The sequence below is a fragment of the Nicotiana tomentosiformis genome, chromosome 12, assembly GCF_000390325.3.
Source record: "Nicotiana tomentosiformis chromosome 12, ASM39032v3, whole genome shotgun sequence".
In the NCBI taxonomy this organism is placed as follows: Eukaryota; Viridiplantae; Streptophyta; class Magnoliopsida; order Solanales; family Solanaceae; genus Nicotiana; species Nicotiana tomentosiformis.
The window spans coordinates 43,302,281-43,374,369 of NC_090823.1; the positions used below are offsets into that span (position 1 = coordinate 43,302,281).

At 37.9% G+C, this 72,089-nt stretch overlaps 3 protein-coding genes across 3 annotated transcripts; 2 read left to right on the plus strand and 1 right to left on the minus strand.

Moving 5' to 3' along the window:
• The first annotated feature begins 11,043 nt into the window (after positions 1–11,043).
• On the plus strand, positions 11,044–15,857 carry LOC104113821 (zinc finger CCCH domain-containing protein 14-like). Its single transcript, XM_009624113.4, has 3 exons — positions 11,044–11,437; positions 11,951–12,011; positions 14,863–15,857. Exons 1-3 carry the CDS (start codon positions 11,365–11,367, stop codon positions 15,584–15,586), a joined length of 858 nt encoding a protein of 285 aa, XP_009622408.1. The 5' UTR covers positions 11,044–11,364; the 3' UTR covers positions 15,587–15,857.
• A 2,752-nt stretch (positions 15,858–18,609) lies between these two features.
• Positions 18,610–20,793, minus strand: LOC104113822 (uncharacterized). The gene is made up of 2 exons (XM_009624114.4): positions 20,547–20,793; positions 18,610–20,422 (listed from the first exon to the last, which is right to left on the minus strand). The coding sequence occupies exon 2, from the start codon at positions 20,400–20,402 to the stop codon at positions 19,155–19,157; it is 1,248 nt and encodes a 415-aa protein (XP_009622409.1). The 5' UTR covers positions 20,403–20,422; positions 20,547–20,793; the 3' UTR covers positions 18,610–19,154.
• Positions 20,794–41,889: 21,096 nt separating this feature from the next.
• LOC138902546 (uncharacterized) lies at positions 41,890–46,518 on the plus strand. The gene is made up of 5 exons (XM_070190427.1): positions 41,890–42,272; positions 42,881–43,454; positions 43,830–44,385; positions 46,046–46,185; positions 46,315–46,518. The coding sequence occupies exons 1-5, from the start codon at positions 41,890–41,892 to the stop codon at positions 46,516–46,518; spliced, it is 1,857 nt and encodes a 618-aa protein (XP_070046528.1).
• Positions 46,519–72,089: the final 25,571 nt, after the last annotated feature.

A 72,089-nucleotide genomic window follows, 5' to 3' on the forward strand; every position in this document is an offset into this window, starting at 1 on the left:
CTTCAGTTTGCGTTTGCAGGCCTCGGAGTCACCTTCTGTTGTCTTTCATTGTTACTGTTTATTTCCATTCCAGAATAGTATTGTATTTAGTGATTTCCATTATACTCAGTAGATCTTATGACTCCATACTACTGGTTTTGAGAAAGATGTATAACTATTTATCGTTTTAGCTATGTATGTCATTTTTTTGGTTTATGTTTAACGATTAAATAGTTTAATTCTGTTAATAACTCAGCATGTGTTAGGCTTACCTAGTCATAGGAACTAGGTGTCATCATGATCCACCAGGTGGGATTTTGGGTCGTGACTCAAAATCTCCTAGAACTGGTAATACAATGTCATAAGCTCTATAATGGAAATACAAATCTAGTAATACAAAATGGAAATATTGTCTGAATAATAACAACAGTAACTGATATAGAAAGAGACGTCAAGGATTGTGATCAAAATGCAGCTCTACCTCGTCTCTCAGCAGCTAACAGCAATCACAACGGCTCTCACTTGGTTCCAACACCTAGATCTGCACAATTAAGTGCAGAGTGTAGTATGAGTATAACCGACCACATGTACTCAGCAAGTATCATAACTAACCTAGGCGAGGTAATAGTGGCAAGAGTTAACAATGATACTCGCTAGTAACCTCATCAGTTCATAATTTACAAGTACACAACAATGGTACCAAAGTAGCCAAATTAAGCGTAAAACACAGATATAACCAAAATCAGCTTACATAGAGAAGAAGTGACAAATCATGTGTCCGTTAACAACTCAACATACAAAGAAGATATGCATTAGGAAACCAAATCAATATCCACATGTAACATATATAGAAGATATGTACCGTGCCTTCACCTTCCTGTCAAATAGCATATAGAGAAAATATGCAAAAGAAAGCGTGTATACATTCCAGAATGGAATATAGAGAAGATATGTGATAAAACATGGATATACCCTAGGTAATTGCAAATAGAGAAAAGATGAAAGAACCCAAACACTGATCAGTTTTCCTCATATCGTGTATACACCATCACGAGAAAAACATGAGAGGGTGACCCTAGGGGGGTGGATCTTTATCAACACACTGCACAAATAACTCACGTGCCATATATAAATAACCTCACAGACCACTCACGTGTTATCATAACTCATATCGCATAGACAACTCACGTGCTACCAATCCAGTCCATATCACACAAAAGCATGTAAAACAACATATGTATACGAATAATGAATACCAAATCATAAGCTCATGGAACGATAAAAGTGACATGCTAAGGTGTATGTATGTGCAAGTGCGCTACTAGAGCTCTGATTAGGTGATTACACCTCAAAATAACAGTTTACAAGTGTGAACAAGAGATTATCCTAAACATGATCTCTAACGCAATTCAAGTAGCTCACAAAAGGCACAAGACACATGAAGCGTGATAACATGAAGCTTAGCAATCAATTCAAGGCATAACATATCTTAAGCCCTACCCTGAGCATGGATAAAATCCGGCGCACACACACATGCTCATCCCCCACATGTGCATCACCCTTGGCATGTATCCATCATCAATAATTCAAGCAAATAGTGCCTCAAACCAACTTTAGACAAGATACTTACCTCAAATAAGCCAAATCAATACTCTAAGAATGCCTTCCCACACAATCCTGAATAATAAATCTTTGATCTTTATACCAATGCACAAAGTCAACACGGTCTCGTACTTTGTAACCAGACAAAACTCAGAAATCCCGAACGTTTATTCCAATACAAGTCCAAACATACAAGTTTTATCTAAATTCGACCTCAAATCGACCCCCAAATCTCCAATGTTTACTCTCCAAAATTATAGCAAAACCCCCCCAAATTTCTCCTTCAAATCACATAGTATAGGTGTAATAATCCATGGAGAAACAAGATCTAACATCAAACTTTAGTAGATATTACTTACCCTTCAAAGTGTGGTAAAGAAACTCTCCAAAAATAGCCTCTAGCCGAGCTCCAAAACTCCAAATAATAAAAACAAATAGACCAAACCCTCATTATTTTAATCTGCTTAGAGATTTTCACTTTTTTGGAAAAAAAAAGTCGCTTCTGCCACTCCACTTCAGCGGAACATTCTTGCTTTTGCGAGTTCACTTAAGGCCCCGACCATCCACACATGCGCTCCATTGTCCGCTTCTGTGGAAGCACTTCTGCGCTCAATACTTCGTAGAAGCGACATCGCTTCTGTGCAAATCCTTTGCATCTGCGGACTCTGCTGCCCCAGTCATACGTTGCTTCTGTGGCCAACTGTCCGCTTCTGTGGACTCGCACCTATAAAAAAATCATGCAGGTGCGAAAACATCAGTAACAGACTTGCCAACAAGACCAAAATGATCTGAAACTCATTCAAAACACACTCGAGGCCCCCGTGACCCCGTACAATCACACCAATATGTCCTAATATCTTCTCCAAACCTATCCAAAATCTCAAAACACTAAAATTAATATCAAAATCATGAATCGCACCTCAATTCAAGCTTAAAGAACTAATCAAACTTCCACTTTAAAAACCCAAGCCGAAATACGTCTAACTAACTCGGAATTACCTCAAATTTTGCACACAAGTCCCAAATAATATAGCGAACCTATTCCGACTCCCGAAATAATAATTCAAACCCAATATAATCTAATTCAACTCCCGGTCAAACCTATAAACCTTCCAAACCTTCAACTTTCTAACTTTAGACAATTAGAGTCAAAATAATTCCAAATTCAAATCCGGACATATGTCTAAGTCCAAAATCACCATACGAACTTAATAGAACAGTCAAAATACCATTCTGGGGTTATCTACATAAAGACAAACTCCAATCAACTCTTCTAACTTAAACTTTCAACCTTGTAACTAAGTGTTCCCAATTCAATCCAAAACCTTCCTGAAATCAAACCGACCATCACTACAAGTCACAAAACAACAAACACATATACAAAAATTATCAAATAGGTGAATGGGGCTCAAATACACAAAATGACCGACCGAGTCGTTACAGAGATACTAAGATTCTCTATTAAGCATGCACCCGACAATTGTGATTCAGCTAGCACAACATGCCAGATTCACCTTTACTGCATGTAACATAAGCAATGTGTGGAAAGGATATTAGGAACTGTAACAATTAGATTATCTTATAAATACTCCCTCTTTCCCACTGTTGTAGAGGATTCTAATCCATACTCTAATTTTAAAAGTGTACTATAATTCTCCCAATTGTCTTTACTGTTCAACGGCTCTCGCTTACTTGAGATCAATAAATAAGAATCTTTTCCCCGTTCTTTACTTATTTTGTTATTTTACAGACATCGTTATTATTATTATACTTCTTTTCATCAATGAAGGTTCATTTTCTTTGGTTTAATTACATCACTTGTGACCTGATTTTATAAATTTAATTGTTTAATCTAACAAATAAATTTTTTGTTAAACAGTTTGGCTCTTACCTTGGGTCCCAAGTAACTGTATGATTATTTCAAAACTTTTTTTATCCTTTGGCTGATTTTTTGTTTGTTGTTAGTGAAACTTCGTGGTTGGAGATCAAAGTAGATTATTTACGATATGGGATTGGGAAGGCCAGCTTCGCATGGTGTCGTATTTTCGGCCATCGCATTTGCGATGGATTCTCCATATTTGCGAGGGTTGTATCGCTTTTGCGAGGGCCATGGTCGCATTTGCGACGTCTGCTATTCAGGGGCGTAGTTTGCATTTGCGATCTCGCTGTCGCTTTTGTGAGGTTCGCATCTACGAACCTCTCATCGCAAATGCGACATTTGCAGTTGGGTATTAAGTGGTATTTTGGGATTTTTAACTCGTTCTCACATTTTGAACCCTAGACTTGGAGAGGGGCGATTTTGGTTTGGAGCTTTTCACACAAGACTTTAGGGTAAGTGATTTTCACTCTTTCTTGGTATCATTTGAAAAATCTATATGGATTAATTACACCCAAACTCATGGAATTTTGAGGTAAATTTGGAATTTTTGCCTACAATTTAAGAAAGTGAAAATTAAGTTTTTGAGCTATGATTTGGACTTGGATTTGAAAACCAACCACATATTTCGACTCTTGGGGTTACGGATAGTCGGGATCTACCTCTTAACTTGGGTTTTGACCATGTGCGCCCGTGTTGATTTTTGTTGAATTTTTGGGAATTGAATAACGATTAAAAGTTTATTATTTGGAATTGATTCCTATAACTTTGTTTGATATTATTCAGTTTTTTTTGCTAGATTTGAGCTGGTTAGAGGTGATTTCTAAGGGGAAGGTGTTATTGGAGTATTGATTTTGGATCGTTTGAAGTAAGTATCTTGCCTAATCTTATCGTGAGAGAATACGCTATAGGATGTGAGTTTATTTGGCTAATTAGAATGTATGAAAAGTGATGTATATATGAGGTGATGAGCATATATGCGAGTGCTATATATGATTTCAAACGGAATAGACTTAGGCTTCTATTATGCCTTGATTTGATTACGCACTTCATATGATAGTGTGACTACTTGAACTCATTGCATCATGTTAGAGACCATGTATAGGTTTGATATCTACTAAAGTTTGGTGATTAAGCACCAGCAGAAACCCTAGCTACGAAGAAGAAGAGAAGGAAGGAAGAAGGGAAGAAGAGGGAAGTTATCTGTGAGAGAAGAAAATGAATGGAACAGTGAAATTGTATTCCCATTCTTCTTTCACATCTCTTACACTCATATATATATATATATATATATATATATATATATATATATATATATATATATATATATACGTATAACTTAACAACTAATGTAACAAACTAACTGAGTAAGCACCTCATTAATCACTAACTACCTAACTAATCAACCATACATAAATAGACTAAACTACCCTCATACTCAAGTCACTCCTTTCTCCTCAACACTCCCCCTCAAGCAAGGTGGTATGAAGACATCAAGTACCCATAGCTTGGACATCAGATAATCATGTTGTGCTCTGGTTAAGCCCTTGGTTAGAATGTCTGCTAGTTGTTCCTTAGTTGCTACATATTCTCTCTTCACTAGCCCATTCTTTATCTTCTATCTTATGAAATGACAATTGATCTCAATGTGTTTGGTGCGTTCATGAAACAGTGGGTTGGCAGCTATTTGAATTGTTGTTTTACTGCCTATGTGAATGTTCACAGAGAGATCAACTGCTACCCCAATATCCTTGAACAAGCCAAGTATCCAAATCAACTCTGCCATAGTTCATGCAATGCTCCTGTACTCTGATTCTGTAGAGCTCCTAGAGATAATATTTTGCTTCTTTGACTTCCAGGAGACTAAGGATTCACCATACTTGATAAAGAATCTAGTTATTGATTTCCTAGTAAGAGGGTAGGCTACCCAGTCAGCATCACATTATACTGTGATAGTGTTCCTCTTCTTGCTAGATAGTAGTATGCCTTGTCCAGGCTGCCCCAACACATATCTGACTACTCTGTGTGCAGTTTCCATATGAGACCTCTTTGGTTTCTACATAAATTGACTTAGTGTCTGAACATTAAAAGTTGTATCTGGTCTTGTAACAGTTAAGTAGAGTAGCTTTCCTAGTAGCCTTTGGTAGTTGCTGGGGTCTGCCAAGATTTCATCTTTTGTGCCATTGAGGATGCCAGTGTGTTCATCATATTCCTTAGTAGTAAGCTTGGCATTGGCTTCAATAGGTGTAACTATAGCTTTGCAGCTCCCAGTCCAAGTTCAGAAATGAGCTATAGTGTGTATTTCCTATAATGCATTAGGATGCCTTGCTGTGATCTGGAAAACTCAATGCCAAGGAAATATTTCAACTCTCCTAAGTCCTTCATCTTAAAAGCCAGTTGGAGCTTAGCTTTGACTTCATCTATTAGTGTCAAGTAGGGCTGGGCATATATCGGGTAAAACCGATAGCCTGAACCGAAAAAAGCTTATTGGATTATCGGTATCGGGTTATTAGGTTAACTGTTCGGTAACGGTCTAGTGTTATTTTACTATTGGGCTATCGGTTTGGGTCTCGGTTTGTCCAATTTTTAAATGGTTTAACCGGTAACCCAATAAACTTTACAAAAATACAATTTTACCCTTAGATATATAAATTTTCCAATTCTCCCAATTCTCTATCTACTGTTCTAACCCTCACAATTTTTTTATTCAACACATAGAGAAACAATGTTGTAAGGTTTATTATATTCTTTGAGAGGGTTACAACAATCGAGAAAGTTTATCATATTCTTTATACAGTACACATTATCTTTCATTACTTCTTCTAATAGAATCGAGATTGAGTTATCTTATCGGATAAACCGATAACCGAACCGATAACGATCGATAATCGATTAACCGATAATTGGAAACCAATATCTTATCGGTTCAGTTATCGGTTTAGCATATTTATAAACTAACAACCGATATGCTAAACTGATAACATTCACAACCAAACCGAACGGACCGATGCCCACCCCTAGTGTCAAGTCAGGTCTAGTGAGAAGCATGTCATCCACATAGACCAAAATGATTACAGTATGCTTGCATGTTCCTTTTACAAACAAGGAGTGATCATGTTGACTCTGCATGAAGCCTAAGTGCACCAGTGCTTCAGATAGCTTAGCATTCTACTGTTTTGGTGCATGTTTAAGACTATACAAGGATTTTAAGAGTGCATGCTGGCCTGCTCTCCCCTGACTCTGAAAGCCTTATGGTAGAGTCATATAGATCTCATCATGCAAGTCCCCTTGGAGAAAAGCATTGTACATATCCATCTGATGAATGGGCCAATGCTCAGATGCAGCAATAGCTAGAATTGTTCGACTGAAACCATTTTAACCACTGGACTAATGTCTCCTGATAATCAATGCCTTCTTGTTGACTATACCCCTTGGCTACAAGCCTGGCATTGAACCTTTCTACCTCTCCTGAGGCTTTGTGCTTTACTTTATAGATCTACTTGCAGTCAATAGTAACTCTGCCATCAGGTAAAAAGACCACATCCCAAGTATGGTTAGACTCTAAGGAGACCATATCTTTAACAGCTTTTTCAAAAGAAGTAGGTTCCACTATAGTGGAGAAGGCAGCTAGATAAGCCTGATACTTGGGAGAGACCCTATCATATGATACATAATTGGCATTAGAGTAAGGCACGGACTTGTGTCATGGCATAGAGACAAAGTTTTTCATCCAAATAAGAGCATGTTTGGTCCTTAAGGATCTTCTTAGAACAGTGAAGCTCTAATCCTGAGAAGGCAAGAAAGATTGCACCACTTCTGATGCTAGGTGGTGTTGTAGAGATAAGTCCTGCCTTGAGTTACTAGCTACATGGCTAGAGTTGACAGGAGTGGAGGTAGGATGATGAGGTGAGGTTTGTTCTTCATCATAAGACGGTGATCCATGAGGCAAGAACACAGGTAGTGCAGATGTTGGAGAGTCCTTGAAGGGGAAGACATCTTCCCTGAAGGAGACATAATTGTTGATGAAAAACCTATGAGTGTCCAAATCCAGTAGTACATAGCCCTTTTGAGTATCAGAAAACCCTATAAGGATAGTAGGCTTAGCTCTAGGAAGAAGTTTGTTTGTTTCTTGAACCTGTTTGGCATAACACAAACAGTCAAGAACTCTCAGATGCTTCAAAGTAGTTGCTCTACCATACAACAACTCAAAAGGAGACATGCCATTGAGGACAACAGATGGCATCCTATTGATAATATATACAGTTGCAAGAGCACAATGACCCCAATACTTAATAGGGTTGTTAGCCTGAAATCTTAAGGCCCTAGTTACCTCCAGTATATGCATGTGTTTTCTCTCAGCAACTCCATTTTGCTGAGGAGTATAAGTACAGGTCTTCTGATGGATAATGCCATAGTTCTGGAACAAGGTGTTGCATACAGAATTAACAAACTCAGATCCATTGTCAGGTCTAACTGCCTTCATGGTTTTGTTAAACTGAGTTTGAACAACCATAATAAACTGTGCAAGTACAACACATACATCAGACTTTAGTTTTAGAAGAAATAACCAAGTCATTTTGGTGAAGTCATCAACAATTGTCAAAAAATACTTGTTACCATCAAAAGTTGCATATTTGTAAGGACCCCAAACATCCACATGAATTAGATCAAATTCATCAGTGCTCTTAATATAACTAGTAGGGAATGGTAACCTATTTTGCTTAGCACATGGACATACAATGCATTTATTTATAGTGTTAGTAATACTTGCTAGTTTAACAGGAAACGACTTTATGAGAACCATACTAGAGACATGCCCTAATCGTTTATGCCACAGTAATATCAATATGAGAGTTACTATTTCATGACTTTATTCCACCAGCAGCTAAAGAGACTACAATAAGCTTCTTGGCACTTTGTTTATGCAGGAAATACTGACCATCTCTTTCCCTACCAATCTCCCTCACCTTGCTATTGAAGAGATCCCAAAATACACGAAAAGTAGGATAAAAGGAAGCAAAGCATCATAGATCTCTTGTCACTTTGGAGACTGACAACAAGTTGAATTTGAATTGAGGTACATAGAGAACTTCTTTAATAGTATTTCTGTCTGAAATATGACCATCTCCAATATGAGTAACTTGAGTAACATCTCCATTAGGTAATAGAACTCTTCTAGGCTTAGAACGTGTAATTAGGAAAGTTTTGGTCAGTAAATAAATATCTGACACCATATGGTTGGTGGTGCCTGTATCAATGATCCATTCTTGTGAGCTAGTGGATGCTAAAAGAGCAGTATCAGTACCTGCTGCATTTGCCTGAGTAGGAGGAGTTGGACTATTGTTCAAAATCTGCATTATCTGATCATATTGTTCCTTGGTGAAGGGAAAATCACCTCCTTGAGGAGAAGTACTTGCTGATCCATGAGGCTGTGAGGAAGAAGAACCTGCTTGAGTCTGAGTGCCAGAGTTTCCTTGACCCTGCAAGCCTTCAACAACTTGGCTCATATTATACTGATGGCCATGGTACATAGGCATGGATTGCATTGGCATAGGTTGCATTGACATGTTTTGAGAGACATGATTAGTATACAAAAGGCACAACATGTCTAGGTTCTACCATTGCATTGTAAGCACCAGCTCCCCCTTTCTTTTTGAACTTATAGTCTAGTGGATACCCTATTATTTTGTAGCAGTTTTCCTTACTGTGGCCTTTCATTATACAGAACTCACACTGAACATTGTAATTCTTCCTAAACTTTGGATTGAAGTTAGGCTTAGCACTATACAATGCAGTGGAGTCATATGCATTTGTGTTTAGAGTAGGAGCAGATCCTAACACTCCAATAGAAGCAGCTACAGCTCTTTGACTCTCATCACTCATAAGCATTGCATAAGCTTGATTCACTGTAGCTAGGGGTTTCAGCATAAGAATTTGACTACGAGCTTGTGGGTAAGAATCATTTAAGCCCATTAGGAATGTCTGTTTTCATAGATGCACAATAAACTCTTTTGTCTTGGCACAGTCATAATCATGAGTAAGTACTACAGATTCAGACTCATCTCAGAGATCGTTGAGCTTTGAGTAATAAACAGAGACAGATGCAGTACCTTGATTCAAGGTGGCAATTTCCTTGTGCAAATTGTAGCTACGTGTATCATTCACCTTATCAAAACGTTCCTGCATATCCATCCACACTACCTGAGCACTAGTAGCGTATGCAATGCTACTAATTAAGGTCGGAGCCACTGAATTCATCAACCATGACAACACAATTGCATTGCACCTTCCCCATTGATACCGGTACTTCTCACAAAACCGCTCCTTTGGCCACATGCCATCAACAATCCCAAGTTTATTACGGCCAAGTAGTGCAATTCACATAGATCGATGCCATAGGGAGTAATTGTCAGTGCCAATCAACTGAAATGAGATTAAGGAGATTCCACTCGTTTCGTTGGGAGCTAAGTACATAGGATGAGTGACTGCTACTGTCACTCCTTCCTCAAATTCATCATCCGATGATGCATGCGAAGTATTTTCAGCAGTAATAGTTGTATTTTCATGAGGCAGATCATCAATCGCAATTGTTGAGCAAATTTGAATTTTTAACCAGAAATATTAAGGTCACAATTCAGAAAATAGAGCAGAGAATAGAGTGAGAAGAAGACGAGGATCAATTTTTGAGCTTCAATTCAGAGCTCGAAGCTCTAATACCATGCTGAAGTTTGGTGATTAAGCACCAACAGAAACCCTAGCTACGAGGGAGAAGAGAAGGAAGGAAGAAGGGAAGAAGAGGGAAGTTATCTGTGAGAGAAGAAAATGAATGGAACAGTGAAATTGTATTCCCATTCTCCTTTCACATCTCTTACACTCACACACACACACACACACACACACATATATATATATATATATATATATATATATATATATATACACACACACGCGCGTGACTTAACAACTAATGTAACAAACTAACTTAGTAAGCACCTCATTAACCACTAACTACCTAACTAATCAACCATACATAAATAGACTAAACTCCCATCATACTCAAGTCACTCTTTTCTCCTCAACAATATCCTAATTGAGCATGATACTTGTTATTTTATGGCGTACCTGCCTAACACGTAAAACTTCAATTTATCGAGTTTTAAATTAAGCTATGTTAGAGGCTAACTAACTTAGGGCCCGTTTGGCCATAGATTTTGTCAAAATAAACTTGGGTTTTATTTGGCAAACACATGTTTGGCCATAGATTTTGCCTATATTTTGGCAAAATTCCAAATCTCAAATCCCAAGAGCTGGTTTTGGGCCAAATCCCTAATAATACACATGTTTTTCCAAAATAAATTTGAAAAATATGTTTTGAAAACGTATGTCCAAACACATTTTCATCTTTAAGCCAAACTTCACCCAAAACAGATTTTTCAAAATAAATTTGGGAATTTATGGCCAAACGCTAGCTTAATGTCTGAAGTTTGCATTCAAACTGTGTCTTGACGTTTGAACAGGTGGCTAAATTTTAAATCTTTTGTAAATGTCGACCATTCTTTAAATAGCAGTGCTAAAAATGGCTACTCGTGCTTACTCCCCATTCAAGACCCATACAAAGGGCCCGTGATCTAACTAACGGGTACCGTAAAAATTAACGACAGTATTTGATTTACTCTCTCTCTCTCTCACATTCCGGAACCGCCCGTGTCTTCACTCTGTCAGCTAGCGCTAGGGTTTTGTCCTTCTCTGCTTTTTCAGCTCTCTTGAGAGATACTAGCAAATTTAGTTCATATAAGCATATACTCAAAATATTCATAGGTCGGTTGATTCAGATTTGTTCTATAGAGTCTTCATATATATTTTTTGTTTGTATCTCTTGGTTATTCATTTCCGAATAACGACAAAAAATGGAGTTTGGACGAAAGAGAATAGTAGATGGCGCCTTTGCAGGAAACGGAGGAATGAAAAAATCAAGAAATGGTTAGTTTTTCTCTCTTTATTTTTCTTATCCTTTCTATTTATTTCCATCGTTTTGTCAATTTTTTTAGAACTGTGTGTTTCGAGAATTTCGAGCTCCGTCCGGATGGCCTTATTTGACTGAAGCATGGAGTTTAAGAAAGAAAGACTTTTGAAAGTTGTGGTTTAAAATAAATTATAGATATTTGTGTGGCTTTAAATCATCTCATTATGGTAAAATGAGAATTTTAAAGTTAAATTATTACTAAATATAGAAATATATTATTCTTTTTGGACAAATTAAAAAGATAAGTGTGTCGCATAAAATAGTAATGTATAATTCGTAATGAATTTAAAAATATGGATTTTCATAGTATTCTGCTAGTGTACAACAACAACAACAAAAAACCCAGTATAATCCCATAAGTGTGGTCTTGGGAGGGTAATGTGTATAATCTGTTAGTGTAGAAGTACATGTTTAAATTATGTTGTCTGTGAATTGTCAACTGAAGAAAGATAATCAATCTCTTGCAACAGAATCAGAATCCTTTACGAGTGGTGTAGGAAGCAAATCAAAGCCATGCATGAAGTTTTACAGGTTTCATACTTAATCCATCTAAAAGAAAAGAATTCTCCATTCAATTCCGTACATGGTAATATTTGTAATGTTTAAAATGATAGTGTATGGTATGGTGAGAAAGTGTCATTGATCTGCTGACTTCTACGTTATATGGCTAATGTTATTTTGTGTAACTGCATAAGATGTCATAGAAACAGAAAATAGAAAGATCCATGTCTAGCATGATGATCTTAAGTAGGTTAATTGCTTGATAAAATTGATGACTTAATTCAATTGTATTATGCTATAAGTTATCGGGCAATAAATAGCGATACTTATTCATGGTGTTAAAAACTTATATAAGTTGCATAAGTAATAGGTTGATGTATAATTAGCAGTGGTACTATGTAACTCTGTTTTAAATAAGCTTGGAGGCTATTATTAAGTAACAAGTTCAAGTTTCAAGAAAAGAATAAACACAAAAAAAGGAGCCCGAGATTCAAAGCCGGAATCTTCCTACTCTTTCTAGTTAGGACAAAGCATTCTATCATATTGATTTCTTCTCCCTCCGATCCTTCTTTTAGTTAAGTTCCTCCCATATAGATGATTTACATTCCCAGCTCAACATTTTTGGAAAACAATCATATCAAACGTTCAGATGAGAATTGGCATTCAGTTTAGTGAAACCCAGGACCAGACCAAAATAATAGGAAGAAGCCAAGCTGTCTATAAAGTTGCCATTTTTGCTGACGGACTAAAATGCAACATTAGCGACCTAGTTTGATGTGAAAACACATAGCACGTGCTTCCAAACACTCACAAATGACTGTTATTATTCGACCCATGCAAGAAGTTTGTGAGGTGCCATTGCAGGTTGGATAGAATAAGAAAAGAGGCATAAAAAATGACTTGACTTAAAAGACAGATGCTACCACAACAAGGTGAGAAAAAGAAAAAAAGCATTGTCTGAGGTAATGAATTGGAAGTAGCCATAGAGGAGTGGAAGAGCAGTTAATGAATTCTGTACAGAAAGTGAGATATTTCTGTGAGTTGGAAGGTATAGAATGTAGGGCAACATTCGATCATCCTGAACAATGTTGTTCATGTAAATTAGATAGTCTCCGGAGTATGAATGTCAGGTATGTATATGTGATGATATGAGGAAAGGTGTCTCTTTGTTAAAGGTGGTATTGAAGTGAGATGTGAGAGGAGCTTAAACATTGATAAGTCTCTGCGCCAGCCTATAAGTATCATAATCTTCAGTCTTGTGGTAAAGGGTTCGCTTGGTGATTTCTTTCGAGATTTCAGTTGAAGGTAATATAGGAGATACTATGATGCCAAACACGATCTTGTCTACTCTTTCTATGCCGTCAGGCACATATATATAATAACTGTGTTGACCTGCCATGCACATTTGTTGGTTTTATATTTTCGTTTATGGAACAATCCATATTTTAACCTGTGAATACTGTTTGCTTGAACCATGGCATAGCATAATAAAGATAGCATTTGGGCATTGCATCCACTGGTCATTTTTTTTTCCTTTTGGAAGCAAAGAATGTTGCGACTATTTCCCTTCATAGAGAAAATCTCACCCAAGGTGTACATACATATATGCTTTTTCATTTATATAATTCTAGGAAAAGTAGTAGTATCGCTTGGATATCTCTATATGGATGATCTTCAATGGGCTGGTCCTTTATCAGAAAAACAATGCATCCAACGGTCAACCAACATCACGAGATTCCTTTAATTTGTGTTCGTCGGTCATTAGAGCTCAGTAGCGAGATCATGCCTTTGTCTCTTGTCCTTGTTTTAGACTGTTCTTCAGTTTGCATTTAATCATCCTTTCTGTGAGTTGTTTGGGAAATATATCGGATTTTATTTAGGAGGAACTGTGCTTTATTAAATAACATAAACTGTCTTACTTGTATGTTTGATTCACAGTGCTTTCCCTGTCATTCTTCTGCTAAGTTGCTCGGACACGGGTATGGGTGTCTGTCACAGGTGCGGATCTAGATCTAGGATCCTTCGAGTAAATTCTAAGATTTGAGGATAGGGATCCTACTACAGATGCGGGTGCAGGGATCCAGCTAAAAATAATTCAAAAAAAATAAAAATATAAAAATATCAGTAAATTATGAGAAGTTTTGTGGAATACTTATGCATAGCTTGTAAAGTGTGGATTTCTTATGTATTCTCAAGTTGTAGATAAGTAAAGGATTGATTTCCTAGATAAGGTATGCTATTTTCTTCAAATTTACCCTAGGTTTGGTTCTGAAATCGGGAATCAAATTGTATCTCGTCTCAAATTTTTCCGTCCGTTGTGGTCAAAGTACCCAAAATTGTTTGACCAGATCCCATACCCACACCCATACTAGTGTCGTGTCAACACAGGCGTGGCACCTAAACTGCCGTGTCGGAGCAACTTAGTTCTTCTGTGATTTCAGTGAACTAAAACTAATATCCTTGATGTGTTTGCCTTGTGTCCAATTATGTGATTCTGTATTTAGCATATTCTCATGATCTCTCACGTAGTGATGAAGTTAACTTGAGCTGCAGTTAGTGGTGAAATATTTTTGAGAAGCAGTAGTGGTCAATGTTGTCAGTCAAATGCCTCTTTCTTCTGATATTTTATTTTCAATCATCTTTTATCCTGTAAGTTGAACTACTGAATACTACGTAATTAGAAAAAAAGTTGAACTAGTAAATACTGAATTAGTTTTGTGAACTGTTGTTCTCAACATGCCAATCACTCACTTGTGTCCCCCTCTGTGGAAAGGATGCTCTTAACTTATTTTGCATCTCAGCTCTTGGCTCAATGTTAATGTGCCTCCTGGCATGTGATTCTGTTTAATTCTTTTTAACCCCATCTTGTAATGTGATGTAGCACTTCTGGATGCTCATATGGGGAGGGATGCCACTTTCTTCACTATGTTCCTGGCTATAGTGCAATGAGTCAAATATCAAACATGGGATTGAACCCAGCAGTTCCCGTTGGAAGGAATCGTGCCTCTTTTAGTGATGGTCCTGCTTCAACCATGAAGTCCAAGCTTTGCAACAAGTATAACACTGCAGAAGGATGCAACTTTGGTGATAAATGCCATTTTGCCCATAGTGAGATGGAGATTGGGAAGCCAGTGGCACTGGCTTATGATGATTTCCAAGCAGCAGGACCTCCGAGTAGGTTTCCTGGCTATCATAAACCATCGCAACCCAGTCCAGTTGCAACAAACTTTGGTGCATCTGCAACAACTACAATTAGCATAGATGCCGCTCTTGCTGGAACCATCATTGGGAAGAATGGCGTGAACTCAAAACAGATTTGTCGGCTTACTGGGGTCAAGCTCTCCATAAAGGATCATGAAACGGATTCCAATAGAAGGAACATTGAGCTCCAGGGAACGTTTGATCAGATTAATCAGGCCAGTGCTATGGTCCGGGAGATCATATCAAATGTTGGCACCCCTACGGGCGGGCCAAAAAATACTGGTCCATTCACTCGTGGGCCTGCTGGCCCATTTAAGACAAAGATGTGTTCGAACTTCTCCAAAGGTTCATGCACTTTTGGAGAAAAATGCCATTTCGCTCATGGCGCTAGTGAGCTGCAGTAGCCTTTGGCTTGATCTTCACAGCTTTATGTATTAGCGAAGGTTGTTTTACCACAGGAAATGGGATAAACCTTGGAAATGCCTGAAAGAGAATTATTTATTTCCACCGTATTAGCTTATCATGGTCAGAGTTTTGTCCAGTTGTATTGCTAGCCAATTCTGTCACAACTGGTTTTGGTACAACGGATAGAATAGTCCATAATTGAGTCCCTCTTGGAGCTGACAGGAACTTGAGCATTTGCGAGGTATTCATTAAGTGTGCTGCTTTTCGGAATCACTTGACCACCTTATAATGTATCTCTTATTGCAAAGAACCAATGGCTTTTGATTATCACGTTAGCAAGCCTTTGTTAGGACAAACCCAAGTCCTGAAAGATGACTGAATTAAATGGGAATTACCAAAACGTATGCGACGGCTCTTAATTATATTAAGTGGTGAAAATGAGTTCCTCGTGCTTTTTCCTATTTATCCTTGAATTCTGTCTCTCATGCTGGTACTTCTTATTTCTCAAAGAAAAAGTAGTGTGTTACTAAAGAAGAATAAGGAGAGACGAAACAAGGAAATTGCCGCACATTGCGAGTTTTCACTCGATATAATATGTTGTTAGCATACCAATACCCATCAATCTAACTCTTCTGTAATAAACCGCAGCTATTTGGATTGAAAGAAGTCTTATTTTTCGTTCCCTTGGACACCATTGCAGCCTTAGGGGGTTTGATAGGAGGTATTAGAAAAAATAATGCAAGCATTAGCTTTGTGCATTACTAATCTCAAATTTGGTTTTCAACCTATGTATAACTAATACTCCCTCTGTTTCAATTTATGTGAACCTATTTTCTTTTTAGTCCGTGCCAAAAAGAATGACCTCTTTCCTTATTTGGCAACAATTTACCTTTATGCAATGATTTATAACCACAAAAAATATATGTGTCTCATTTTACACCACATGTTCAAAAATCTTCTCTCTTTTCTTAAACTCCGTGCCCAGTCAAATGGGTTCACATAAATTGAAACGGAGGGAGTATTTGTATTAGTTATACATTCTAAATATTAGTTATACATTCTATTTGGTACTATTCTATGTATAACTAATACATAACAAACCATGGTATTAACAATGCAAGGGATTTTAACACTTACATAAGATTGTGAAGGGTATTATTGTAAACAACTAATTTTTAAGAAATTATGCAACTTTAATATACCAAACCAAACAGTGGATAAGAAATAATCTCAGCATAACTAATCGCAGCATTACTAATATCAGCATTTCTAAAACACCATATTCATCACTATTCTTATACCTCCTGCCAAACGACCCCTTAGTTAAGAGTTTGAAACAGTATTTGGCTGACAATATGTGATATCCAGAAACAGTCCATCAGAGTGAACTGGATTGCACTCCGACTTTCGATTCAGTATAATCATTAAAAGATACTTGAAGCAATAGAGAGAAGGAAAAAACTCAAGTTAAACAAAATGGACGATCTTAAAGAAGTCTTGTGCGCACCGTAGTGGGCATGTAAGTGTGGAGGCTCATACTAGTGAACGCATTTGAATGTCGATGTGAAGGCTTCCCTCTCGTACTTGTGTAGAAGAGTTTCTAAAGCCCACAGAAATGTAGAGCGAAGGATGAAGCAGAGATGCAGAATGTCCCGCTATTTTCTCTCGAAGTGCCTGTTGGCTGTCTCCTTACTCTTCCTTCTTGAGTTACCTCTATAATAGGCGTCGTTTTCCCCTTACTCAGATGTCTACCGGAAAGTAGAGGGTAGTAGTACTTTGTTTATTTTGATATAGTAGAAGAAGCAGAATGATGGTCAGGGGCGTATTTGAGATGCTTCGAGGCAAACAGGGTATCTTGCTCTTGGTATTTTGTGATGCAAAGGCAGAACAGCTCCAGAACTTAAAGAATATACTTCTAAAGATTAATTTGAAGTGTGAAATCATCGTAGCAGGTGGTTAACAGTTTGCAGAAACTTTCTCATGTAGAAATGGCTCCATCTGACAACTTACTTGGATCAAGAGTACCTCATCAAGCATACTTATTACATGCCTCTTCTACTTCTACCCATACTGGTAAGCATGGCAGAAAGCGGAGAAGGAACTTTTTAGAGAGAATTGCACACAAGCAACTACTTTCATCCGCCTAGTCATTTTTTTAAGTATTCATCCATGTAACCCATAAAGAACTGACAGTACATGATCATATCACTCTTCTCACATCTCTTTTCTTTTTTCTCTTCCCTTATTCTTTGACCAAAAAAAAATCATCATCTCATTTCACAATTCCCACCTTTTCTTTTTTTCTCTCAATCTTCTTTTTGTACCCGCCACCCCTTGACATCTCTCTCAATCTTCTTATTGGAGTACAATGGGTTATGTCAGGAATTGATGCTACCATGGAAATTTTAAACCAAAGACTGAAGGAAAGAACGGGAGGCGAAACCCCCAGAGATCATGTGGAAAATATGAAGGGCGTGGAACCGGAGGGTTTTTGATGGAATAGAAAACTCTTTTGAACATATTGGAGGAATGTTTTCGTTGTTATTATAATTTCAGAGCACCTTTGAGATTCCGATTAGCACCAACAGTTGGATGCTTTCTGAAGAGAACCATATCTTTCTGTATTGTTTTTTACATGCTATATATCTTGTCTACAGTATTTTCCATCATGTCAATAAAATAATCAACTTTATCCAGAAAAAGAAAAAACCATAAAAATGTCCTAGAAATTCTTCCTCAGCAACTTCCACTGATACAACTAACTCAATTTTAGCAGTAAATGTGCCTATTCATTTTTAAGGTTACAGAATTTTGTAAATTTTGACCGCTTAATTGACTTAATATTGCAACTAGATGTAGAGCTACTTAAACACTTCTTCACCCTTGGTACTTCTACAAGAAACCTGATTTTCTAACCATTAGAAAAAATTGAGAAAAAGGTACCAAAAATGAGGGACTACTTCAAATCGAGAAGCATCTATAGAGTACCAGATATAGTTAAGAATAGCAGAATGTAGGAATATAGAAGTACAAAGTCTGATTTCATTTAATTAAAGAAATATACAAGAATAGAAAGAATAAGAATGAGAAGAAGTACAACTTCAGACTCCAACAAACCAGAAAGAAATGTTCAGTACAAGAGATCAACTTTACTCTAAGTCAACCTGGAATAATATGTACGTAAATTAAACTATCATTTTACCACCATCAACTGTAACGAAATGTAGAAAAAGCAAAAAGAATAACACTGCTTCCTAATAAAAGTACCTACTATCTGCTGTACAGGCAAGATGCCACAATCTCAGCAGCTAATTCTTTTTGAGAAAAGCTTATTATCATAATATTTCAAATCCACCATGGTAAATCTCTGAGCTAGATGAAACTAAATATGTTATCACTTCCAACAAGGGAAACACCAATATCTTGACCACATTTGAGAATACTGCCTGCCTAAGTCACTGAGTTAGAGTTGGCAACTTCTCACATTTTATGAACATGATAACATGAAAGTGTAATACTTCTTTAGGGAAGATAACTGGGAAATTATACCTCAATCATTCAAAGGCATCAGTTCAATCTTCTTCTTCTTGTTTCACGAAGAAGTCCGTTATCCAAATCTGAAAGCCTCGAGAAACCACTTCTCCTCCTGGAAGATAGTGAAGATCGACTCACAGGCAGATTTCCCGCATCAGTTGTAAGGTTATCCAGCTGACGTGCAGCATCAGAAACTTCATTTGATTGAGAGGAGGAAGGAACAGATGACGTAGCAGAGCTTGTCTCCGCAATTGAATCCAGAGTCTGACGTTCTGATCGTAGGATAGCAGCATCTCTTCTAAAAGAATTATCTTCATCAGCTGCAACGTGACTAATTGGTAAAACTTGTGAATTGTTTCTTTCGTGAATGCGGTCTGTGAGTGATGCTGCAAGGTCCTCAAACATCCGCTGTGCATTTTCTAATTCCGATGAAAGAGAGGCAGCACCCTCTGATAATACCCTCGGAAACACTCGGGAGCGTAGTCCCCGGCTCCCTATGGGATCAGCATTTTGCAACTCATGAGAGCTGATCAAAGAACTTGAACTAACGTCACCAGTCGCAAGTTGCTGTGACGGGTGATCCCCCAATCCAATACTGGTCCTAATTCGCCTAAGTGCTTCTGCAACTGGGATATGAGACAAACCCCGAGTCACATGCTGCTGTCTAACACTCTCTAGTCTATGTGCTTTTGGCCTTGGTGGTATTTTGAAACCACACTCCACAAGTTCTTTGGAGCAGTAACTGTGGCCATTACCATAAATTGGAGTAACATTTTCATCTATAACTTCTCCCTTGCAAACAGAACACTCTTTCGTACTCGAATCAACATAAGGCAACTGATAAAAGCATGACCAGCAATATAAATGGCCGCAACAAGTCAAGATAGGTTCTTTAGCCATATCTAAACATATATTACAATCAAAGAAACCTCCACTTCCACCATCCTTACCTACTTTTTTAACCACTAAATCCATCTCCAATGCCTTTGCTACTAAATGGGATCTATCTCTTTTGCATCCTTTTTCTTGCATCTCATTATCCACGTTATTATTACCAGTATCATCAGAAGAAATACGAGCTTGGGAACGCCACCTTTGGCGTTGCCAAGCTCGAGCTGCAACAGCCTCAAGCTGCAGAATTCTTTGCTCTATCCTACTATGAGCAGTTTCCAAATCATTCAACAAAGACCCTAATCCTAAAGTTGTACCAGAAGATGACTCCATAGGTTCCTGGTTCAAATCAAGATCCATTACTACACCATTCATCAAATTATCCGCCATCCAAGAATCCCTTTTCAAGTCTGTTTCAAAAAAGATAAAGCAAAAAAAAAAGTCGTAAATCAAAAGCATATGGTCTAAAGAGGGGAAAACTGAACATTCAAGTCAATCTAGAAAGAAAAGAGAGAGAAAACAAATACTAATAACCTGCATAAAAGAGATAATCCAGGTATCCGAATTAAAGGAATCAATAGCATGTACACTGATTTGGCCGTCCACCATGGGTTCTTCTGCTTCTACAAATAGCTTCCGAGGTCTTCAGAGAGAGAGAGAGAGAGAGAGATAGGTCTGCTGAGGAGAGTTCTCGAGGGACAAGAAAGTTTCGCGGGGAGGGGGAAGGGGGGGAGGTTGAGGGTTGAGACGAGAAGGGAGGGAGGATAGATGGGTGATGGGTTTGGCGCAAATTTTGGGCCAGTGGAATTGTGACTTGTGGGAGTAGAGGAGTCAAAAGGAAAAAAGAGCACGCAGTCAAATTGCTTGTATAGGCATTTCTCAAATCTATTGCCGATACACTTCATAATCGGGGGTCGAAAAAATTAGGGATTTTTTCATATATATATATATATATATATATATATATATATATATAAGAAATTTTAAATTTATTTACCTGATTTTAGCTAGATTTTTATATTTTCACACGAATACTTAAAATGTTATAAATATAATTGTATTTAAAGTGAATGTTTATATTTTAGATAGATTCTAAGATTTGTTACTTGGTGACTAAGTCACTTTTTTCCTATAAATATGGGGGTTCTATTCCATTGTAATTTATCCCAAATCAATAAGAATTCTCTCTCCCTACTTTTCTCTGCAATATTCTTCTTCTTCTTCTTTTATTGTTTCATAACACGTTATCAGCACGAGACTCTAACCAATTGAGTAGAGGCATATGCTTTGGTTACCAGATTTTGGGATACATGCATGGTGCTCAACTTGTACATAATATTGAGCATCATGATTGTCAATTGTTCCATGACCTTCCTTCAGGAATAAATTCTGGATTTAAGGTAAGTATTTTACCTTATTTTTCTCTTTTAAATTCTTGACATTCTATAATTTGATTTTAAATATAAACAAAGACAATAAATTTTGATTATAACTCTAATGGAGTTTGTAAGAAATTATAACCACCCGAAGTGATAAAATTTCTATGCCTTGCCATGATCAAATTCATGTATGATTGTGGGCAAAGAAGTGGATGGAAACCCGTCCCATTAAATTTGCTTCATTCTCATTCTCTTAAGAGAATGTGGTAGCAATATGTAATAAGTCTGAAAGAAGACAAAATTATTACCGTGAAGGTATCAATGGATGTGGACGTGGTAATAGACGAAATTATAATCGTCATCATTGTGGTAATGAGAATAATAAGGTTTCTCAAAATAATCTTTCACTCTGTAAAAAGTAATGCGTGTCATTGATTTGACATGAGATTTTGTAAAGCACATACAGATGATTAATTCATGGTGTGAATGTGTTTATGAATACTATTCATTCTTGAAAGAATATAAACATGCTAGTGGTAGTGAATATACCACACTCACCTCTAGAATGAGATTTGAGATGAAATAAGAAAATAATATCATTATTATAGCATGAATGGTCATTGATCATATATTGTGATTATGCCAAAATATTTTGGCAATGTGATTATTAAAGGACAACAGTAATGCAAGAAACAGATCTTGCATATAATTTTGACCATGACCATAATGGTATAACTTTCTCTTTGAGAGAGATATTCACCATATGGATATTGATGAATATATAGTAGTACAAAATTAATTGAGAGCTCTAGAAAAGCCAGTTATTACTATTTGGAGGAATACAATTGATTATCAATAAGATATTGTGTCGTAGTAAGTCTCAAAGAAACTTACTGAGTTTCTAAAGTATTCGTGAAAGCGGTTGGTTATATTGAGACTATAAATAAAGGAAAGATTTAATATCTTCTATTACTACAACTTGTGGCGGGGTAATATCTATGTGAAAAGTTACCCGCTTTATTCACTAGTTTGTACTACACAAATAAAAAATACCACAATAAAGTAGAAGTTTGTTGATATAAAGACATATATCATAATAAAATTGGAGTTTATTGATAATTGCATACGTCATGGTGTAAACCTGATGTTTATCAATATTGATAATTTATTCAGTTGGCATAATTGGTTTGGCCATGTCAATTTAAGTATGATGTGCAAAAATAAAAGAAAATTCACATGGGTAAATATTAAAGAACTAGAAATGTCACGACCCGAAATTTCCCACCGACGGTACCGTGATGGCGCCTAACATTTCACTTGCCAGGCAAGCCAACGTTAGAAAGTCATTAAACCAATTCCTTATTTCCATTCAGTAAATAATAATAATTAACTAAAATAAAATATAATAAGTGCGGAATATCATAAAACTGTATTAATTACTACCACCCAGATCTGGAGTCACAATTCACGAGCATTCTAGAATTTACTATAAGTAATAGTCTGAAAGAAATACAACTGTCTGAATGAAAGAAAACAGTAGGACATAAAAATATAGATGGGGATTTCAAGATCTGTGAACGCCGACAGATCTACCTTGAGTCTCCGGACAGCGGACCAATAGCAAATCTCGATCAACCTGAGCCGGTATCAAAATCTGCACAGAAAGTGCAGAGTGCAGTATCAGTACAACCGACCCCATATACTAGTAAGTGTTGAGCCTAACCTTGACGAAGTAGTGACGATACTAAGGCAATGCACCTACAATCAACATGTACAATTTAACAGTGTATACGTAAATAACAGGAATAAAGAACTAAACAGAAAATGTCGGGAGATGAGACATACTGAGGGGAATACAAGATAAAGAACTACAACAGAATGATCACCGGAGCAGTCAATATACCATGAATCAACAGGAATAGTGAATACAGTAAAGAAAAATGCATGGCATCACCCTTCGTGCTTTTACTCTCAATCTCACCATAAAATTAATAGAAACGGCACGGCATCACCCTTCGTACTTTTACTCTCATATCATGGCACGATATCATCCTTCGTGCATTAACACTCACAATATGGCACGGCATCACCCTTCGTGCATTAACACTAACAATATGGCACGGCATCACCCTTTGTGCATTAACACTCACAATATGGCACGACATCACCCTTCGTGCATTAACACTCACAATATGGTACAGCATTACCCTTCATGCATTAACACTCTCCCTTACCATAATGAAATTCATAAATAATAACAGGGAGATAGAATAACAAGTACAAACCTTACTTCAACATTTAGTTTCATAATATCAATCTTAACTTTGAAATAAAAACTCAATTATCACCAGAAAATTCCGTAAACATAATAAGAACGATAATTTGAACGACACTAGTATAATACGTAGCAATTTGGCATAGGAATGAGACAATATCGAAAAAATAGAAAAACATGGAAAAACAGGTAATTGGCGGCGCATAGGTACTCGCCACCTCACATATACACCGCTCACATGAATTTCACTTAGCAAATAATCTAAGGTTCCTAATTCCCTCAAGTCAGGGTTAGACACAACACTTATCTCGCTCCGAATACCACTTAATTCTCAATCACAGCTTTTCCTTTGGAATTCACCTCCAAACCACTCGTATCTATTAAAAAATGACTCAATAATATCAAATATTGCTAAAAGAATCAATTATATTGCATAAATTAAATTTCCCAAAGTTTTCTCCAAAAAGTCAAAAAATCGACCTTGGGCCCGATGGGTCAAAACCCGAGGTTCGGACCAAAATCTTTTACCCATTCACCCCCGAGCCCGAATATGTAATTAATTTTGGAATCCGAATTTCCGAAATTCCTATTTTCTATCCTAACCCCTAATTCAACCATGAAAACTCTAGATTTTAGGTTGAAAATTCAAGAAATGTAATGAGTAATTGAAAGAAGATGGTTTAGAATCACTTACCAACAATTTGGGGAAGGAATGACTCTTGAAAAATCGCCCCTCACCGTTTGGTTTTTGATAAAAATGAGTTTTTTGGCAAAAATACCGTTTTGGGTTTTGTTAAGTGCTGGGCGACAATGTTCATCGTGTTCGCGAGAGCACTGTCGCGTTCGTGAACGGTACTGGCTGCCAAGCCTTCGCGTTCGTGAGACCCAACTCGCGTTCGCGATGTTCACTCCCCTCTGGCCTTCGCGAGGAATAGCTCGCGTTCACGCTGAAGGAACGACCCCTCCCCCCCTCCCAAGTCCCCACATGCTTCGCGTTCGCGTTCGCGAAGGGTAAATCCCCCATTACTTTGTGTTCGCGACCAGGCCTTCGCATTCGCGAAGAAGAAGTCCCAGCCTCATCAGATTACTCTTCGCGTTCGCGAGAGGATCTTCGCAAATGCGAAGAAGGATATGACAGACACCAGAATCTGCAGAAACTAGATTTTTTCCAAGTCCAAAACATCCTGTGGCCTATCCGAAACTCACCCGAGCCCTCGGGGCTCCAAACCAAACATGCTCACAAGTCCAAAAATATCATACGAACTTACTCGCGTGATCAAATTGCCAAAATAACACCTAGAACTCTAAATTTAGCACCAATTCAAATGAAATTCTCAAGAACACTTTAAAACTTCTAATTTCTCAACTGGACGTCCGAATCACGTCAAATCAACTCTATTTCTCACCAAATTTCACAGATATGTCTTAAATATCATAATGAATCTGTACGGGACTCTGCAACTAAAATACGGACCCGATACTAACAATGTCAAATATCAATCAATTTTTAAAAATAAATAATTTTCTAACTTTTAATTTTCATCAAAAATTCATAACTCAAGCTAGAGACCTCCAAATTCGATTTCGCGCATACGCCTAGGTCCCATAATTCGATACGGACCTAACGGGACTGTTTAAGCACGGATCCGGGCCCGTTTACCAAAAATATTGGCCGAAGTCAACTAAAATTAACTTTTAAGGCAAAAATTCTTATTTTCATTAGTTTTCAACATAAAAGCTTTCCGGAAACCTGTCCAAACTGCGCACGCAAATCGAAAAAGAAAAAAATGAGATTTTTAAGGCTTAAGAGCGCAGATTCGAGTTCTAAAATATAAGCTGACCTTTTGGGTCATCACAAGAAAGTTCTTTACGAATTCTCTTATGTTGATTGTTCTCATTAATTAATATACCAACTAAAATTGGGATTGAATCCCATAAATGCTGGAAATATCAAAAGTAAATATGAACCCATTCACATGACATGTATACCACATAAGATGCATCTATGAGATGGTTACGTGTGCGCCTATTATTAACCCGCCATATATAATATGTGTGAGGTAACTTGCTCAATAATTTAATTTAGAGCATAATTTCTAGATTTTCTATTCAAGACAGTTAATCTTCATAAGTTGGTTTACATCACAACTGGTTTAGCAAAATGATTTATTGAGTACTTCCACTTATAGCTAAATTATTCCTTATGAGAACAGAGTTACCTATATCAATTTGATATACATTATATACGAAAGTATATTACATTCTCCCCTCATAAGTGGTTCACGGTCAGGAACCAAATAATTTCATCTTATTATTATTGACGTGCGGTGTATATTTTGATTAACACCATAATACACAAAGATAGGTTCCAAAAATTGAGGAAGAAAGTTAGTTTTTCTAACATGAGGGGGAGCCAAGATTAACAGTTGAGAAAACGTTATGTGGAATGAATTATCATTTGTACATCTAGATCTTCGAATAAGATAATATGAACTTGAAGTTTATAAAAATATAATTCATCTGCAATATATTGCAAAATATGTCAGACGCATTTGCTGACCAAAGAAAGTAATTATATTTTCACTGCAAATGCTCCCATTAGATTAAGTCCTAGAAGGACAAAATCTATGGTATGCCTAAAGTGTATAGAGAAATCAGTTTCAAATAAACTTCTTGATAAAGAAGATGAGCAAATGATCATAATAAGGAAGCAAGTGATCTAGAAGATCACATGACATAACACTTCATAAAATCCCAGGAGAGGTTTAGGTACTTAAAAATATGAATGAAGAAATCTCTATATTATGTCTTTATAAAACAATATTTGAACTGATATAAAATGTTCATAGACGACATCTATCATAACGCTAAATATAGATGAGGATCTTAAGTGTGTCGAATACATATACAAAAATATTGGCCAAATGGAAGAGACACAATTCGAATAGAATTGGTTTCATATGAAAGACATGTTTTGGACATGTAGTTCAAACACTTGAAAGTATAAAGTCAATAGTGTGTGCAATCACTTTTATCAATCTTATATGTCTAGCATGACATGAAAACTTGATATGCATCTAAACTCTATTTAAATGGCTTATATGACAATCTCGGAAAGATTTAAATCGCTTAAAGCATATACAATTCTTGGTCCTAAAGTACCATATCTTAAGTGCAATTTGTGCACATATGTATATTGCTATAACTATAAGTATGATAATGTGATAGCGAGAATTTTTACCTCTACGGAGATATTGAAAAGCCATTCCACGATATTATATGAAGACATTATATATCTATCAAGAATGATGATTTCAAGGTGCAACATATTTATTCAAGTTAATATGGATGATTTGTTTATCAAATATAGTAATTATGGTTGATGTCTCTAATGAGATGGCCTAGCCGATCGGGTCGTGATCAGACTCCATACTAAATTTACGGTGGTATTGGTATTGATAGTAATTATGGTTGAAGTCTCTAATGAGATGGCCTAGCCGATCGGGTCATGATCGGACTCCGTACTAAATTTACGGTGGTATTGGTATTGATAGTAACTGTGGTTGATTCTCTAATGAGATAGCCTAGCTGATAGGGTCGTGATCAGACTCCGTGCTAAAAGTACGGTGGCATTGGTATTGTGAACAATGGTATATCGATACTACAAATCTCCCAATGTGAGATATGGAAATTAATTTGAACACTGTCTTGATCCTGAATTGAGGTTTGATGTTGGTTAAGGCTTTCATTGATATTATGATAATCTTGTTGTATTATTTGTCATTCTATTGAGAGGGTGTTTAGTTATACATACTAGTGCTACTCAGCGGTACTAACGTCCCTTTTGCCGGGGGCGCTGCATCTTTAAATGGATGCAGGTGGTTCCACAACAGGAGATATTGATTAGTGATAGCAGTGCACCTTCTTCCCAACTGACTTGGTGAGCCCCACTTCATTCCGGGGTCTTGAATCTATTATACTTTATGTATTCTGTTTGAGGTTTAGCCGGGGCCTTGTTGCCGGCATTATCATTGTACTCTTCTTTATTTATAAAGGCTCCGTAGATATAGTATGGGTTGTGTATTGGTGCTGGGAAAGTCAATATATATATATATATATATATATATATATATATATATATATATATATATATATATATATATATATATATATATAATATTGTGGTTATATTACTTTTCCAATTGAGACTTTAAAAATAATGAAACTATTGGAAATGAGTTGGTATTGAAGATGTGAACACATTTTGTCTAATTAAGGAAAATATACATTATCTCCATTCGTGGATGAGTTTGGGTAGAATGAAATCTAACAGGCTTGCTCGGTCGGGTTCACTCAGTTGAATACCGGTCGCGCTTCTCGATTTTGGAGCATGACAAACTTGGTATCAGAGCCTAAGATTTTAAAGTGTCCTAGGATGTCTCGGAGCCATGTCTAGTAGAGTCCTTTTTATCGGTGTGTTGTCGACCACATCTATAATTAGGATGCTACATGGGCATTTAGAAATATTATCCTTCTTTGATATTCTGAATCGTGCGATGCAATTGGTTGTGAAACTGTTCTTCCTCCAACTCGTGCGTTGAGGTTCAAGGTAAGTTTAAATGCTCTTTTGGTTTATTCCAAGTAATGTTGTCATGTGACATGACGAAAGGGTAAAGGCTTGAATATTAAACAGATGGCACATGTATCATATTGAATGAATAGTATGACAAATGAGACAAGTATATCATACCATGAGCATACTTTATATGAGAAGAGTGCTAGAAGTGATTACCCACCTCGAAAGAGGCAGTGTCGTGATAAATGAGACATAAGGTTAACTAGTACATGTGGATAGTGTGGGAACCATGTATATGATTCTAAGATGTAAACATGTTACATAGGCACGTGATATATAAAAGGCATGGCCTAGAGAGTAATGATAAATGTGTAGGTCTCTCACGGGAGACAAGAAGTTATGAAAGGAGAGTTGATTGAACCCACAATGAGGAGACCCTAGCACTATGAACGTTATAAGAATACTAGGAATCTGCGAAGTGGTGTTACACTTCAAAAAGGATATTGACATGAGGGAGTTGGATCCCAAGCCTATGTGGCTGAATAAGAGTAGAGAACATATGAGGTTTATACCATGGTGACTTAAATCTCGCTAATAGTCGAACATATATGTGAGGGGTCGAGACATGAGACATATGTCCCTGAAGTTGCTAAATTCAAGACTTGTGTGTCAAAATGTGAATCATTCACCCCAAGTGGGGGAGGAAGGGCCATAAAGAGGCCACTTAAATACAATGAAACAAGAGTAAGAACATGTAGCTATGATGTTTGAATATTTTGTTTAAGATAGGTGTAGTCTAGAAAAGAGATAATGGGTAGCATGATTCTCTGAAAGGATATGCTAATGATAGCTCTTAGGCTGTAATACCAGAAAACACTATTGGTAACTACAATACGGGGAATAAGGTGAGTTACTCATCGAGGATAGAATCAGGTGGACTAAGTCCTACACTTATAAGGAAAATAAGAAGTCATCGTTGAAGAATTTAGGAGGATCTCATGTTTCAGAAAAGGCCCTGTTCGGGTTAAATATATATATATAAAGGGTATCGATATGTGTTTTGGGAAGTGTTTAGAAGTAAAGAGGAATCTTGAGAATGTTCACCAGGGAAGTATAGTGGTTTCTTAAAATCCTATAAGACTTACAATGAGGAAAGAGGATGGCTAAGAAAGGTCTGAGCACGATGTTACTTCACCTATTGAGGCAATGCCATGCAGGTTGATGTTATCAAGGTGTACGCGCAAGCTCGTAGATGTTATTCATTTGAAATAGATGGTCCCATAAGAAAACTGGCCTTGTAATGTCTTTTGTTGAGAAATTTGGAAAAATAAGTTACAAGTACTAATAAGATCGTAACAGTATCAAGGAAGTTTTTGTAGAACTCAATTTCTAGGAGGTCATATGAAAGAGAAATCTGATATAGATGTTCAACTAATGATGAAATATGGCAAGATGATCATTTATACCTCTAGGCAACTCAAGAATCATGAGAAAAATAATCCAACACATGACTTAGGACTTGCGACTATGATTTATACATTAAATGTTTGGCGTCATTAATTGTATGGGGTCCCGATGGACATATTCACGGACCAAAGGAACCTTCAATATATTTAAAAAATACGAAGAAATTGAATCTAAGGTAGAGAAGATATCATGAGTTACGTAATGATTACGATATCAATATTCTATATCATCTGAGGAACCCAATGTTGTGGCAGATGCTCTTACCCGAAAATCTATGGGTAGCTTAGCACACTTGGAGGCATACCAAAGGCCATTGGCCAAGGAAGTTCACCGATTGGCTAGTTTAGGAGTTCGTCTTGCGGACTCTAGCGAAGGAGGGGTAATTATGCAAAATAGGGTTGAATCATCGCTTGATGTGGAAGTCAAAAAGAAGAAATACAATGATCCATTGTTGGCACAATTGAAAGAGGGTATTCATAAACATAAGACTATGTCTTTTTCTCTCGGCTTGGATGATGGTACACTAAGGTACCAAGGGTGGTTATGTGTTCCAAATGTGGATGATCTTTGGGAAAGAATCATGACCGAGGCTCACACTTCTAAGTATTCCGTGCACCCGAGTTTTATGAAAATGTATCATGATCTTAAGGAGGTCTATTGGTAGAACTATATGAAGAGAAATATAGTGGAATTTGTGGGGAGATGTCCAATTTTTTAGCAGGTGAAGGCCAAACACCAGAAGCCCGGTGGGTTGGTACAGAATATAGAAATTCCAATATGGAAGTGGGAAATGATTAATATGAACTTTATGGTAGGATTGCCTCGTACTTCTCGTAAGTTTGACTCGATTTGAGTGATTGTGGATCGACTCACGAAATCAGCACACTTTTTGCTGGTTAAGTCTACTGACACAATGGAGCAGTATGCTCAATTGTATATCAAAGAAATAGTCAGGTTGCATGGCACCCCAGTTTCCATCATTTTTGATTGGGGAGCACAATTCACTGCTAACTTTTGGAAGAAATTTCAGCAAGGTTTGGGTACTCAGGTGAATCTTAGTACAGCCTTTCACCTGTAGACTGACGGGCAAGCAGAGCGGACTATTCATACGCTTGAGGATATGTTGTGTGCTTGCGTTCTAGACTTCAAATGTAGTTGGGATGATCATTTACCACTCATAGAATTTACCTACAATAATAGCTATCACGCTAGCATTCGAATGGCACCGTTCGAAGCTTTATATGATAGGAGATGTAGATCTCCCATTGGGTGGTTTGAAATTGGGGAAGCAGAGTTGATAGGTCCAGACCTCGTGCATCAGGCCATGGAAAAATTTAAAATTATTAAGGAGCGGTTGAAGACTGCTCAGAGTCGTCAGAAATCCTATTCGAATGTTCGTCGTAGGGATTTGGAGTTCAAAGAAGATGATTGGGTATTGTTGAAAGTTTCCCCCATGAAAGGGGTAATGCGATTTGGTAAGAAAGATAAATTGAGTCCGAGGTATGTCGGACCGTACAAAATCATTCAGAGGATCGGTGAGGTGGCATACAAGCTTGAACTACCACCTGAGATGTCATTAGTACACCCGGTGTTTCATGTGTCTATGTTAAAGAAACTAGTTGGAGATCCGACACTCATTGTTTCGGTTGAGACTATTGAGGTAAATGAGAAATTGACTTACAAAGAGATTCCGGTTTCTATTATTGATCGCCATGTCCGGAAATAGAGAAATAAAGAAATTACCTCCGTAAAAGTGTTGTGGAGAAACCAACAGGTTGAAGAGGATACTTGGAAGGCCGAGGAAGAAATGAAGAAAAAGTATCCTTATTTATTTGAATGACCATGTATTTATAAAGTTGTGATCTAGGAAAATTATAAGACTTACTTTCTATGAATTATATATGATTTGTACATTTGATGTTGAGTGTGTTCCGTTTTGGAAATATATTTCTTATGAGGCCACAGTTGGTGTTGTTTCGTATTATGTTACGTCATTGATTATGTATATGCTGTTATAATGTGTTTCTAGGGCTCTCTGACATGTGGATAGGCCAAATTACAAAGGAAACTCTGGCAAAACCTTTGGAGATTTTGAGAGTTAGTCAAATTTGTAGCTGCTCGAATGTGGTATGAAATAAACTGAGTTGCATAAGATGCTAATGGCGGATTTTTACCCTTTTTCGAGAACGAATGATCCTAAGCGAGGGAGAATGTAACACCACGGAAAATTTTGAAGTACTTAAGTGTAAAGCCCGGTAAAGTTTGCAAACAAAATAATGTTTCATGGTGCTGGACTAGGCTCACGTGTTTGAGGATTGTAGAAATTCTGCGCGACAAGCTTGCGAGCCGCGACTCGGACTTTTTGGGTTGAACAATGCATCGAAAAGTAAAGGAAAATGTTTGGCGGAAAAGTGCATTTCTGCAGTCCATTTTACGATCACAGAACCACTCTGCGGACCGCATAACGGCCGCAGAGTAAGGCAGTTAATTGGGTCAGTTGGAAGCAACTATGCGGTAGACTATGCGACCCCATAACTGTTATGCGATGCATTATGCGACCGCATAACAGTTATGCGGACCGCATAGTGACTGCATACACAAATAGTTCTTTTGGCTATTTTGTAACCAATTATGCGACTGATATGCGGTCCGCATAACCATTATACGGTCGCATATGCGACCGCAGAACCTATTCCGGAGATTCATTTTTTGGTTTTTAAAACCCAACCCTGCTTCGTTAAATACACGTTCTGGGCCATGTTTGAGATATAATCTGACATTTTAGAGTGGGAGAGAGTGCCCTAGAGTGAGAAGGTGTTCTTCAATAATTGTTCTTCAATTCTTGCTCAAGTTTTGGAAGATTAAGAAGGCAAGCTCACTAGGTCTTTATCCTAGAGATTGAAGTTGCTAAGAATTCCGGAACGTTTTAGAGTTTAAGGAAGCTCAAATGAGGTATGTTGGCTAAACTCTTCTCTTAGAATTGAATCCCACGATATTCATGTAAATTATGTAAGTCCCGAGTGATTCATTATGAAATTGGCTATTCCGAGTAAGATTGGGTTGAAAGATATATGTTCAACAAGCATCCCAAATGCTTTATTCATGTTATGTTACCAATTGAGGATGTGTTAAAATTATGGGTTATGCATTAATAATGTTTCGACTTTAAGTCAAGTGTAAATGAAGGCTATTATGCCAAATTTTGTGAAATATCTCTATGTGCCTTAGACTCTAAATTGCTCACATGTGTACTACACACCTTGATTTGCATTGTACTTGTTGTTGATGATGATAATGATGTTTGAAATTGATAAGGTGAGCATGAAATACTGAATATGGACACCATGCCGCACACATGGTGGTGATTGTGCTGGAAATTGGTAATGATAGTAATTGTGGTTGATGTCTCTAATGAGATGGCCTAGCGGATCGGGTCGTGGTCAAACTCCATACTAAATTTACGGTGGTATTGGTATTGATAGTAATTATGGTTGATGTTTCTAATGAGATGGCCTAGCCGATCGGGTCGTGATCTGACTCCGTACTAAATTTACGGTGGTATTGGTATTGATAGTAATTATGGTTGAAGTCTCTAATGAGATGGCCTAGCCGATCGGGTCGTGATCGGACTCCGTACTAAATTTACGGTGGTATTGGTATTGATAGTAATTGTGGTTGATTCTCTAATGAGATAGCCTAGCCGATCGGGTCGTGATCGGACTCCGTGCTAAAAGTACGGTGGCATTGGTATTGTGGACATTGGTATTCTGAACAATGGTATATCAATACTAAAACTCTCCCAATGTGTTATGATAATCTTGTTGTATTATTTGTCATTCTATTGAGAGGGTGTTGAGTTATACATACTAGTGCTACTCAGCGGTACTAACGTCCCTTTTGCCGGGGGCGCTGCATCTTTAAATGGATGCAGGTGGTTCCACAGCAGAAGATATTGATCAGTGATAGCAGTGCACCTTCGTCCCAGCTGACTTGGTGAGCCCCACTTCATTCCGGGAACATGAATCTATTGTACTTTATGTATTCTATTTGAGGTATAGCCGAGGCCTTGTTGCCGGCATTATCATTGTACTCTTCTTTATTTATAGAGGCTCCATAGATATAATGTGGGTTGTGTATTGGTGCTGGGAAAGTCAATATATATATATATATATATATATATATATATATATATATATATATATATATATATAATGTTGTGGTTATATTACTTGTCCAATTGAGACTTTAAAAATGATGAAACTATTGGAAATGAATTGGTATTGTAGACGTGAACACATTTTGTCTAATTAAGGAAAATATGCATTATCTCCATTCGTGGATGAGTTTGGGTAGAATAAAATCTAACAGGCTTGCTCGGTCGGGTTCACTCAGTTGAATACCGATCGCGCTTCTCGATTTTGGGGCGTGACAAACATGGTATCAGAGCCTAAGATTTTAAAGTGTCCTAGGATGTCTCGGAGCCATGTCTAGTAGAGTCCTTTTTATCATTGTGTTGTCGACCACATCTATAATTAGGATGCTACATGGGCATTTAGAAATATTATCCTTCTTTGATATTCTAAATCGTGCGATGAAACTGGTTGTGAAACTGTTCTTCCTCCAACTCGTGCATTGAGGTTCAAGGTAAGTTTAAATGCTCTTTTGGTTTATTCCAAGTAATGCTGTCATGTGACATGACGAAAGGGTAAAGGCTTGAATATTAAACAGATGGCACATGTATCATATTGAATGAATAGTATGACATATGAGACAAGTATATCGTACCATGAGCATACTTTATATGAGAAGAGTGCTAGAAATGATTACCCACCTCGAAAGAGGCAGTGTCGTGATAAATGAGACATAAGCTTAACTAGTACATGTGGATAGTGTGGGAACCATGTATATGATTCTAAGATGTAAACATGTTACATAGGCACGTGATATATAAAAGGCATGGCCTAGAGAGTAATGATAAATGTGTAGGTCTCTCACGGGAGACAAGAAGTTATGAAAGGAGAGTTGATTGAACCCACAATGAGAAGACCCTAGCACTATGAACGTTATAAGAATACTAGGAATGTGCGAAGTGGTGTTACACTTCAAAAAGGATATTGACATGAGGGAGTTGGATCCCAAGCCTATGTGGCTGAATAAGAGTAGAGAACGTATGAGGTTTATACCATGGTGACTTAAATCTCGCTAATAGTCGAACATATATATGAGGGGTAGAGACATGAGACATATGTCCCTGAAGTTGCTAAATTCAAGACTTGTGTGTCAAAATGTGAATCATTCACCCCAAGTGGGGGAGGAAGGGCCATAAAGAGGCCACTTAAATACAATGAATCAAGAGTAAGAACATGTACCTATGATGTTTAAATATTTTGTTTAAGATAGGTGTAGTCTAGAAAAGAGATAATGGGTAGCATGATTCTCTAAAAGGATATGCTAATGATAGACCACTAGTACCCCAAAAAGGTGGAAGGTTAAGGAAGGTAAATTCTTCATACATGGCAATGTGAATGACAGGGTCAACGATCCTAGAAACTAAGAGTATGTTTACAAAGGGATTTTATACTTGTTAGGTGGTCAGGAACAATGGAACCCAAGGAAGAAATATAGGTCAAATGTGAAAGGTTGCGAGTTTTTAGAATGAGTTAATCACGAATTTTCGATTTAGCTAAACCTCTAAGGCTTTAAGAAAGATAGAACAAGTGGGAAAGATAAATGTGATGTTATAATAACCCAAGAGTGCATCGGTACTTGATGGAGAATCTCTTAAGAATCTTACAATCAAGGAAGTGTTAAGTGATACACGAATGGACACACTTTCCCACGGATATCCCAACAAGTGTCGAGAGGCGAGCAGGATGAATTCCCAACTAAGGGAAAAGACCAGTAATGTATGGAAGGGCGCATAGCTATTCAATAACTAGGGAGAATGAGGCAAGCAAAATTGGAAGAAAACCTATAAATTGAGATGGTCATGGTTATCGCAAAATAGTTCATATCAGAATGGTGGACTCGCCTAGAGCACAAGTGTTAACAGAATATATAAAGGATCAACTGTAATGCAGCCGACTTGAGTGATGCCGGATATCAACTAAAAGATATAGAGGGAGTTCATGTCTACTTATTACATTGGAAAGTGAGACTGCTGGTGATGAAGTAGTGGTGTGATAAACACAACAAACCAGACAGAATGATACTACGAGTTCATGGGAGGCAAACAAGTGTGTGGCACAATACGGTTGTCAACTCTGAATTAAGGGCAAAATGGGATAGGTGTGAATGCTCTAGTCACAAAGGAAATATAGTATCAACATATTGCCTAGACCAAAGGGGAAATGTTTGAAATAGATTAAGAGAGGATGAACACTTGTTACGAACCAAACATGTTTAACATGATAGCTCTTAGGCTGTAATACCAGAAAACACTATTGGTAACTACAATATGGGGAATAAGGTGAGTTACTCATCGAGGATAGAATCGGGTGGACTAAGTCCTACACTTATAAGGAAAATAAGAAGTCATCGTTGAAGAATTTAGGAGGATCGCATGTTTCAGAAAAGGCCCTGTTCGGGTTAAATATATATATGAAGGGTATCGATATGTGTTTTGGGAAGTGTTTAGAAGTAAAGAGGAATCGTGAGAATGTTCACCAGGGAAGTATAGTGGTTTCTTAAAATCCTATAAGACTTACAATGAGGAAAGAGGATGGCTAAGAAAGGTCTGAGCACGATGTTACTTCACCTATTGAGGCAATGTCATGCAGGTTGATGTTATCAAGGTGTGCGCGCAAGCTCGTAGATGTTATTCATTTGAAACAGATGGTCCCATAAGAAAACTGGCCTAGTAATGTCTTTTGTTGAGAAATTTGGAAAAATAAGTTACAAGTACTAATAAGATCGTAACAGTATCAAGGAAGTTTTTGTAGAACTCAATTTCTAGGAGGTCATATGAAAGAGAAATCTGAAATAGATGGTCCACTAATGATGAAATATGTCAAGATGATCATTTATACCTCTAGGAAACTCAAGAATCATGAGAAAAATAATCCAACACATGACTTAGGACTTGCGACTATGATTTATACATTAAATGTTTGGCGTCATTAATTGTATGGGGTCCCGGTGGACATATTCACGGACCAAAAGATCCTTCAATATATTTAAAAATACGAAGAAATTGAATCTAAGGTAGAGAAGATGTCATGAGTTACGTAATGATTACGATATCAATATTGTATATCATCCGAGGAACCCAATGTTATGGCGGATGCTCTTACCCGAAAATCTATGGGTAGCTTAGCACACTTGGAGGCATACCAAAGGCCATTGGCCAAGGAAGTTCACCGATTGGCTAGTTTAGGATTTCATCTTGCGGACTCTAGCGAAGGAGGGGTAATTGTGCAAAATAGGGTTGAATCATCGCTTGTTGTTGAAGTCAAAGAGAAGCAATATAACGATCCATTGTTGGCACAATTGAATGAGGGTATTCATAAACATAAGACTATGTCTTTTTCTCTCGGCTTGGATGATGGTACACTAAGGTACCAAGGGTGGTTATGTGTTCCAAATATGGATGGTCTTTGGGAAAGAATCATGACCGAGGCTCACACTTCTAAGTATTTCGTGCACCCGAGTTCTACGAAAAATGTATCATAATCTTAAGAAGGTCTATTGGTAGAACGATATGAAGAGAAATGTAGCGGAATTTGTGGGGAGATGTCCAAATTGTCAGCAGGTGAAGGCCGAACACCAGAAGCCCGATGGGTTGGCACAGAATATAGAAATTCCAAAGTGGAAGTGGTAAATGATTAATATGGACTTTGTGGTAGGATTGCCTCGTACTTCTCGTAAGTTTGACTCGATTTGAGTGATTGTGGATCGACTCACAAAATCAGCACACTTTTTGCCTGTTAAGTCTACCGACACAATGGAGCAGTATGCTCAATTGTATATCAAAGAAATAGTCAGGTTGCATGGCACCCCAGTTTCCATCATTTTTGATTGGGGAGCCCAATTCACTACTAACTTTTGGAAGAAATTTCAGCATGGTTTGGGTACTCAGGTGTATCTTAGTACAGCCTTTCACCCGCAGACTGACGGGCAGGCAGAGCGGACTATTCAGACGCTTGAGGATATGTTGTGTGCTTGTGTTCTAGAATTCAAAGGTAGTTGAGATGATCATTTACCACTCATATAATTTGCCTGCAATAATAGCTATCACACTAGCATTCAAATGGCACCGTTCGAGCCTTTATATGGTTGGAGATATTGATCTCCCATTGGGTGGTTCGAAATTGGGGAAGCAGAGTTGATAGGGACAAACCTCGTACATCAGGCCATGGAAAAAGTTAAAATCATTAAGGAGCGGTTGAAGACTGCTCAGAGTCATCAGAAATCCTATTCGGATGTTCGTCGTAGGGATTTGAAGTTCAAAGAAGAGGATTGGGTATTCTTGAAAGTTTCCCCCATGAAAGGGGTAATGTAATTTGGTAAGAAAGGGAAATTGGGTTCGAGGTATGTCGGACTGTACAAAATCATTCAGAGGATCGGTGAGGTGGCATACAAGCTTGAACTACCACCTGAGATGCCATTAGTACACCCGGTGTTTCATGTGTCTATGTTGAAGAAAGTAGTTGGAGATCCGACAATCATTGTTCCGGTTGAGACTATTGAGGTAAATGAGAAATTGACTTACGAAGAGATTCCGGTTTCTATTATTGATCGCCAAGTCCGAAAATTGAGAAATAAAGAAATTACCTCCGTAAAATTGTTGTGGCAAAACCAGCAGGTTGAAGAGGCTACTTGGGAGGCCGAGGAAGAAATGAAGAAAAAGTATCCTTATTTGTTTGAATGACCATGTATTTATAAAGTTGTGATCTAGGAAAATTATAAGACTTACTTTCTATGAATTATATATGATTTGTACACTTGATGTTGAGTGTGTTCCGTTCTGGAAATATATTGCTTATGAGGCCACAGTTGGTGTTGTTTCGTATTATGTTACGTCGTTGGATTATATATATGATGTTAGAATGTGTTTCTGGGACTCTCTGACAGGTGGATAGGCCAAATTACAAAGGAAACTTAGGCAAACTTTTTGGAGATTTTGGGAGTTAGTCAAATTTGGGGCTGCTCGAATGTGGTATGAAACAAACTGAGTTGTATAAGATGCTAATGACAGATTTTAACCCTCATTCGAGAACGAATGATCCTAAGCGGGGGAGAATGTAACACCACGGAAAATTATGAAGTACTTAAGTGTAAAGCCCGGTAAAGTTTGCAAAGAAAATAATGTTTCATGGTGCCGGACTAGGCTTACGTGTTTGAGGATTGTAGAACTTCTTCGCGGCAAGCTTGCGAGCCGCGGCTTGGACTTTTTTGGTTGAAACCGGAAAGTAAAGGAAAATGTTTGGCATAAAAATGCATTTCTGCGGTCCATTATGCGACCGCAGAACCACTCTGCGGACCGCATAATGGCTGCAGAGTGAGGCAGTTAATTGGGTCAGTTGAAAGCAACTATGCGGTCGACTATGTGACCGCATAACTGTTATGCGGTGCATTATGCGACCGCATAATAGTTATGCGGACCGCATAGTGATCGCATACACAGACAGTTCTTTTGGCTATTTTGTAACCAATTATGCGACCAATATGCGGTCCGCATAACCATTATGCGGTCGCATATGCGACCGCAGAACCTATTCCGGAGCTTCATTGTTGGGTTTTTAAAACCCGACCCTACTTCGTTAAATACACGTATTGGGCCATTTTTGAGATATAATCTGACATTTTAGAGTGAGAGAGAGTGCCCTAGAGTGAGAAGGTGTTCTTCAATAATTGTTTTTCAATTCTTGCTCAAGTTTTGGAAGATTAAGAAGGCAAGATCACTAGGTCTTCATCCTAGAGATTAAAGTTGCTAAGAATTCCGGAACGTTTTAGAGTTTAAGGAAGCTCAAATAAGGTATGTTGGCTAAACTCTTCTCTTAGAATTGAATCCCATGATATTCATGTAAATTATGTAAGTCCCGAGTGATTCATTATGAAATTGGCTATTCCGAGTAAGATTGGGTTGAAAGATATATGTTCAACAAGCATCCCAAATGTTTTATTCATGTTATGTTACCAATTGAGGATGTGTTAAAAATATGGGCTGTGCATTAATAATGTTTCGACTTTAAGTCAAGAGTAAATGAAGGCTACTATGCCAAATTTTGTGAAATATCTCTATAGGCCTTAGACACTAAATTGCTCACATGTGTACTACACACCTTGATTTGAATTGTACTTGTTGTTGATGATGATAATGATGTCTGAAATTGATAAGGTGAGCATGAAATACTGAATATGGACACCATGCTGCACACATGGTGGTGATTGTGCTGGAAATTGGTAATGATAGTAATTGTGGTTGATGTCTCTAATAAGATGGCCTAGCAGATCGAGTCGTGATCGGACTCCGTACTAAATTTACGGTGGTATTGGTATTGATAGTAATTATGGTTGATGTCTCTAATGAGATGACTTGTTCGATCGAGTCGTGATCGGACTCCGTACTAAATTTACGGTGGTATTGGTATTGATTGTAACTATGGTTGATGTCTCTAATGAGATGGCCTAGCCGATCGGGTCGTGATTGAACTCCGTACTAAATTTACGGTGGTATTGGTATTGATAGTAATTTTGTTTGATTCTCTAATGAGAGAGCCTAGCCGATCAGGTCGTGATCGGACTCCGTGCTAAAAGTACGATGGCATTAGTATTATGGACATTGGTATTGTGAACATTGGTATTGTGAACAATGGTATATTTGAATATTGAATACTGTCTTGATCCTTAATTGAGGTTTGATGTTGATTAAGGCTTTCATTGATTTTATGATAATCTTGTTGTATTATTTGTCATTATATTGAGAGGGTGTTTAGTTATACATACTAGTGCTATTCAACGGTACTAACATCCCTTTTGCCGGGGGCGCTGCATCTTTAAATGGATGCAGGTGCTTCCACAGCAGGAGATATTGATCAGTGATAGCAGTGCACCTTCTTCTCAGCTGACTTGGTGAGCCCCACTTCATTACGGGGTCATGAATCTTTTGTACTTTATGTATTCTGTTTGAGGTATAGCCGGGGCCTTGTTGCTGACATTATCATTGTACTATTCTTTATTTATAGACGGCTCCGTAGACATAGTATGGGTTATGTATTGGTGCTGGGAAAGTCAAAATATATATATTATGTTATGGTTGTATTACTTGTCCAATTGATACTTTAAAAATGATGAAACTATTGGAAATGAATTGGTATTGTAGACGTGAACACCTTTTGTCTAATTAAGGAAAATATGTATTATCTCCATTCGTGGATGAGTTTGGGTAGAATGAAATCTAACAGGCTTGCTTGGTCGGGTTCACTCGGTTGAGCGCCGGTCGCGCTTCTCGATTTTGGGGCGTGACATAGCAATAGGGAAGGCATTGGTTGATGTGGAAGCTGGGGAGCTCACCTTCCCGGTGGGCGATGAAAAAGTTATGTTCCACGTGTGCAAGTCAATGAGGCAGTCTAATAGCAACGAAGTATGCTCTTTTGTGGATCTTGTGACGGAGGTGATTGTTGATGACACGAGTGCTATGATCAATGTGGAAGACCCTCTGGAAGTTGTGTTGTTGAATCAAGAGGATGATGAGAAGGCAGGCTTGATAGAATGTGCAAATGCTTTGTAAGGAATGGGATCCTACACATATGGACCCCGTAAACTTTCCTTGGACTTTGAGAACTAGAATACTCCGCCAACAAAGCCCTCAATCGAGGAGCCACCAACATTGGAGTTGAAGCCCTTGCCTTCACACCTAAGGTATGAGTTCTTAGGACCTTGTTCCACATTACCTGTTATTCTTTCTTCATGCTTAACTAACGTGCAGGTAGATTCCACCCTTGTGGTGCTTCAAAGAAGGAAGAAGGCAATAGGATGGACTTTGGCTGAAATTCGGGGTATAAGCCCCGCCTTTTGCATGCACAAAATCATACTCGAGGACGATACCAAACCATCCGTGGAACATCAACGGAGGTTGAATGAGGCCATGCAAGACGTCGTCAAGAAAGAGATAATCAAATGGCTAGATGCAGGGGTTGTGTACCCCATTTCGGATAGTTCATGGACTTTGCCGGTACAATGTGTCCCGAAGAAGGGGGTATGACTGTGATCATAAATGAGAAAAATGAGTTGATCCCCACCAAAACTGTTACCGATTGGAGGGTATGCATGGATTATAGAAAGCTAAACAAAGTGACCTGCAAAGAACATTTTCCATTGCCATTTCTTGATCAAATGTTGGATGGACTTGCTGGGCGTGCTTATTATTGCTTTTTGGATGGGTACTCTGGGTACAACCAGATTCTCATTGCACTTGAAGACCAAGAGAAAACCATCTTCACCTGTCCGTATGGCATATTTGCATTCTCACGGATGCCGTTTGGTTTGTGTAATGCACCGGCTACCTTTCAGCGATGTATGATGGAAATATTTACGGATATGGTGGAGGACTTAGTCGAAGTGTTCATGGATGATTTCAGTGTTGTGGGGGATTCATTTGAAGAATGATTGGATAATCTTGACAAAGTGTTGGCCCAATGTGAAGAGACCAACTTAGTGCTTAATTGGGAAAAGTGCCACTTTATGGTCGAGGAGGGCATTGTCCTCGGCCATAAGATCTCAAAGAACGGTATTGAAGTGGACAAAGCAAAAATTGAAGTGATTTCAAAACTACCTCCTCCTACTTCCGTCAAGGGAGTGAGGAGCTTTCTTGATCACGCAGGGTTTTATCGAAGGTTCATCAAGGATTTCTCAAAAGTGGTGAACCCCTAGTGCAAGTTGTTGGAAAAAGATGCAAAGTTTGTGTTCAATGATGATTGTACGAAAGCTTTTGAGCTTCTCAAATATAGATTGACTACCACTCCCATCATTACCGCACCTTATTAGAGCTTACCATTTGAGCTCATGTGCGATGCTAGCGACGTTGCGGTAGGAGAGGTTTTGGGGCAAAGGATCAACGGGATATTTCATCTGGTTTATTATGCAAGCAAAACAATGAATGACGCCCAAGTCAACTATACGATGACCGAGAAAGAGTTATTAGCCATTGTCTTTGCCATGGAAAGTTCAGGCCGTACCTCATGGGTGCCAAAGTGATTCTGCACACCGATCACGTAGCACTTCGTTACTTGATGACCAAAAAGGACTCTAAGGCTAGGTTGATGAGATGGGTTCTTCTTCTACAAGAGTTTGAACTTGAAATCATAGACCGAAAAGGGAGTGAGAATCAAGTGGCAGACCACTTATCCCGACTGGAAGAGGAGGGGAGTCCCCATGATGGCCTCGAGATTAATGATTTGTTTCCGGATGAACAACTCCTCTCCGTGTCTTTGAATGGGATGCCTTGGTTCGCCAATGTGGCTAACTTTCTTGTGACCGAAATTGTACTGAGTGAGCTCTCTTCTAACCAAAGGAGGAAGCTCAAACAGGACAGCTTGGATTATTATTGGGACGAGCCATATCTTTTCAATATTTGCAATGATGGTGTTATCCGGAGATGTGTTACGGAAGAGGAGCAATTGAGTATTCTTGAAGCTTTCCATTCCTCGCCCTACGGTGGGCATCATGGTTGGGCGAGAACTGCTACAAACGTCCTAAGCTATGGATTCTATTGGCCTACCTTGTACAAAGACGCTAGCGAGCTTGTTAGGCATTGTGATGAGTGCCAAAGAGCTAGTGGAATTTCCAAGAAGAATGAAATGCCCCTCACCACTATTCTTGAGATTGATATTTTTGATGTGTGGGGCATCGACTTTATGGGGCCATTTGTGAGTTCATGTGGGAACACTTATATTCTGGTTGTTGTTGATTATGTTTCCAAATGGGTTGAAGCTGTGGCTTTGCCCAACAATGAGGCACGGAGTGTGGTGGCTTTCTTAAAGTAAAATATCTTCACAAGGTTCGGCACCCTAAGGGCTATCATTAGTGATAAGGGTTCTCATTTTTGCAACAAAGCCTTCGACACTTTACTTTCTAAGTATGGTGTCAATCATAAGGTGTCCAACCCTTATTACCCACAGGCTAGTGGACAAGTTGAGGTCTCCAATAGGGTGATCAAGAGCATATTATCCAAGACTGTCAATGCAAACCAGACTAATTGGTTAAGGAAACTTGACGATGCTTTATGGGCCTATCGTACAGCTTACAAGACTCTAATTAGTATGTCTCCGTACCGGTTGGTATTTGGGAAAACATGCCATCTTCCGGTTGAATTAGAGCACAAGACCATGTGGGCACTAAAGAAGTTGAACCTTGAATGGGATGTAGCTTCCAATCTCCGGGTAGAGCAACTAAATGAACTTGATGAGTTCCGGTTCCATGCTTATTCCAGCTCGTCCTTGTATAAGGACAAGATAAAGTACTTACATAACAAATATATCCGAAACAAAGAATTCAAGGAGGGTGACTTGGTCCTTCTATTCAACTCTCGGTTACGGATATTTCCGGGAAAGCTCAAGTCAAATTGGAGTGGCCCTTTTGAAGTGGTGCATGTAACTCCGCTTGGTGCTCTCGATTTGAAAAACAAAAATGGTGAAATCTTTAGAGTCAATGGGCACCGAGTGAAGCATTACCTTGGCAAGATTGATGATAGCCATGTGGTGGCCTTGATCCATTTCAAATGATGATGGTAACATGCATCGTGCCGCGACGTTAAATCAGGCGCTTCTTGGGAGGCAATCCATGTGTTTTTCTTTCTTTTGATTTTCTTCTTAGATTAGGCATTGTTTTGGACTAACAGGTTGTGAAGTGTATGTAGGAACTGGTTGTGCAGTGCAGGATTTTGACAGGGTGTTGGAAGTTCGCGAACCGCGCCCAAAATTTTGCAGTCCGCGTGAGCATTTCACGGCAGCACATTTTTATCCGCGGATGCGTACTTGAAAAGAGCAAAATGCCAACTCTCTGAAGTTGGACTGTCAAAAAAAAAATCCTTCAGATATCGTGGCCGCGTTCCAATTTTCGCGGACCGCTTTGAATTTTACGGCCGCGGCCAATATTCTGCGGACCGCACCCATGTGCTTGAAGTTGGTCTACATAAAGTAACATAGCACGAACCGCGATAGAATTTTGCGGCCGCGCTCAGGTAAGGTGGTGGGTTCCATAGTTGATTAGTATAAATAAGGGTTCCTTAAAATTTTTACATTTCACCGCACAAAAAGCACTGTTCATCTCATCATGCTCTCAATTTTCATCTAATTCACATTAAGAGTTCATTTTCTACTACAATTTTACAACTGGTATGTTCAATTCCATGATGTGATTTTATTTTTTTCTTTTCTTTTCTTTTTTTTTTTAATTTTTCTTTTTAGTTAGTGTTAGATACATGCCATGATCTCAAATTAATGCTTAATTGATACTTAAATACATGTGGGTAGTGTTTATATACCTAATGGGGACTGGGGTTAGTAACTTTATATGGTTAATTGAACTAATTTTCGCACACTTAGTGAAAACCCTAGTTATAAGTGTTCTTAGTACCGATCTTATTTGAATTTCGCGACCGCGGTCCATTTTACGCGGTCCGTGATAGGGTAGGCGGCCGCGTTTATTTTTTCGCGATCCGCGCTACCCCAACTTTTAGTTATTGAGTGATTGCTAAGAGTTTGCGCCCGTGGTCACTTTTACGCGGTCCGCAGTTGGTCCTTCGCGGCTGCGTTCAAGTTTTCGCGATCCGCGCTTGTGAACTTCAAAGAGTCTGTTAATTGCTTTCGCGACCGCATTCCTTTTTTCGTGACCGCGTCTAATTTTTCGTGGTCCACTTGTGTCCAAGATCAGAGAGTCAGTAGTCTAAACCTGACCTCTTCGTGACAGCGTTCACTTTTTTGCGGTCTGCGATGGGCATTTCACGGCCGCGTCCACTTTTCCGCGGTCCGCGATGCCCTGTTTTGAGAAGCAATGTTGTTCATTTCATATGTACTGCTTTAAGGCATGATTGAACCCCAATTCTAATTATCTTTCACTAATTGTGTATTGTAAAAAATGATGCGATCTCATGGAGGAGCAGACAAATCAAAAGGGAGGGCAGAATCCTCCCGAGGCCGGGGCAAAGGAAAGCAAGCTTTGCCCTTAGCAGCTTAAAGAATCATAAGCAAAAAGCAAACCCTCACTAGACCTCTTGCCGAATCATCAGACACAAGTTAATATCTCCCATCCCGGGAGATTTCTGAGGGGGAATCTACACAACCCTACCGGCTAATCAATGAAGCTACCTCCTCTTCTGGGTCGTCTGATGGCTCAGAGGGAGGTAGTGAGGCATCAGAGCCATCTTCCCCACCTGCTGGAACTCCGACCTCAACAGCTGCTCCTATCAATGTAGATGAGGATGACGAGGTTTCGGATGACGATGTGGGTGGTCTTGCTAGATCAAGGAAGCCCGAGGTGTGGGCGGATAGATTCGTGAGCAAGAAAGCATACCTCAAATTTCGGGAATGGTGGCCCCAAAGGTCGCTCACCCTTGAGCGATAATTTATAGAAAGAGATCTCCTTCCTCACAATCCAAATGTCAAGAGACAGTTTGAGGAGAGAAAAGGGTGGAAGTACTTCACCAGCAAGGTTCCGGATGCCAATGAGTACCTTGTCAAGGAGTTCTACGCAAATGTTGCCCACATCAAAAAGGGCACTACTGTGACAAAGGTACGGAACTTAAAGATACGGTTTGATGGCGACACCTTGAACAAATATGCCGATTTTGAGGATGTGGAAGATGTATAGTATTTAGAGAAGATGACCCTAGATGAAGCAGCCCGGCCTTGGCTAGCGGAAGTAATAGCCATCCCAGGGATAACACCGGCCTGGATCATGGCTGGAGTCCCAATCGCCAGAAACACCCTTGGCTTTGAAGCCAAAGGGTGGTGCATATTTGTATGCAACCGGCTTGATCCTAGCCAACATGATAGTGTCATCCCACTCTCCCGGGCGATCCTAATAGCTTCCATCATAGCGGGGTATCCAATCAATGTGGGGAACCTCATGTCCCACCACATCTCCAAAGCAACCGGAAAAGAAGAAAGGTCCTACCCCTACCCCAACTTCATCACTATGTATCTCGAGGACCAAGGGGTAGAGGGGAGGCACTATAATACGAAGGTGAAGCCGAAGAAACCTTTCTCCTGGTATAGTCTCCAAGGACCGGACAACCCTAAAGCAAAGGGTAAAGCCACAACCTCCACTGGCCAGTCTGAAGAGCCAAGGGTAGTGGACACCGGGTCAGAGCCTTCTACAGCAGAGGGACCTTCAGCTGCTATGCCTCCTCCTTCATCCGGGCCATCCATCACTGTACCATTATCTGTGCCCTCATCTTCTACTTACCCCGAGACTGCACTGTGGGTTTCTCAGACCTTATCCAGCATCAACAACTGGATGTAGGCAGCTACATCAAAGTTGTCTATCTTATCCAGTGCATTAGCAGCACAGTCAGCCCCAACACAGCTTCAAGTACCTCCATCAGTGGAGGATTCATTGAAGGAGCTTCTGGACAACCAGAAGAAGCTCCTAGACAACCAAAAGAAGATCTTGGAGACTTTAGATACTCATGGCAAGGTGATCAAGGATCTGGGCAAGCATGTACAGAAGATGAGAAAGACTTAGGCCTCAAAGAAGTCAGTGGAGAAGCTGAAGAGGGAGGTAGAGAAGTTCACTTCTGCTGGAGATATCCCACTTGACTTGCTTATGGAGAAGACTGCCCCAGCAGCACAGGCAGCAGAGCATAAGGCAGACAGAGCTCCAGTTAGAGGATTTGTGGTCCCCTAGTCAGAGGATTTGGAGATCCAGTTAGAGGACCCGGAGGGAGCTGATGATCCTATGTAGTTCGAGGAACCCATTTATGTGCCTGACGTCATGCAGACAGAGACCACATAGGGAGTTTTATTTACTCTCTAACCCTTCCCTAATCTTATTTTGATATTAGCATTGAGGACAATGCTATCTTTTATTTGGGGGGAGGGGGGTCCATTTTGATTTGGTTATGATTTGATGACATTGGTATGTAATAACTATGATACTATTTTTCTTTACCTTTATTTATCGTTATTTTCACTTTCGTTATTTTTCACTTTTGGTATGTATATAAATTTACCATTCGATGTATATATTCATTTCCATTTTGTATATATTTGTTTCACTCCATTATTGTACATATTCATTTTACTTTCCGTAGTTTACTTTATAACTTCTTTTCTATTTTTCCTTAATAGCTTAGCTTCTTATTTTCTTTAGTAGCTTATTTTTGAGTTTTTAGCTTCTTTTTTACATTCTGCGTGATCAATAAGCCTTTGGTTTTTTTAATGCCACGGTTCTTTCCAAAGGTGGATGTTGTGTGAACCGGGTGGCTCTTCCCAACGATGGATGGCGTGACAACCTTCTTAAGGTATTGAGTCTGTTTTCTTTTTGCTTTGATATATAGTAATAATGAATAAAAGTGTCTCAAGCAGGCTTTACTTGGTACTAACACATTTACCTTCGACCTCATGGTTAGAGACAAGTTGATTGACAAAGAATAGCTCTAGTTGTGACCTTTAGACTCTTGAGTTAACTAAAATAATCATCAAGTGATTTCTTTGAGCCATTTGTGATCTTCAATCTTAGTTAGGGTTGTTGTGGGCCCTCGACTCTGTTCTCTTTAACAATCCAGTAGCTTGAGAGGTGAGGTATTGAATTGCAAGTCCAAGTCTCGTGCCAATAAGTCTAGAACTTGCCCTGAATGTTTGTCTAGGCGAAATTCTAAGTGTAACTCGACTTGAGAAGTGATTGTAGGCTCTCCTTGGTCCAAGTTGAACTTTGAAATCTTCCATAGCCTACCATTATGATATCCCTAGTCTACCCCTTTGAGCCTAAGCCTTTTTCATTCAATAGCCACATTACAAGCCTTTATCCGTTTTATAATGACCATCTCTTGGGACCCAATCTTTTCTTAGCATTCATGATGAACAATTGGCAAAAGCATAAGTTTGGGGGAGAGACGAGAAAATTAAAAGTGATAAAAGGTTTAAAAAAAAAAGAATTGATGAAAAGGAAGAAAAGCCAAAAAGAAATATGTCAAAAAGAAAGAGAAGGTTGAAGGGATTCAAAGAACATAATGATGAAAGGCAAGGAATGATGAGAAAAGGAGAAAAATGATTGTTATGAGTAAGAAAGAGTGACGGTTTGTCTCTCTAGTTCCCCTAAGGAAGAAGAAAAATGACTCAAAGAGTCAAGAAAGTATGAGTTGAAATGAGAAAATGGAGTGATTAAGGAAAGATGAAACCATCATAGTTCGTTATGTCCTACCTTGATCCAAAAGCCTTCATTACATACCTGCTAAACTCCTATATGATTTCAAGTTGAGTGAGCTTACATTAGTGGTGATTTACATAAGGGGCAAGCTTATGGTACTTAGAGCCGGACTTGTGGCATTCTTTTGAGAGTGATGAGCGCACTTCTTTACAATCCTTGTTTTGAGTTTTACATTCTAAAAAGTGAGATTTGCTCATGGAGAGTAGAGGAGGAGGAGTTTGAGATCCACAATGACCTACGTGAGAGAACGAGCTTCCTTGATGAATTGAGTCAACTCTTGATGCTCTAGTATCACATTAGAACTATAGAACTCAAAAGGTCATAACATGACATTGTTGATAATTTATTTGTGTTGAGGGTAATTTTTAGTCCCAATTGATGCTTAATGAAGTCACCTTAGGCCAGTTGAAATATCCTTTACTTTTTCTTGTGGAGGTGGGAATTACCTTATTTGCTTGAGGACAAGCAAAAGCTTAAGTTTGGGGGAGTTTATAAGTAGGGATTTTAGCCTATTAATTGCTCTCTTTTACTTGAATTTTGGGCCAAAAATATGTGAAGGTATTCCCGAAAACTAACTTAATATGCTTGCTTGCAGGGATTGTTCAAAATGAGCCAAATGAGCCATAATCAACTCATAAAGGAGTCAAAATTTGAACAAAAACCAAGACTGGGCCAAGAGGTGTGGAACGCGGACCACGACAAAAAATTGCGGCCGCGAAAGTATCAACGCGGACGCGGCCATTATTTCGAGGTCCGCGATATGAAGAATCAGAGAGATGGTTTGTTTGGGCACAAACATGAATGCGGACCGCGACAAGAAGATGCGACCGCGAAAGTACTAGCACAACCGCGATGGGAATTCTGCGGACCGCGGTTGCTAAGGTTCAGAGAGTACATAATTCAAGAAAAAATGAGAAGGGCGGTTCGTGTCAAAGTTACGCGGCCGCGGAAGTTTCTCACGCGGACGCGGTGGAAATTACGCGGTCCGCGAAACAAGGTTCAACCCAGGTCCAGATGTGAAGAAACGAGGACCGCGATCAAAATTACGCGGCCGCGAAGGCAAGTTTGCGGTCACGGTCAGAATTACGCAGCCGCGAAACTTCTGCAGGGGTATTTTTGTCCGAAAATTTCAGCTTAGTATAAATAAATCCTTTTCTCTTTATCTTTGATTTGTGCTATTATTATGAGTAGCTAGACCCATAGCTAGGATTGTGACCCAACCCTAGTGTGGGTATTTAATGGGTCTTGAATTTTAGGGTTTGATTGTTTATGGGTTCGTGATAGTTAGCCTAGTTCATGCTAGAATTGTAGAATTAATGGTTGCAAACACTGATTCATGCCTTTGTGACTTAGACTCTTCTTGAGAAAGAGGGACTAAGTCTAGGAAAATTAGGCTAACAAGGAATTGGGGTGAACTTAAGAAATTGATAGCCCCAATAAAAGGGTTAAACCTAGAGATAGTAATACCTGACTTGAGCTAATATCACTTGTATTGCATGAATACCCATTTGGACTTGAGAAAGCCAAATTGGGCAAAATCACTCAAACTACCGAGAGGTATAAAGTGAGTACTTGGGTGTGATAGCTATATTACGACCCAATCAAATGAAACTAGCCCTAGATTCTTCATACCCGTTAGATATCCACCTAGGCGGAAGTCACTACTCTAGTCCTTTTAAACACTTGAAAGCTATCATAAAAAATATTATACTTAGCTTTAATCTTAGCATATAATAGAAATAGAAATAGAAGTAGAATCAACACCATCATGTTTGGAAGTATAATTAGGAACAACACACACATCTAGATTTAGATAAATACCTAATTTTAAATCAATTAACTCCCTGTGGATATCGATCCCGACCTTGTTGGGTAAAACTGCATCGACCATCCTCGCTACTCAATGGTGGTGTAGGTTTGGCACCGATCAACGTGCAAGTCTTAAATCACCATACAGAACTATTCTTGGTCTCGAAATTCCAATTGGAGCTCGATAACACCAAAACCTACTCAAAACCATACTTAAAGAATTTTAAAATCTTCAAAGAGCCAACTTTTACTATTAGGCACTGAAACACTCCCGGGTCATCCAAAACCCGATCCGAATATACATCAAAGTCCGAAATTATCATACGAACCTATTGGAACCGTCAAATCCTGATTTCGAGGTCGTTTACTCAAAACATTGGCCGATGTCAAGCTTAGCCTTTTAAAGCCAAACCAAATGTTTTGATTTCAAGGTGAACTCTTTCAAATCCCGAAATAACCATCCCCGCAAGTTATAAAATAGTAAAAGTACCTACGTGGAGTCTTATTTAGGGAAACGGGGTTCTAAAAAGCAAAACGACATATCTGGTCATTACACAATATTTGGTTAATTTTTTTTTTCGCATAAACCTTAACGTAATTTATTACTACTATAATATTTGGTTTCAAATTTTATGTTTTGTGAATTAATATGCGCATTAGTTATGCAGAAATTTATGTACTATTATTTTGTATGGAATTCTTTTTAAATAAGTAGTAATACAAGAATTAAAATAACTAAATGACAAAAATAACCCATCCTTGCAGTTATCATTTTTTTGGTTAAAGCAATAAATATATATATATATATATATATATATATATATATATATATATATATATATATTAAAAATATATCACAAAATAAATTTTAATACAACAAACTAAATATTCAATAACAAATAATCTTTACATTACAATTCATATATTATAGTCTTATATTACTAATCTCTATATTTATATTCTTTTTGAATTACTAATCCTTATATCCCTAACACCTGCATAACTTGCTTCTAAACAAACATCACATTAGTAGTTATTACTGGAAAAAGTATTCACAGTGAGCTAGGAGAAACATATCGATTAATAAGAAAAGAACTTGAGGACTTTTATTCCATTTTTTATTTTTTTCGAAAAACTTGAGGACTTCAAACTAACTTTACATCAAAATGATCCATCATATGCTTCAAAATATACATACATACATACATATTTCCTTAAGGTACGCAGGCATACTTTGGCTTCGTTTTCCTTCTTACACTTTTGGAAATACTCTGACCTGGAGACACAAGACGTCAACCTCACCAACAAAGAAAAGGAATTAGAAGAAAAAGTGAACTAAGCAACTGAAAAGTTTGCAAGGCGAATGCTATAATTATGAATTGAAGATGAAAAAAACGAACTATATTGTCTAATTCTTTAAAATTCAAAAACGAAAGGAAGAGAAAGATGATGTAATTTTTTAATGCACTCTCACATTTATGCCACCAAGAAGACCAAATGAACTGTCCTTTATCGGTGGCTAACTGGTTATTTCATTACAAGAGCATACCGAAGAGGATAACTAACACATTGCCGCACAAACGTCGTCAAAGCGTAAAGATAAATATCTGCACATGATAAAAATTTTAAAACATTATTCGAAGTTATAGAGCATTTCCTTTTTAAAGAAAATATGAGACATGAAATTAATCAACAAACATCTTTATACAAGAAAAAGCGCATAATTTTCAAGTAATAGAGTCAAATTCAATGAACAACAAAATTGGCCTTGCAAAATTTATTTGGGATAATACATAAGATGCTCCCTGAACTTGTCCAGATAAATGAGTTTTCTACTCAACCTTTACAGGTGTCCTAACACATCCTTATCGTTGGCCAAAGTAAATTTAATACATCCCTCAAAGCTGATCTGGCAAAAGAATGTGTTATCACATTCCTATATGGGCGTGAAAGGCAAGAAAAAATATTAAAAAATAATTAAACTATGCACGTGTTATCTTTTAATTTGATGTTATCAACTAATTGCACTTAAATATTTATCATTAATATTTTTTGTATTCTTTATTTTCTTGTTCTTTGTTCTTTTATTTCTTTTTCCTTTTCTTCTTTTTCTGTTCTCCTTTATCTTCTTCCTCGTTTCCTCTTCTCCCTTCTCTTCTTAATCCCCAGATATTTTCTGTTCTTTATTTTCTTTGTTTTCTTCTTATTCTCAAATTCCAAATCAAATCAAAAGCTCATACCTAACTCTTTAGTTTGTTGAAACTTCACCTTCCGCCAATCTCTCTCTTCCACCTTTTCTTCTCCTTAGTTATTGCTAGTTTACTACTCCTTTAATTCTTTCACCATGTTCCTTAATTAATATTGGGTACATATTAAATTCTACAAATGTCATTACTAAAGGCAACCCAATTTCTACTTTATCTGTTTTCTCTTCCAATTTCTGACATCCATTAGTTCATATTTTTTAGACCCAACAGTAATGCGTTCTTAATTTTAGCTCTGAATATGCTGCCTTTTTCCCCCACACACAAAAAAATCTCTATCTTGATAATGAAAAGAAGTAAAAGATGATAAAATCTGAAAATAAATGGATTGTATTGTTGATTTTTTAAGCTAGTTGGACGGTCTTCAATGGAAAACAATGATTGAAAGAAATTGGACGGTGATTTATTACAATTTGTAGTTGATTGAAATCTGAAAATCTTTTTAATTAAAAATGATCTGATGGTTGCTCTCTGTAGGAAGTTATGAATTGGACAAAATTGGTGAAGGGTGTGAAACTGTTGAGTTTTAGGGATGATGGTTGTTTGGAGTATTTTCGGGAAGGGAGGGAGGGGGAGGTTATTGTTGAATTAGTCTAGGGGAAAAAAAAGTAAAAATCATGCAAATGACACGTGTCAGCGCATGTTTACACAACTAAAATAAAATCTGGTTGTCAGCTTTGAGGGAGATATTAAATTTACTTTGGCCAACGATAGGGAGGTATTAGGACACCCATAAAGGTTGAGTATGAAATTCATTTATCTAGACAAGTTCAGGGAGCATCTTATGTATTATCCCTATATTTATCAATAAACATCTTTATACAAAAAAAGCGCGTAATTTACAAGTAATAGAGTCAAATTCAATGAACAACAACATTGCCCCTGAAAAATAATTTGTTTTCGGTCGACCGTGAAGTTGTATCTCCAAAGGAGTTCAAAGCGCTGGAACTGGTGAGTCATATGAGTCGCAAAGCAAATTTACTTGGATTGGAACACCATTTCGGTTTGATTTACACAATTGGGTGTTATGAACATGAATTTCTCTAGAGTTATGGATAATGGTAGTAATTAAGAGTAGGCGTTATGGGTATTAGTAATTAAGAATAGGAGTTACGAAGATGAAGAGGTGTGATATTAATTAAGAGTAGAAGTTATGGAGATCAAGAGCTGTTATTTATGGAGTTGGAATTGTTTAAATAATAAGATAATTGAGAAAAATGAGAGGAAAAGCAAAAAAAAAAGGACAATAAAGATAAATACAATCCTTGGCTTTAGAGAGTGCCACGTCACCTCTTAATACAATCCCAACTTTATATATATATATATATATATATATATATATATATATATAGAGAGAGAGAGAGAGAGAGAGATTATAAATATAGATATGATATGAAAAAAATAAGGAACTCCATAAAAGTGGTAGTTAAGTCTATAATTAAGCTGTGTAAAAAATCCAAAAAATTACCAAGAATTTGTGGGAGTTTTCCCCGCACACACTTGGTATTTATTTAATATTTATCCTCATTTACAAACCTTCTATATACACGATAATTGACCTTTTGATTGTTCCGCTCTTTTGCTTCTTTTCAACTAATTTTCTGCAACTTTTCTTCTTCACTTCTCCGTGAATGCTTAAAACTAGCACTTCTGTCATCCCAATTTATATGAAGGTGTTTGACTAGGCAGAAAATTTAAAAAATAAAAAAAAAATTTGACACTTATGTTTTAAAACAAATCATAAAAATTTGTGTGACTAGAAATTATCTCATTTAAGAATAAAATAGGAAACTCAAGGTTGAATTATTATTAAATATAGAAGGACGTCATTATTTTTGGGACAAACTAAAAATGAAAAAGTATTACATAAATTGGGACGAAGAGAGTACTAAAACTTAGTTTCTCTTTCTCTAGTTTCTCCTCCTTTTCTTCTACATTTTTCTTTTCCAATTGAAGAGGATTTATTGACATGAAATGCATGGGGGTTTGGTTTTGGGTCTTCATAGAGGGTAGGGGTATCATATGAATCGGTGGGTTGTTGGGATAAAGGGATGATGAAAGAGTAAGTGTAGAGATAATACATGTAGTATCTACTATTGTCTCGTTGGTCAGCCGATTTCGTCATATTTCTAGTCCACTTGACCACATTCCCTATATTTTGAAGCGTATTGATTAGTTTAGCAATAATGACGTTAGAAATTGTACTCCTCCAGTCTTGGAGGCCCGACAATTCTCTCGTCTGGCTGATCGACTTTGAGTTGGATAGGGCTCGTTCTTTCGATTGTATGAAGGTCATTTTGGAGACCGAATCTTTCGCTTTGTCCCTTATCTTTCCAAACTTGCTGTGCATATCCTGATCTTCTTCGAACCTGCACTCTTCTTCTACCTTGAGCAAGATATCTTCGAAGCGAGTCCATTCCTTTGAGGTCAGTTCTTCGTACAACTGCTGGTTAGTGGGACCATGCCTGAAAGATGTGGGGGCCATATTGAATAAAATAAATAAAAGAAAAAGATAAAAAGTGATTGGGCGAGGGAAAGACAATTGTGGGCGCTGACTCAGTGACAACTTGTAAGCAAATTGCATAACCAAATCGGCAACAAGCCAATTTCGTTGGCTATTTGGACGACAACTTTTGCTATAAATAGAAGTCCTCCTCCTTTATTTCAGTACACCAAAACGAGAGAGAAACAAGTGAAGTTAGAGATAGTAATCCACAAATTGTAGTGTGTGAGATAAATAAGTGAGTGTGAGTAATATTGTAGTGAAATGTTTAAAATAAAGAGTGTTATTTCTTTCGAAGTTCTAGTAGTCTTTTGACACTACTAAGTATAGTGATAATATTGCTCCGTTCGAGTATTATATTTTACACCGTTAAAAGATTTGGTGTCTTTGTTACTCTCTTGTGTTATTGTTATTTATCGTGGATATTATTCTTGGGCGGGATATTATTTTTTTCCAACAACGTGGTATCAGAGCCATGGCGAATAATGGCCCGTTGTCTTTTCAATACCACTGTCTCATAAAAGATAATTATGAGAAATAATATCTACGCATGAAAGCCATTCTTGGCTCTCAGGATGTATGGAAAATTGTAGACAGAGGGTATGCAAAATCCGATAATGAGGAAGCTCTGCCTCAAAATGAAAAAAATGTATTGGCAAAGACAAAGAAGAAGGATCAACAAGCCCTCACGCTTATCCACCAATATTTGGATGATGTCATGTTTGAGAAAGTGGCTGATGCTATCACCTCAAAGAAAACTTGGGAGATTTTACAAAATTCTCTCCAAGGAGTTGACAAGGTGATAAAGGTAAAACTTCAAACTCTAAGGGCTGATTTTGAAGTTTTAAAAATGAAAGAATCCGAATACATTTCAGATTATTATTCAAAAGTGAAGGCTATTGTAAATCAATTGAGAAGATACAGGGAGGACATAGAAGATGTCCGTGTGGTAGAAAAGATCCTTCACACTTTAACACCTAAATTTGATTTTGTGGTGTGTGCTATTGAGGAGTCTAAAGATTTAGACTCTATGATGGGAGAGCAATTGGAGGGTTCTTTTACAGGCCCATGAAGAAAAAATCAAGAGGAGACAAGAAGTGTCATTGGAGCAACTTCTTAAAACTCAGGCATCCTTTAAGGATTATGGAGGTGAAAAGAGCTATCGAAGGAATGGACGAGGACGAGGCCGTGGCAGTCATGGAAGAGGAAGAAGTAATGGTAACAACTTCAACAATGAAGTTAAAATCCACCAAATATTTAGAGGTCGTGGTCGTGGACAAAGATGAGAAAGAGGACGTGGCTACTACCAAAAACATAATGGACAAAGGTATGACAAATCAAAAATTGAGTGTTATAATTATCATAAATTTAGCCATTACTCTTGGGAATGTCATAACAATGTTGAAGAGAAAGCTAACCTTGTTGACGACAAGAAAGAAGAAGATGAGTCAACATTGTTGTTAGCACTCAAAGAAAAAGATAGGAATGATTGTAGCTCGTGGTATTTGGACAATGGAGCAAGCAATCATATGTGTGGATGCAAAGATAAGTTTGTGGAGATCAATAAGTCGGCGAGAGGTAATGTGTCTTTTGGAGATACCTCAAAGATTTAAATCGAAGGGATATGTACAATTCTAATCTCTTGTAAAAATGGTGGCCACAAGTTAATTCAAGTTGTTTATTATGTGCCGAAATTAAAAAGTAATATTTTGAGTTTGGACCAACTTCTTGAAAAGAAATATGACATCCACATGAAAAATATGCATCTTTGGCTTAGAGATTCAAGTGAAATTCTAATTGCTAAAGTGCATATGGCAAAGAATAAATTATTTTCTCTGAATCTTAAAACAATTGATGCAAAGTGTTTGAAGGCTAATGTGCAAGAAGAATCATGATATTGGTACATACGATTTGGGCACTTGAATTTTGAAGCGCTCAAATCAATGAGAGAAAAGAATATAGTGCATGAGATACCATCAATCAACCATCCCAATCAATTGTGTGAAGCTTGTCTTCTTGGAAAACATGCAAGGAGGAGTTTTCCGAAGAAGTCCATGTCAAGAGCAACCATGCCACTCCAACTTGTTCACACTGATGTGTGTGGGCCAATCAATCCACCTTCCTTTGATAAAAGTAAATACTTTATTCTCTTCATTGATGACTTTAGTAGAAAGACTTGGATTTATTTCATGAACCAAAAATCTGAAGCTTTTATTGCTTTTAAAATTTTTAAAGTACTTGTGGAGAAAGAAAGTGACTATGAAATAAAAGCTTTAAAGTCCGATAGAGGAGGCAAATTCACTTCAAAAGAATTTAATGACTTCTGTCAGTCTCATGGAATTCGTCTCCCTCTAACGGTATCTTATTCACCCCAACAAAATGGATTTGCATAGAGAAATAATCGAATGATTTTTAATATGGCTAGATATATGTTGAAAGCTAAAAGTATACCCAAGGAATTTTGGGCCGAAGCTGTTTCTTGTGCAGTTTATTTGAACAATAGGTCTCCAACAAGGAATGTTAGATATCCAACCCCTCAAGAAGCATGGAGTTGAAGAAAGCCAAGTGTCAAGCACTTGCGAATCTTTAGGAGCATAGCCTATGCTCATGTGCCACATCAAGGGAGAGCGAAGCTTAATGATCAAAGTGTCAAGCATGTATTTCTTGGCTATGATACGATTTCAAATGGCTACAAGCTATACAACCCAAGTAGCGGCAAGGTGGAAGTAAGCCGTGATGTTGAATTTGATGAAGAATTGACATGGAATTGGGAAGCTCAGGAAGAAACTTCATATGATTTTTTTCCATACTTTGGTGATGAAGAAGAACCAGAGACCGTGGAACTTGTGCAGGATACAACTCTACCTCCTTATCCAACCAATGTTGTATCTCTTTCTCCTCAACAAAGTTTAAATGAGCAACCGCAAAGGACAAGGAGTATTCAAAAGCTCTATGATGGAACATAAGAAGTTACTAATTTTAATTTTTTATATTATCTCTTTGCTAATAGTGAACCAATGAACTTTGATAAAACTGTTACAGACAAAAGGTGGAGACAAGCCATGGAGGAGGAGATCGAGTCAATAGAGAAGAACAACACTTTGGAGTTAATAACTCTTCCCAAGGGTCATCGCGCAATTGGAGTAAAATGGGTATACGAGACAAAGAAGAATGCTGATAGAGATGTGGAGAGACACAAGTCACGACTTGTGGCTAAAGGCTACCAGCAAAGGCAAGGCATTGACTATGAAGAAGTCTATGCACCTGTTGCCTGCATGGAGACGATTCATTTGCTGATCTCTTTGGCGGCGCAAATGAAGTGAAAGATCCATCAACTAGACGTCAAGTCAACCTTCTTGAATGGCTATCTTGAAGAAGAAGTCTATGTTGAACAACTATTGGGCTTCGTGGTAAAAAACCATGAAGATAAAGTATTGAAGTTGAACAAAGCTTTATATGGGTTGAAACAAGCCCCGCGGACATGGAATAGTTGAATCAACAAGTATTTTCAAGAAAATGGGTTTACTCGTTGTCTCTATGCATATGCTCTTTACCTTAACGTTCATACTAATAGAGATATCTTGCTTGTTTGTCTTTATGTTGATGGTCTTATTTTTATGGGTAATAACCCAAGTTTGTTTGAAATTTTTAAGAAAGATATGTCCCGTGAGTTCGAGATGACGGACATAGGGCTCATGTCAGACTACTTGGGCCTAGAAGTGAAGTAGATGGAGGATGGAATTTTCATCTTTCTAGAAATCTATACGAAGGAGATCTTAAAGAAATTCAATATGCTCGATTGCAACCCCGTGAATACACCGATGGTGAGTGGGATAAAATTGTCCAAGTTTGATGAAGGAGAAAAAGTGGATCTCACATTTTTCAAAAGTCTTATGGGAAGTTTGAGGTACTTGACTTGTACCAGGCCATATATACTCTTTGCAATTGGAGTAGTAAGTCGCTTTATGGAAGCTCCTACCTCCACTCATTTGAAAGTCGCTAGAAGAATTCTTCGTTACTTAAAAGGTACGATTGACTTTGGGCTATTTTATTCTTTTTCTAGTGATTTCAACCTTGTGGAATTTTGTGATAGTGATTATGCGGGAGATATTGATGATAGACAAAGTACAACTAGCTTTGTATGTTTCTTGGGTGATTCTATTATTTCTTGAAATTCAAAGAAACAATCAATTGTTACTCTCTCGACTTGTGAAGCTGAATATATAGCAACAACATCCTGTACATGTTATGCTATTTGGATGAGAAGATTATTGAAGGAGCTCAATTTACCACAAATTGAAGCTATAGCGATTTGTATTGACAACAAATTAACATAGGCACTCGCGAAGAATCCAGTGTATCATGATCGAAGCAAGCATATTGATACAAGGTATCACTTCATCAGAGAATGCATTGCCAAAAAGGAAGTCGAGCTCAAATATGTGAAGTCTCATGATCAAGTTGCAGATATCTTCACAAAGCCTCTCAAGTTTGAAGATTTCCAGAGATTGAGATCATGTATTGGAATGAAGAGGAAAAATCAAAATTAAGGGAGAGATTTGTGGGGACCATATTGAATAAAATAAATAAAAGAAAAAGAAAAAAAGTGATTGGGCGAGGGAAAGACAATTGTGGGCGCGTGACTTGGTGACAACTTGTAAGCAAATTGCATAACCAAATCGGCAACAAGCCAATTTCATTGGCTATTTGGACGACAACTTTTGCTATGAATAGAAGTCTTCATTCTTCATTTCAGTACACCAAAACGAGAGAGAAGCAACTGAAGTTAGAAAGAGTAATCCACAGATTTTAGTCTGTGAGATAAATAGTACGTGTGAGTAATATTGTAGTGAGGTGTTTAAAATAAAGAGTGTTATTTCTTTCGAAGTTGTAGTAGTCTCTTGACACTACTAAGTATAGAAGTAATATTGCTCCGCTCGGGTATTGTATTTTACACCATTAAAAGATTTGGTGTCCTTGTTACTCTCTTGTGTTATTGTTATTTATCGTGGATATTATTCCTGGACGAGATATTATTTTTTCCAACAAAAGATTCAATAGCATGAGCACCGTCACAATTATGTATAGTGAGTGGTTGAATCTTCTTATCTACTCCCAAATTTGTCTCTCATTTATGCTGTACGATGCGATCAAGGTCAAATGGTCATTTCGAGGCCTTTCTGCTGCTAATGAAATTAGCAAGGAAGGTGTCCATTAGTTCGAAAAAAGAGCTGATGGAGCTTAGTACTTAGTAGTAGGTTGATAAACCAATCCAAGGCTGAACCTTGTGAGGCCGATCCAAACTCTTTGCATATTGCTGCCTCTTTATCATTAATAGGAATAGAGATGATCATCATGCACTGTCAATATTGCACCAGATGGTCATTGGGTTCCACAGTCCCATCATATTGTTTCATCTTTGGATGCTCAAACACCCGGGGTAGTTCATTAGTGGAAAATGGTTCTTTGAAAGGACTATCGACAACTCTCTAGAGGCGTGTTCTTCTTGAGGAGGAAGACCTAGTAGGTGTTAAAGCAATTCGTCCAGTTCCTCAAATTTTCGTAATATTTTAGCCTGTAACACAGATACTATCAAAGTCCATGGGACTCAGAGAAATAGTGAGAGTTGTTTTTACCGCGGTGCCACTACTTGGATAAGATCCAGCACTAGGAATACTCTAAACTCCTGGAGCCCCATCATTTCAGGTAACCTATATTATCATAGCTAATTGAAAGCCTCTAATGGACTGAAGGTCCTGATTTTGTTAGGTTCTTGTCCATCATAAGAAGTTTGAAATGATCGTACGATACTTATTGGATCATTCATTCTGTGAATCGTTTGTCCAAGGAAAGGCCTATCGAATGAGACAAGTCATAGACGATTGTTTGACTTACTGACAAAAAGGATTATCGTGTGGGACGTTCAATGTGGCACGTTTCGTGCACGTACTATTTTTGCCCACTACTGTTGAGATTTTAAGCTTGTGTAGCTTAAATAGGGTGAATGAAAAATTGAGAAAAAATGAAATATTTGAGTTTCCCTCCTTGGCAAAGGGACATTGTCCCATATTGGAGAAAGAAAAGGCTTTTAATGGGTATATATATAATTGCTCTTCTTCTAGCTCTTAAAGAGTTAAGAAGAAGGCAAGCATCGTGCAGTTGTCATCATCGCTTGGCTCGGCTTCGGATTCGGTCAAAGATTGATTGATTAATCTTTTTGGACAAAATTCCTTTCAATTATTTAATTAATCGAAAAATTCAATCCAGAATAACCCGCGACCCGTCCATGGCTGTTTCTGAAAGGTTGCAAACCTTTTCAGAAACAGTGCCAGCAACTCTATAAATATACTTTGAATCCCACAATTTTTCCTTACGAAATTTACTGATCTTCTTCTTCTTCTTCTGCACAAAAATTCCAGTGTGTTTTACAGCCTTCGAGTGGGTCGCTGTTCACCGGCATTTTTGGTACCAACACTCCGGTGAGTTAAATCGTTCTATCCTGAGAGGATATATTCCAGCACCTCGGGTACTTAAGGAGAATAATTTCCTTAAGGACACACTGTGTATTGAGTGGGCTCGATTTATTCCTATACTGTTTTTTCAGAATTTATTTCGTTAAACAACTGTTACTAACTTTCTGTTTTGTTTATATATTTAAGAAAGTTTAATAGTTTAATTGTTTATTACAGCAATACAGATTTATAACAAAGACTAGCTAGATATTATATCACTCGCTCCCACTCATCCCTCCACTAGGAGTTCCTATCCTTTTGCAAGACATTAAACCTAGCATGACATATTTTAGAAGATTTAGATATAAACCTGCTCAAATCTTCCATTCTCCTAGTAAGTTTTTGAATGTCCTTTAAGGACTTTAGGGATTGTATGTTCTATATAGCTTTTTATCTTATCAGGGTTAGCTTCAATGCCTCGTTAAGTAACCAAGTATCCAAGGAATTTCCTAGTGCACATCTCGAAGATGAATTTCTCTGTATTCAATCTCATGTTATATTGTCGTAGTATCTCGAAATCCTAACATAGATTTTCTAAGTATTGTTTCGGCTATTAGAAATTTTACAAGCATATCATCAATGTAGATTTCCATTGTTCATTCCAAATGTTGAAATTGACGAGCCTCTGATAAGTAGCTCCCGCATTCTATAAATCGAAAGGCATGTCTTGTTCAGTAATAAAGACGTGTCTTCTTAGTCACCCGGGTGCATGACTTGATTATACCCCGGGAATGCATCCATAGAACTAAGTATTTTGTGTCGTGCTGTTGCATCCACCAATTAGTCTATGTTTGGTAAAGGGAAGGATTACATGAGACATAATTTATTTAGATCAGTGAAGTCTGTGCATATTCTCCATTTTTCATTTTTCTTACGGACTAACATTATATTAGCTAACCAATCGAGATAACGTACCTCGCAGATTGATGCCTTATTGATAAGCTTTTGTAGCTCCTCATTGACGATTCGATTTCGTTCAGCTTCAATTTTCCTTTGTTTTTGTTTAGTACAAGGGCTGGGTCCATGCTTAGCTTATATTTAATGATCTATCCCGATTTATCTGCATGTGACCAAGCGAAACAATCTGCATGATGTCTAAGAAATTGAATGCATTTACCTCACAAGTCCAGTTGTAGGTCTATTCCAATGTAGACATTTTTGTGTTCATCATTTAGGTTGAAGTGGTTGGGCTTGAGTGTTACCGTTGCAGTTACAAGCGACTTGTTTCTCTTCCTTAATTTCTTGAATCCCTCAGGGGTTTTTGAACTTAACCACTTAGTGGTAATTAGTCAAGGAACAACTTCTGGGGAGTACATGTATCGTCTCCCAATGATGGTGTTATAGCTGATGGACAATCCATCACCTAATATGTTATCAATAGGTTAAGTATAGCGACGAAGGAGGGAAGTGCAACTTCACCATAGAGTGGACTTTTAGATAATCTAAGACTCAACCCCCATCTACTTGAAATTTTTGCGTTGTATGATATTAACATTCTTGAATCGACCAGGATGTATCTGATCATTCAATTAGAAATATGTAAGGAGATTACTAGGCATCATGATGAGGGTATTATCGTCCATGTCTTCATTGGTGAATATAATTTTACTTGGGGGTATGTCATCCAGCTTTCTTTTAGTTTGACTTGGGCTAGCCTAGATTGCTCGAGTGAGATTTTTTGCAGTGCTGCAAGTAACACTACTAACTTCGGATCCCCTAGTGATTCAGTTGATGGCCCGTGCTACATTTGGAGGATCACGTTTTTGGGCAGCCCTAGACACCATTTCTTTACCTTTCTCGACGACATGTGTGTTAAGTGTCTGTCTTGACGAGATCTGCCACTTCTAAGCGATATATGTTAGTGACAATAAACTGTATCATGACAGTGGATGATACAAGCAATATTTATTGTTGTATCATCAGTTAGCCGATTTCTTCATCTTTTCAAGCCACTTGACCGTATTTCCCATCTTTTGGAGTGTATCAGCGGCTCAAACTCAAATATGCAGAAGCAATAAAAATAAAATAGGATTAAATTAACATTAATTTGTGGTCTGTTGCAGGTATAATGGTTGTCTCTAAGATGCCTACTCGCATTCATGGAGCGGGAGGAGATGGTAACCCTCTGCCAAAGAAGCCGACTACTAATAAGAACGCACATGCGCATGCAAGTAAAGAGAAGTGGACCAAGCTAAGGCAACCACACAAGGAATGACCTCTTAGCTAGGTGGATACTGAGGCCACAACACTAAGTATTGAGTCGCTCGCACAACCACAACAAAGGGCATAGACACGGTTGTCTAGGCCAGTAGAGGTTCCATTTCAGATTAGAGAGGGAGCTTCAAAGCCACCTCTGGCTAAGAAGCAAAAAACATCTGAGGTGAATGGAAAAGGGAAGGCAAAGAAGGTTGTTGAGGCATAGTCTGAGTCTGACTCGTCTGATACTAAGATAGAGATTCCATTGCTCGAGGGTGACGGAAAACTAAACACTCCAATTCCAAATTCTGTATGGGAGAAAAAATTCGTAAGCTCGCTCTCTTGGAGGATACATGATAGCATAAAAATGAAGCACGTCCTTCCTCAATTGCTAGAAAGGCTATTGAACCTAGATGCTGAAAAAAATGCTTGTGTCAACATATATAGTGACAGAGATAGAGGAAATAGGATGGTTACTCTTTTCCCAAGGACCAAAGGGCAAATTAAAGCTAACTTGACTCTTGTAAAAGAGTTGTATGCCAACTAGGATACAACTAGGCGTGTCATTGTGAATGATAGTAGGCTATAATTATGTAGTTTAGCTACTATTTGCTCTCTAACTTAGTTGTACTTTATTGATATTTAAAAGTTAAATGATAACAAATTACTCTAATTAAGAACTTTATGCTTTGTAGGAGCAATTCCGGACTATGGGACGTTAAAGAGTGTTTCGGAGATAATATGGAGCATTGAAGGCCAATTGGAGGTTAGCGCGCTTAAAAAGAAGAAAGAAAAAAATATTGCAGAAAATCCTCCAGGTGCGCAGTCTATGCGCGGCCGCGCATGTCAGGCAGAAACTGGCCAAAGTGCGCAGTCGATGCGCGGCCGCGCACGTGCTTCCGAGAAAAATCGTCCAAGGCCAGTTTTGTAATTTGAGAGGCGACTAATCTTGACCTATATGAAGCCCAGCTCGCCCAAAAAGAGGGTATCTCTGTTTTTAGAAGAACTTTTGGAGGCAAGAACACAAAAGGAGCAAGACGGAGAATTCTCCTACGAGTTTTTCATCATCTTCTTCTTAATTCCATTGTTGGTTATGACTTTTTATATTGTAATCTTGCATTGTAGTATGAGTAGCTAAACCCATCATCTAGGGTTGATGGAACTAATTGTTGAATGAAGTCTTCATTACGTTTTGATATAATTGAAACGTTTTTACTCTATAATTGTTCAACTATGTGTTTCTTGTGATTAATTGAAAGGGCCCTTGATTAATTATGTCTAGTTTTCTAGTGTTGCTTGAGAAAGAACACTTGATTAGATTGTTGTTGAACAACGCCACTTTTGAGTAAGTTAAGAGATTAATTACTTGAATTTAAAAGCAGGATTAGAGATAACGAAGCTTTGGTGTGATATTTATGAGTTGTACAAATTGTTAACTAGAGTAGTTCGAGAGAATGCTTCTAGTAAATTATCGTAATTGATCGAGAGATAAGTACGGTAAGCAAGAACTCATCATCTTTATAGAGTGTTACGGCGAGATTATAGCTAACGTGTCAAGAATTAATCTCACAATTGGGGAAATCAATAAGCGTAGATTCTTTTACCCTTGAATTCAACTTCATTCTTGCTTATTGATAGTTTTTATTGTCATTTTTTCTTAGTTAAATAATTTCTGTTAATTATCAAATAAAATCTTGAACTCTAAAAATTGTCTGAGCTTATCATTAGCGATACTAAAAGTTGTAGCAAATAGGTTAGTTCCTTGTGGGATTCGACTCCGGACTCTTGAAACTGATTATTTTTACAGCGACCACTTAGTCATTTTTATAAGGAATAGTTGGGCGTGATCAGTGAGGCTTTAGAGGAATGGATGTTGATATTTTTATTGAGGTAATCAACAAGTACTACAAGGCAACAAATCAAAATATGATACATTATTGGAGGAAAGAGCAAAGACCACACTTGACACATATGCTTCAGACTTTGTGCAAAGATCCGAGTATTGCAAGTTGGAGCAAGAGGAATGGCTTGGCAAAGGCTATCATGAACAGGGAGAACCAAGCTTGGCTCAATTAGATATGCGACAAATGGATTCCAGCAACTCACAAGACCATTATGATACGGGAGCGAGTTTTTCTAATTTATGATTTTATGACACTGGTCTATGTGAACATTGGAGAGATGCTGAGGAGTTAGATGGGTTGGATGCGAAAGAACATGCAGTGAGGACTGTACCTTGTACACGCCTTGACTGCACTACTGGAGAGGTACGAGATGTATGAAAGGGAAAATTGATGCTTGATGCACAAGAGAAGGCATTTCATGATGTTGCTTTGTCCAAGACCCGAATAAAGACAACCTCCAGAAGAAAGGCCAGGAAGAGCGAATTTCTGCCAGGAGGCATATGATCATGCATTGATGGCTTCAGTAGAGACAGGGGGAAAACGGATCCAGTCCCAGTTTGGTTATATGATAGCCGTATTTAAGAAGACGCTGTTGACAAAGTCAGTTGGGGTACAGACTGATCCAGAGGAGCTGTAGAGGATGGAGTCTAGTGTGAGTGATAACACTCTTGTTGAGGAGCCGAAAATGATTGTTGCTACTGGGAGTCAAGACATGAGGCTGCTGTGACTTTAGACCCTCCTACTGAGGAGGGCGAGCTGATAAAGGCCATGGAAACATTCGGCATCACGCTTTAGGATCCAGTAGCATAAGGATTGAGGTTCGAGACCTGTCCCTACCGTATCCAAAGTCGACTTGAGGAAGTTTCTAACACTCAGTCTACTTTTGAGCTTCATATTATTTTTGTGATGGCGGGCAACTGAGGACAATGCACAATTTAAGCATGGGGTGGGGGTTCCAGACTTTTTCTTGTTGGCCTGTACTTTAACTGATATTCTTGATCTATGTATTGCTTGCTTTTTGTTATATATGATGATCATGACTTGAGTCCACTGTAATTGTATAACATTAGTGTAGTTGTTTTCTTGGCTTAATCCCGGATTTTCTTTAAATCATGATTTTTCCCTACGATGCCAAATTTCTTTGAACTAGGCATTTTTATGAAGATTTTTAACAAATTTTAATTTTTCCTTTTAGACTTTTCCCGACGATGAACGTCCTAGATAGATTTCTTGAGGGTATAAGTCTAATGAAAAACACAAAAAGTTTTTCTCTTTATTTTTAGAACTGACAAGTAGAATGGAAGAACTTGAATATCTATGTTATTTGACTTGTTTTATGTCGGGGTTTAGGGCTAAGCATGTGAGCTGATAACTTTCTTCTTGAATTTGAAATAATATGCCTTGGCTTACTTTTGACTCTTGGGCTCGTTTCTTGTAACCTATTTTTACTTCCTATATGTTTGAATTATACTATGCTTAATTATTTGCTTTGACTTAGGAGTCGGGTATGAACTGTCTTGAACGAGTCATGTGTATTGTATGAAGTGAGGTATTAGAATATACTATGATATCCCTTCTTAGTCTAGAACTCGCCCCCTATTTGAGTCGAAGTAAAATGATTAAGTCTTTTGATTCTAGGAGATGATAGAGACGTTTCTTTGCTTCCCCTAGAGTTATTTTGACTACCCGTGCTAATATTATCCTTAGTTAGCCATCTTGTTGAACCTTTACCTCTGAAAACACTTAAGTCGCTAGAAGAGTAATAAAGGAGATTGTGGTAGCTTTTGAATGAAACTATAAAAAAGCCAAAAGTTCACTTGTATTGTAAAAGAACCGCTAGCTGAAAAATACCATAATATGGAGAGTGGGAAAAAAATAAAAATAAAAAGATAAAAGAAATTGCAGCACAAAAAGAAAAGAAAAGAAAAGTACACCTCTCGTCCATCTTGATCCAGGCTAGTGCATTATCTACGTGAATGTGCCTAAAGAAAGAGGCCTACTTGTGTCATAGTTTCTGGGCAAAGCAATGAATTGGTTGTGTAGAGTGAGTGCATGAAAACAAATTTCAGTGTATTAAAAGTGCTTAGGAAGGTCAATCACTATTATCTATATCTATCCTATTCGTCCCTTAGCCTACATTATAACTCTTAAAGATCTACTTGATCCTAAACTTTGCGAGCTTAGATTAGTCGAGTCTTACACAACCGGCAAGCCTATGGTACAACCTTGGATGACATGTAAAATTCTTTATGACAGTGAGCAAATTCTTTCAATGTATTAGTTCTTAAATTATATTTGAATTTATATTTGAGTGTGTGAACTATTCTATTTGTTTGTTGATGAGGGCACATGATTTGCAATGAATTGGTAAAGTCCTCGTTTTTTGAGTTGGTACGTAAAACGAGTCATAGAATGGAATGCATGGAGTCAATTTTTAAAGATAGGATGTTAAAAGAAGTCACTCAGAATGGTTTAAATAGTCTTGGCATGAATAAAACTTTGAGAAAAAAGTGTCAATAGTAGATATTTTGGGTTCTAAGAGTTGAGATAAGTCATTATCATTAGTGTGATGCTTGAGTAATATTGTGAATATGTTGCTTGCTATTATGCTGAATTTTAAGTTGTTTGAGGGCGAGCAAGAGCTTAAGTGTGGGTGGTGATAATTGATAAATAATTATATATATTTGGGTGTGTTTATGTCCTATGTCTCATGTGATTTGATAAATATTGCATGGTTAATTGGATGAAATTATGCTCATTACGTGGTTCTTATGTATAGATACGAATTTAAATAAAAATTGATGAAAAGGTGCAAAACTAGAAGTGAAGAAACATGAAAGAAGATGGAGGAAGCTCGTCTGAAGCTCGTGCATCACGGGAGAGGCGTACGCACTAGGAGGGCCAACTTTCACAGAAAATAGTGAAGCACCATTCATCGCGTGAGACAACACACAAAAAAAATGGAAAAGAAGAAACAACTGGGAGCTCGTTCATGGGGCGCACAACATGCGAATCCCAGATGCGGCCCCATCGATTCTTGTCCGAAATTAGTTTGGCCTAGACAACTTCCTACACACCCTAGGTCATATAAATATCTCATAAAATGTCTTTTAAAGGGGGTTACACATCTTTAGAGGCAAGGGGCCTGCAAGGAGAAGAAGAACATGGATTCAGCAATGAGTATATTCTCCTCTTCTTTCTCATTCGTTTATGAATTTTTACCATTGTTGTGAATACCATAGTTTAAGTGGCTAAGTACTTTAGTTATGTGGTTGTGATTGTCATAGTTATTGATCGTTTGTGGATTACTATTTTATCTATACGAATTATCATCATTGACTATTTCTTTAATTCTAGATTAAATTTGTGAATTGTGTGACCACCAATTTACCTATAATCTATACTATGCTTAGGAAAGCCGTGTGTAGATTAGAGTAGAATTAATGAGACATTGTTTCTGAACCTATGTCTCAGGGGAGGATTTCACGGTTAGGGTAAGGATATACCTAACAGTCTCGCTCGATTGAATATTGTACTATATTCGTTTATGATAGATTCAATACCATAAAGATATATGATTCATATATTGTGAATATACGGGCAGTATTGCGTGAGTATGCCAGTTGTACAAATAATCTGGTCAACTAACAACCAAAGATAATTTGGATTAACGAGTATAATTACAAAATTAATGGGATTGATGTCATGACCCATTTCCCACTATAGGCCGTGATGGCACCCAACGTCGCCGTTAGGCAAGCCAACGATGAACTAATCCATTTAATTATTCATTTTATTACTTTTAAAGTCATGAATTTTATTTAATAAAGAAAATAAGTATAAAATGCCATGGTGATTTAAAGCATAAAAAAAAACATAAAAGTGAAATGGTGATATTAACAGGCAAAACCCATAAATATCTACTAGAAATTCCCAAAACCCGGTGTCACAAGTGCACGAACAATCTAGTAGAATATACAAACCATTACCACTACTGTCTGAAACAAAATAGACAGGAATATAAAATGCAACATGAAGGAAACTCTGGATACTGCATATCGTAGCGAGGGAGAGCAACTCACCACTAGGTCTCCAGGTAATATAGATGCGCGCCCGAACGAGTACTAGATGTACCTACCTCAGTACCTGCACAATTTGTGCAGAAGTATAGCATGAATACGTAAACAATGTGTACCCAGTAAGCATCTAGTCTAACCTCGATGAAGTAGTGACGAGGGGTCGACATCGATACTTACTAGTGGTCAATAAATAAAGTGCAGAAATTATAAATCGGCATGAAATACAACAGTAACAATGGAATGGGAAAACAATAAATAAATGATTCCTTAACAAAATATCAATTTAAAATCTCAATTATCACATGCCAATTAAAACAAATAAGAGTCATCAAGTAATTATCAATTCTCAAGTCATGAAAGAAATATCAAGTATAATCAGACTCCTAGTGATATTATGCACGAGTTATGCCGAGGTCGTATAACCCGATCTAGAATAATCGTGTACACTGCCGAGGGTCGACCGGCGCGACCCATAGATGCATGTCATATATATTGGTGAGGCGTCCAGCCCGATCCATAGGAATAGAGAAACTCTACAAGCTGGTCAACGACTACAACACAAGAATAATACTCAAAGAAGGCATAATTTCCACCAACAATCAAGTATTCCGCCAAAACTCAAGATAATGAAGCTCGATCTCACATATTATAAATTCAAGTAATTAAACTAACAAGTTGGGTTCAAATTATACAAGTATGGCATGGTAAAGTCTTAAGTCTACCCGGACATAAGCATGATTTTAGATACGTATGGACTCTCGTCACTTCATGCGTACGTAGCACCCATAATTATTAACAAATAATAATTTAAACACCTACGGGGATAATTCCCTCTTACAAGGTTAGACAAGAGACTTACCTCGCTTCCAAGTTCACTACTCGGCTCTTCAATCACACTAATTGCCTCAAATCAGTGCCGAGCAATCCGAAACTAGCCAAAGATCGTACAAAATAATCAATATATGTTTAAAAGTTCATAATTTAAGAGTAATTACCTAACCCAATTTGAAAAATTCCTAAAAGTCATCCCCGAGCTCACGTGTCCGGATTCCAGAAGTTCTTGTAGATAGATGCTATCCATAATCTTAAGAACTCAAATATATAATTTATACTCAATTTCGTGGTCTAATCCCATTCTTATCAAAACCTAGATTTTTCAACAAAATCCCAAAATTTCTATAATTTCTATGTTAAAATCAACCCATAATCTATGTATTAAACTCACGTTATGTAAAAATTACTTACCTCAAGATGCTAGGTGGAAAATCCCTCTCCATGAGCTCCAAAATCGGCCAAGAAATGTGAGAAATGAAGAAAATGGCCTAAGTCCCGTTTGTAACTTAAGTCACTACCCAAATACCTCTTTTTCGCGATCGCGAAAATAGCCTTGCAATCGCGAAGGCAAAATTGCCCAGGCCCAGAAAATGTTCTTCACGAATGCGATAGGAGCCTCACGATCGCTAAGACTTTGCCCAGCTAGTGCTTCGCAAATGCAATCTTTCCTTCGCGAACGCGAAGGGCAATAACCAGCTGACCCCCACGCCGTTCCTTCTTCACGAATGCGGTAATACCATCGCGAACGCGGAGGCCACTGGTCCCAGGCCTTTGCGGATGCGACCCAAACTTCGCGAATGCAATGTACAACCCAGTCCCCAATTCCTTCATCGCGAACACGATACTACCTCCGCGTTTGTGAAGAAGGAAATCAGAACCAACATTTTTTGCAAATTTGGATTTAGCTCCGG

Excerpts from the sequence above, each read along its gene's own strand:
- LOC104113822 (XM_009624114.4), bottom strand. The coding sequence starts at position 20,402 with ATGGCGGATAATTTGATGAATGGTGTAGTAATGGATCTTGATTTGAAC.
- LOC138902546 (XM_070190427.1), top strand. The coding sequence starts at position 41,890 with ATGTGTCCCGAAGAAGGGGGTATGACTGTGATCATAAATGAGAAAAAT. Across the intron at positions 42,273-42,880 it reads GTGGAGGACTTAGTCGAAGT|GCCGTACCTCATGGGTGCCA; the intron begins GTTCATGGATGA and ends TGGAAAGTTCAG. Across the intron at positions 44,386-46,045 it reads CCGAGTGAAGCATTACCTTG|AGGGAGGTAGTGAGGCATCA; the intron begins GCAAGATTGATG and ends CTGATGGCTCAG.
- LOC104113821 (XM_009624113.4), top strand. The coding sequence starts at position 11,365 with ATGGAGTTTGGACGAAAGAGAATAGTAGATGGCGCCTTTGCAGGAAAC. Across the intron at positions 11,438-11,950 it reads AATGAAAAAATCAAGAAATG|AATCAGAATCCTTTACGAGT; the intron begins GTTAGTTTTTCT and ends CTCTTGCAACAG. Across the intron at positions 12,012-14,862 it reads CCATGCATGAAGTTTTACAG|CACTTCTGGATGCTCATATG; the intron begins GTTTCATACTTA and ends AATGTGATGTAG.